Raw genomic sequence first — 72,089 nt, forward strand, 5'->3', positions numbered from 1 at the left:
TATGAAAATGGCCCAACAGATTAACGGACCACAAACGGGCCGACTGCAACGACGGGCTGGAAAATGATAGTAACGGGCCGTAAGTAACCGAATGCTGCAAATGAGCCCAAGAATAAATGGGCTCTGAGAAGGCCGAAAGATAACATGGGCTGGAAACGACCCAACTGAATAACGGGCCCTTAATGGGTATAAAGTGATACATTGTTCATTACGGGCCAGTTTCACCATGGGCCGTTAATGGGTCTAAAGTAATACACTGTTCATTGCGGGCCAGTTTCACCATGGGTCGTTAATAGGCCAAGAGTTACATAGGGCTTCATATGGGCCGAACGACGTCATGGGCCATACATGGGCCAGAAGTGAAAATGGGCTGGAATCATATTGGATGGCCCAGATGATGCTACTGGGCCTAATTCGGATAGGGCGTAATGGGCCTTGGGTTAGCGGGTTGTAAATGGGCTATATGCTAGCAGGCCATTAACAGGCTTTCCATGGGCTAGCCCGTCACCTTTTGACCAAGTCAAACGGGCCGGCCTTTTCACAGGAATGGGCCTCTGTTGGACCTTGAATGCCTCTAAAGCTTGGAATGCCTACAAATGAATAGCATGCAAGCATATGGGCAAATGGACATGCAAGCATAACGGGAATGGAAACGAAGAGGGGCGTATGTATACCATATCTTGCATGTTGATGCCGCTCACGGGGCATACCTTGATGCTCTCAAGGGTGGCACAAAACTTGTTGCACTCTTGTTGTATCACCCTCCATCGCTTCGAAAGGGACACCCACCCACGCTTGCTTTGCATTTGGTATGGCGCAAACTTCTTACGTTCATGGAACTCATGATGAACATGAACCCAGGTTGATGCCTTTTGTTCGGTGCCGACCTTGGTGTCTTGCCCAATGTTCCTCCAACACTCATAGAGGAGCTTGTCCTCGGATGGCGTGTATGCCTTCGTCCACTTGCTTTTGCGCTTTTTGTTTGTGCCGACTAGGTTGACAAGCTCTTACTCGAACAAAGGCTCCCCATCGATGTCCATTTCATCCTCTTCCTCAAGGCCACAGTCCTCGGGGAACTTGTAGTCGAGCGGGAAGCAGCCCAGGCCGACCTAATCTTCCATGAAAGCGTCATGCATACCAGCTTTATCATAGGTCACCGGAGTGAATGGTGCTCGGCCGTCTTGGCTTTGGGTCTCATCAGGACCGTAGGTAGCCGCGGCATCACCACCAACGGAGGCAGCGGCCGCCGCACCACCTTCGAAGATGATGTTCTCGGTGATGAAACGGTTGGTTGTTTCATCATCGCCAACCGTCAGCATTCTGTCGAACAGGATGCGGACGCTAGGGAGTACGTCGGTTGGCATCTCCCGTGGGTGTTTCCTTGCCCCTTTGGAGGATGATGCACCGTCCACCAGCGTGGCGTTGAGGATGGCGCCACCATGCTCACCTCCCGCAAGCATTCCCCGGAGAAGTGGGAGGCTGCAGATAGACGTGGAAGCCGGGAATCGGGTGCATGGAAGACGCGTGCGGTGACTCTGGCAGCACCATCCGAGGCAATGCCAACGAGCCCGTGCTGGCCACGGCCACGACGACGCTGATGAGCCCGTGCTGGCCAGGGTTTAACCCTAGGTAGAGCGGGGTCTCCCTCGTTGCCACAATGACTCAGGCATTGGTTTCCTCTTGCTGTGCGGCAGGGGAGAGAGCGGTGATAGCCGCTGCTTCATCCCTTGCGTTCGTCGCGTGCCTCCGGTCCTTTCTCTTGGCCGACTGCACGGCCCGCTCCTCGGGCGTCAGCTTCTTCTTCTTCTTGGGCGGCGCGGTGGTCTTGCGGGGGCCGCAGGGCTTGCGTTTTCCTGAGAGGATGGAGGTGAGGCCAGACGAGGCGAGGGAGATGAGGCCGGCGGCGACATCGGGGGTCGGGGCATCATCCATGGCGAGCAGCGGGAGCGCAGCGGGTGTTTTTTTTCGGGAAGTGGAGGGAAATGGTGGTTGTTGTGCCACCAACTGGCGGGCCAGGGGAAGGAGTAGGTGCGCGTTAGCTTCGTGTCCGCGCCGATGCAAATGAGGCCCAAATTTGGGCAGGAATGGGTCGGCAGGCGGACGAAAAGCGGACACGCGTCCGTTTGGGTCATGCGTTGGGCCAACTTTTCTGTCTGTGGTGACCCAAACAGACACACGCAGACGAAATCGGTCGGTGCATTGGAGTTTTTTTAGGGAAAGCCTTCATGGCACACTTTATTTCAATTTAAATAACGATACATCATTTATTGCAGCTGGAACAATAAAACTAGGAGGATTATCATCCCAAAATACAGAAGAATTTGAATCTAAAGCATGTCTAGCTAAAGTGTGTGCCACCTTGTTTGCTTCCCTATTGCAATGTTGAACAGAAATATTACCAATCCTGGATGCTATCTGAAAACAAGCTGCAAGAATGGCCAAGTATGGACTCCACACCTAGATGACCCCATTAAAAACTTGGAAAAGTTCCAGAGAATCCGATTCAACAATCACTGGAACACTGCCCAAATTTTCCAACACATAAAGGCCTTTTTGAAGTGTTGTTGCCTCCGTTGTTGCAGCGCCAAGTAAATGGTGAAGAGGCCAACAAGCCCCAGCAATAGCTTCACCTAGTGTATTCCGTAGTACTGCACCCGCTCCATCTGTTCCATTTTCAAAGGAAGGTGCATCTATGTTCAATTTGTATGTGAGTGTCGGAGGTCTAGACCAAGTTATTTCATGTGGTTTAGAGGTGGTGTAAGCTTCCCCGTAATTCGTCGCTATAACTTGGATAGTGAAAGCTGAACGTGGTGGAGGAGCCACTACCACCTCTTTAACAATCTCTCGATGTTGCCACCAAATATACCAAGCACCCACAACAATCATCTCCTCCAAACCAACATGGCCAAGTATAGGCAATTTGTTATTCTGGCAGCGAAGAAGCTCCTCAAGGACTATGGATCCAGATCGATCAACACGTGAAGCCTCCATAATAATGTCTCGCAGGCCCAGGGAGTTCCAGACTTCTTGTGCTCGATTGGAGGTGACCATCAAGTGTCTAATATCTTTGGGACCCAAAGAACAAAGCGAAAACTGGCTAGTGGTAGGAATATGTCTATTAGCAAGGACTGACAAACCCGGAATTATGCCATGCAGAGCTTTCCAGCCAATTTTTTTTACTTTGCTAGGCACTTTAAGCTTCCACAAAATATCCCGTACTGGATTGCGTGTGGCTGTACCCTGTCCATCCGCTCTAGTCAGTCGGTGTCTATGAGCACGGTCCCATTCAGTGTAATATGCCGACTTCACTGAGAACATATATGATTTTGTATTATGCTAGGCCAAAAAATCCTTACTGAGGTGTTCTCTTAAGGGTATCTGCAGAATTCTTTCCACGTCGAGTGGGTTAAATATATCGTTGATCAGTGTCTCATCCCATTTTCCAGTAGCAGGGTCAATCAAATCACAACTGTTTGTAGTAGGACTTGACCTCTTGGTGTTTGAATCATTCTAGATGGGTTTCCTGGGATCCAATGATCTTCCCACATATTAATCATTTCACCGGTGACAACTCTCCAAATGTGACCCCTCTTGAAGGTACAAAGTCGGCCACAATGCTTTGCCAGGTGAATGATGAACCTTTTTTCGGGCCCGCCTTAAGTAAATTGCAGTGAGGGTAGTACTTAGCTTTTAGAACTTGAGCACACAGAGTATCAGTATTTGTGATAAGTCTCCAAGATTGTTTTGCCAGCTAGCAAGGTTAAGAAAGTGGAGGTCATAGAAACCCATATCTCCGTCCCTCTTAGGAATACACATCCGCCACTAGGTCATCCAATGCATCCGTCCAACTTCATCTGTATCACCCCACCAAAATTCTGCCATTGCATTTGTCATCTCCTTGCATAGCTTCTTGGGGATATTGCAAACAGACATAGAAAATACAGGAATTGATTGTATCACCGCCTTCAATAAAATGTCTTTCCCTCCTATAGACAAGATTTTTTCTTTCCAACTCTTCAACCTGTTTATGATTCTCTCTAGGAGGTGTGATACGTCTCCAACGTATCTATAATTTTTGATTGCTCCATGCTACTTTATCTACTGTTTTGGACTATATTGGGCTTTATTTTCCACTTTTATATTACTTTTGGGACTAACCTATTAACTGGAGGCCCAGCCCAGAATTGATGTTTTTTGCCTTTTTCAGTATTTCAAAGAAACAGAATATCAAACGGAGTCCAAACGGAATGAAACCTTCGGGATCGTGATTTTCCAACCGAACATGATCCAGGAGACTTGGACCCTACTCCAAGCAGTGCCCGAGGAGGTCACGAGGGTGGAGGGCGCCCCCCTGGGCGCGCCCCCCTACCTCATGGGCCCCTCGGAGCTCCACCGACGTACTCCTTCCTCCTATATATACCTACGTATCCCCGAACTATCAGAACAGGAGCCAAAAACCTAATTCCACCGCCGCAACCTTTTGTATCCACGAGATCCCATCTTGGGGCCTGTTCCGGAGCTCCACCGGAGGGGGCATCCACCATGGAGGGCTTCTACATCATCACCATAGCCCCTCCAATGAAGTGTGAGTAGTTTAGTTCAGACCTTCGGGTCCATAGCTAGTAGCTAGATGGCTTCTTCTCTCTTTTTGGATCTCAATACAATGTTCTCCCCCTCTCTCGTGGAGATCTATTCGATGTAATCTTCTTTTTGCGGTGTGTTTGTTGAGACCGATGAATTGTGGGTTTATGATCCAGTATTATCTATGGAAAATATTTGATTCTTCTCTGAATTCTTTTATGTATGATTGAGTTATCTTTGCAAGTCTCTTTGAATTATCCTTTTTGGTTTGGCCAACTAGATTGGTAGTTCTTGCAATGGGAGAAGTGCTTAGCTTTGGGTTCAATCTTGTGGTGTCCTTACCCAGTGACAGAAGGGGCAGCAAGGCACGTATTGTATTGTTGCCATCGAGGATAACAAGATGGGGTTTTTTATCATATTGCATGAATTTATCCCTCTACATCATGTCATCTTGCTTATGGTGTTACTCTGTGTTTAACTTAATACTCTAGATGCATGCTGGATAGCGGTCAATGAGTGGAGTAATAGTAGTAGATGCAGAATCGTTTCGATCTACTTGTTTTGGACGTGATGCCTATATACATGATCATTGCCTAGATATACTCATAACTATGCTCAGTTCTGTCAATTGCTCAACAGTAATTTGTTTCACCCACCGTAGAATACTTATGCTCTTGAGAGAAGCCACTAGGGAAACCTATGGCCCCCGGGTCTATTCTCATCATATCAATCTCTATCACTTTATTTACTTGCTTTGTTTTTACTTTGCCTTTTACTTTTTACTTTGCATCTATCTATCAAAAATACCAAAAATAATATCTCTATCAGATCTCACTCTCGTAAGTGACCGTGAAGGGATTGACAACCCCTAAGCGTTGGTTGCGAGTTGCTATCGTTTTGTGTAGGTACGAGGGACCTGTGCGTGTGTGACGCCCGGGTAATTAAGCTACAGTAATCCCCGCTAATGATGCCACATCACCTCGGTTACTGTGGATAAACTCGCGTTAGTTCGGAACCTAGTTCGAATTTCAAATTCAAAATCGAGCAAACAATAAAAGTTTTCAAATATTAAAATTTAAATGTTCGGAGTGAACCAAATAATACATAGGTAATTATGGTGATGAAACCACATTTTTATAAAAAGTTTAAATGCTCAAAGGAAAATAAAACAGCAGCAAAAGAAAGTAATTAAATGCCTTTTGTATTTTGTAAAATATTGAACTATTTTATTTAGCTGTCCAAATTAATGTGGCAGTGGTATCTTTAACATACCATATTTAGGTGTTGTTCTCACATTCTTCAAAATTGAAATAAATTAATAATTTAATAAAACCAAAAGGAATAAATAAAAGAAAAGGAAAAGGAAAACAAAAAGAAGAAGAATAAAAGAGAGAAAGACCCCCCCCACTGGGCCACAGCCCAGCTGGCCTCTGGGCCAACCAGGCCGGCCCAGCCGGCGCCTATAGCCCCCCCCCTAGGGCGACGGAAACCCTAACCCGTAACCCCCCATTCCCCCACTCCCCCCCACGCGCTTTCTCCCTCCCCCCCCCAATCCAATCGGGATCGGGCCGACGCCCGGCGCCCCGTCCCCATCGCCAATCCCGCCGCCCGCCGGCGATGACCCCCCCTCCCTCGCGCCCGTGCCACGGCCTCCCCCTCACCAGACCCCGCACGCCTCTCTCCCCTTCCCCGTCTGGATCGGGGCAGAGGGCCCCGACCCCCCCACCCTCCAACGATGCCGCCCCGCCGCAGGCCCCGCCGGCCGGGTGCGCCCCGCCGCATCGTGCCCCGACCACCACTGGCGCCACACGAGGGCTGCGCCGCCGGAGGCCCCTCACCGTCTTCGCCAGGATCGGCCACCACCCTGGTTCGCCGTCGCTTGGAGCCACATCGCTGAGCCCCCTTTTGCCGGAGCTCCACCGTCGTCGCGGGATCTCGCGTCCCCGTCCTCCTCCTCGCCGGTCCTCCCCGACCGCCGTCACGCCCGCTGCCCGTGCCCTACACCCCCCTCAGTGAGCTCCGCGTCCGCCTCGCCCCTCCCCTCCTCTCGGTCCTGCTCCGGCCGCGCCCATGGCCGCACCCCCGCGCTCCCTCTCTACTCCCCCCCGTGGTCACCGCACTCACGCGCGTGCCCAGGCGCGCTCACCGCACCACGGCCAGCGCGCTGCCCCGTTCCCCACGTCGCCCCGCCGGCCATCGCGACCATCTGCGTCGGCCTCCCGCTCCAATCCCACCCCTCGCCTCCGCCCGCCGTGGCCCCGGTTGGTCGCGCCGTTGGCGCCTCGGCAACCTCGTCCCGCCCTACGGGCGAGTGCTCGTTCGGGTGGCGCCCGTAACCGCACGCCCGCATAGGCTCCCCTAGCCCCATGACAATTGGTGCCCGCCCCCATAACGTTTTATTAAAAAAAGGGAATTAAAAAAAGAAGATAATAAATAAAAAAGATTTAATAAAATTAATTAATAATTAATTAATTATCTAATGAATTAATTAAGTTAATTAATCCGGTTTAATTAATTTAATTAACTAGTTAGGTTAATTAAATAGTAATTAAATTATCTAATCTGTAATCAACCTAAACAGAGAATGACAGGTGGGTCCCACTGGACCCACATGTCAGGTTGACCAAGTCAACTCTGTTGACTGCTGACGTCAGCATGACATCATGCTGACGTCATAAATCCATTTTTCGAATTAATTAATTAATAAATTAAATTCCAGGAATTAATAAAATCTTTAGAAAATCATATCTTTTAATCCATAACTCGGATTAAAATATGTTCAACATGAAAGTTGCTCAGAACGACGAGACGAATCCGGATACGCAGTCCGTTCGTCCGCCACGCACCCCTAACATATCAAACTCGCAACTTTCCCCCTCCGGCTCCTCTGCCCGAAAACACGAAACACCGGGGATATTTTCCCGGATGTTTCCCCCTTCACCGGTATCACCTATCCCTACGTTAGGTCACCCCTAGCACAACGTATTGCCGCGTCTTGCTTTGTGTTACATTTGATTGCTCTGTTATTTATTGTGTTCCCCCTCCGTTACTCCTTTCCGGTAGACTCCGAGACCGATGCTGATGCCCCTGTGGTCGACTACGTCACCGACGACCCCTCCTTGTCTGAGTAACCAGGCAAGCCCCCCCCCTTGATCACCAGATATCGCCTATTCTACTCTATACTGCTTGCATTAGAGTAGTGTAGCATGTTACTGCTTTCTGTTATACCTATCCGGATGCATAGCCTGTCCTTGATACTACTGTTGTTACCTTTACCTGCAATCCTATATGCTTAGTATAGGATGCTAGTATATTCATATGTGGCCCTACATTCTTGTCCGTCAGCCGTGCTATACTATCGGGCCGTGATCACTCGGGAGGTGATCACGGGTATATACTATATACTTTATACATGATACATGTGGAGACTAAAGTCGGGTCGGCTGGTGGAGCACCCGCGAGTGGATCTTTTTGGCGGAGCGACAGGGCATGTTGAGACCGCCTAGGAGAGAGGTGGGCCTGGCCCTGTTCGGCGTTCGCGGATACTTAACACGCTTAACGAGATCTTGGTATTTGATCTGAGTTGGCTACGAGCCTATACGCACTAACCATCTACGCGGGAGTAGTTATGGGTATCCCGACGTCGTGGTATGAGCCGAAGCACTTCGTGACGCCAGCGACTGAGTGACGCATGCCGGATTGTAACGTAAGCCTGCTCTTGTATTAAGGGGGCTAGTTCTGCTTTCGGCCGCGTACGCAACGTGTAGGTGTGCTATGGGCGATGGGCCTAGACCCCTGTGCGCTTAGGTTTAGACCGGCGTGCTGGCCTCTATGTTGAGCCTAGGTGGGGATGCGACGTGTTGATCTTTCGCGGCCGGGCATGACCCGGGAAAGTGTGTCCGGCCAAATGGGATCAAGCGTGTTGGGTAAGTTGGTGCACCCCTGCAGGGAAGTTAATCTATTCGAATAGCCGTGATCTTCGGTAACAGGACGACTTGGAGTTGTACCTTGACCTTATGACAACTAGAATCGGATACTTAATAAAACACACCCTTCCAAGTTCCACAGACAACCCGGTGATCGCTCTTCCATAGGGCGACGAGGGGAGGATTGCCGGGTATGATTATGATATGCGATGCGACTGGAGATGCTACCTGGAGATGCTACTTGGAGATGCTACATTGGAGATGCTACTTGGAGGACTTCAATCTACTCTCTTCTACATGCTGCAAGACGGAGGCTGCCAGAAGCGTAGTCTTCGACATGATTAGCTATCCCCCTTTTATTCTGGCATTCTGCAGTTCGGTCCACCGATATGGCCCTTTACACATATACCCATGCATATGTAGTGTAGCTCCTTGCTTGCGAGTACTTTGGATGAGTACTCACGGTTGCTTTTCTCCCTCTTTTCCCCTTTCCCTTCTACCTGGTTGTCGCAACCAGATGCTAGAGCCCTGGAGCTAGACGCCACTGTCGACGATGATTCCTACTACACTGGAGGTGCCTACTACTACGTGCAGGCTGCTGACGACGACCATGAGTAGTTTAGGAGGATCCCAGGCAGGAGGCATGCGCCTCTTTCGATCTGTATCCCAGTTTGTGCTAGCCTTCTTAAGGCAAACTTGTTTAACTTATGTCTGTACTCAGATATTGTTGCTTCCGCTGACTCGTCTATGATCGAGCACTTGTATTCGAGCCCTCGAGGCCCCTGGCTTGTATTATGATGCTTGTATGGCTTATTTTATTTGTAGAGTTGTGTTGTGATATCTTCCCGTGAGTCCCTGATCTTGATCGTACACGTTTGTGTGTATGATTAGTGTACGATTGAATCGGGGGCGTCACAAGTTGGTATCAGAGCCGACTGCCTGTAGGAATCCCCCTTCCACACTCCTTGGCCGAAGTCGAGTCTAGACATTGCAAAAACTTTTACTAACATGGTTGTGTGCCTTATGGGCCCATGTCGCCATTGGGTGGTATTAGGATCTTTTACTCCTCGACCTTTACTCTGGGATTCTGAACTCTCTTCTATTCGGGTTAAATGATTTTTACTAAATTCTAACTTTTAGGTTCTTGAAAATACTTTCTACCGGAGGGGCCCTTCAGTCCGGATGATCACCGACTGCACCAGAAGATTTCGGAGATACTCTTTGATATTCTCTCGAGACTTTGTGCCCATCACTTTTGCTATTCCCGACCACCGATAAATCCGTATGGAAAACTACTTACACTTGCCATTCATACGATCATCCCCCATTGATCTTGTTATTACAAGATACCCCGAAGTTTTCTCTATTGTTCCGAGAATACTTTGTGCCTACTGCCTAGCAGTTCTTTGCCACATGAATACCCCTTCAAATAATTTCTCGCACTTATCGAGTATCCACTCATCCCCAGTTGATTCATGTATTTCACAAAAGTCTTCAAAATACCATTCGATCTTCCGAAAATCCTCAGCAACCTATTGCTCTGGAATTTCTTGTTTGCTTTCATTATGATTAATCCCATAAGTATAGAAACCTTATTAACATTCCTTGTCATTATCATTTGAGTCTGTTGACTCAATATGTTGCGAATACACGCAATCATCATTGATCCTTATAAATTACCTTTCCGGCTGAGCTTCCATTCTTTTAACTGGAATTGGTTCTCGACCAATCCAATTGTCGTTGATTGTACCCTAGGGCTATTCAACTTATCCATCCCTAATCAGAGCATTGCTTCTGATCCCTTGATTTGGAGATCATAATTCCTTTGCATTTGACAATTGAGTTAGTCAGTTGTTTCTATAAACTGATCTCCTTGCATTCTTTCCTCCTCTGGTTGAGTACCGATGCTCACATCAGGTACCTTGTGGACCACCAGATCCTTTGTTGGATTTTATCTGACAACGCCCTTCATATTCAATAACCTTGTGAGCCTTTTCTCTGATACATAATGCCTTTGGTAAATTGTCTCGTCTGCTTCCTCAACCATGCTCTGCCTTCGAGCTTGAGTTAATTACTTCTAAAGGTTCTGGTATATGATTCTAAGATGCCCCGATGGGTTGAACCTATGCCTTCCTTAATATGAGTGAACTCGAAAGTTTTCACGAGTCGTACTCTTCTTGTATTTTGCCAGATAAAATTTCAACGCTATAACTTCATCAAAAGCGAGAAGTGAATGAAAGGGTATGCATTGGAGAAGTGGGAGTCGACCTTTTGAACTCTGAGTTCATGCCCATGGACCTGATGTGGAACTTATCATGGTAGCTTCTTGCCAAATATTTACTCATTCGAGTAATTCTTTCAGTGTTATGAAATTGGACCCCTTGTAGTTATGGTTTCGACCATATTCTTCTTCTTTGTTCCCATTTCTCGGGCAAGTTTAAACATTTGTCTTCTGCGGATTAATACCCCAGTCCAACCTTTACTTTGATCTTGTGTCGAGTATTACCCCCCTGGTATCTCGAGATTATCATGGAACTGCATAACTTCTTATGAGTTCTTCATCAAGTGCTACCTTCCCACTGATTCCAATTTTTCACGGGCTCTGAGTTATTGAACACTCAAAGACACCGATAACTGAACTGAGTCCGCACTGCGGTTCAACAACTCTTCGGTAAGCTTCTATAAGTACGAGTTTGTACCCGATCACATCATTCCTAGCCTGTTTGGCTATATCATTGTCGTGATGATTTTAACTGTGCTACCCGGTCCTTCTTCACGGAGCACAATTTTTGACGATGAACTAACCTTACGTCGATCCTCATCGTCATATCATTTCGCCTTGAACAACAAGCTTGGTTTCGAGTTTGTGTCGTACCCTTGGTTCCGATAACCTTTCACTTCATCATTACTTTGACTTGTTGACGTCGCCGATCGATTACATCTTCATGAACTCTCGCGACAAAGGTGTCGTGATCATCAACATTCTGAGCTCATCCAGGATATCAATTGAATTCATGATGAGAAATACCATCCTTGCCCTCGATGAATTGTATTATCATCGACCACTTTATTGCCTTCCCACCAACACAAGCTTGTTCATGCTTGGTGTTATACCTTGAGTTCCTTGCTATCCAGCAATTGTTCTTCTTTACCTTGGAGTATTACCATCCTTTATGTCAAGAATGTTCTGAGATTTGTTCCACCTCTTGAGAATTCTTGACGTAGAAATACTTCTCACCATCACCATTCTTTCTTGGTCCCCGTGTTAATTCCAACAAGTGAACGGTGTTGTTTGGATTCTTTCCTTCTAGCAACCCTATTTTTTTAGTTAATGGTCGAAAGTTCATTCTTAGGCTATTGATTATTGAATCACCATTCTGACATTGGTCGTGCAACCCAACCCATATTTCGGGCGCACCTTTCAACCAATGTTTAATTGTGTATGTTTTCCTCGAGCATACTTCCTTATATCATTTGATCTGACAAATGTTATCTCCTTGTTCACTTAATTGTGGAAATCCATCTTTTGGGAATCTCGGTGAATTGCCGTTGAGTTCACCAGACACCTCCTTGTCCTCTCCTTGGTTTAATGATGAACTATTGCTTCAGAAACCCGCTCCCATAGTTCATTTCTCGAGGATCTTGCAATGTCATTTCGACGATTTGTGTTGCACCTTTTTCCTCTCGGACCCCCTGAGTCTGAGGTTTCATGACACCAATTGGATATGAATCTCGGTCAGATATGATGGTTGGGGACAACTTTCCAAGAGTTATGATGTTGATCCTTTGATGACCCGGTAACATGATGTCATGCCTAGCACCCCCCCCCCGGCTGGAGGACCTATCATTATAGATTCCTTTCAGCAAGGTTATCCATTCATCCATGAGGAAATTGTAAGACTTATTCTACAAGTTATTCCTGATGGATCCTTCGTGTTTTCCAAAGTCTGATCTTCACCTGATGACCATGTCAATGCTATCTCGAAGCATGTCTATGGTACTCCGAATTTCAACAAGACCCTTTGAAGCCCAATGCTAAATGTTTCTTGCTCAATTACCCAAACACCGTTGTATGGGCAATGTCATGAAAATTCTCTCCCCTACCTAAAGAGTTTTCTACATTATATCCTGACATGGATATCATGCTCTGATTGTCCTTGGGAAGGATATACCCTTGAAATATGTGTTTAAAACATAATTTCCTTTCCATTGTTCTGTTTAATCTGATGATCATATTTTCCTTCCATTGTTGGTTTAACCTTTCTTGTGATCTATATGATCTGAGCAGTAATATTCTCCTGCTTATGTAAACACCTCGTTGTACAATTCTGTCAGTAAGACCCTGTTACTTTTGTTGATGACATTCCGGTAACCACCGATGGACGAGAACTTTGCCTACTGGTCCGCCTCGTTCAACGAGCGGGAAAATGGTTCTCTTCGTCCCTCGCCCTTGGTATCGATGTTGTTGCCGACATATCTGACAGGCTACCCTTTGACACGCCTTACTATCATGACCGTGCAAAATGTCGCCCCCCTTCCTGCTTTCAACCACATGGTGGGCCCATAACCCACAGTTCCACAGGATCGAAACCTGACTCTCCTGCACCCCCTCTTCCCAAGGTTGTTCCTCGCGTGTGGCCTCGTATGTAATTCACGGGCCACCGTCCCAAGTGATCTATTTTGGTAACAGACGCAATACTCAATCTCATTGCTCTGGACCCCTTTCGCATGTTGTTTCAGACATCGAACAATGGCCTAACCGTTTGAAACTTCTCATGGTACCTTCTTACTTTACTCTCGATATTTTCTTAAGTTCAATTCGAGGGTTACTTCCTACCCCATTCCCTGAGTTATGTACCAGATAGTCAACCTGGTAAGGCCCGCCCTTCCCGAGTCTTCCCCCATATCCTTTTCGTAAGTACGATGAAGATCCCGAAGAAAGGATGACGACTTCATCATTTTGACCTGAAGCAGAAGTATGAAGGCATCAATATATTGGATTGACCTCTTCGAGGAGAGCAAGCCAGGATGAGAAGACCCGCTATATTCGTTACCAAACCTTCCCCCCTTACTCCCCTCTTAAATCTCGGGACGAGATTTCTTGTAGTGGAGGAGAATTGTGACGCCCGGGTAATTAAGCTACAGTAATCCCCGCTAATGATGCCACGTCACCTCGGTTACTGTGGATAAACTCGCGTTAGTTCGGAACCTAGTTCGAATTTCAAATTCAAAATCGAGCAAACAATAAAAGTTTTCAAATATTAAAATTTAAATGTTCGGAGTGAACCAAATAATACATAGGTAATTATGGTGATGAAACCACATTTTTATAAAAAGTTTAAATGCTCAAAGGAAAATAAAACAGCAGCAAAAGAAAGTAATTAAATGCCTTTTGTATTTTGTAAAATATTGAACTATTTTATTTAGCTGTCCAAATTAATGTGGCAGTGGTATCTTTAACATACCATATTTAGGTGTTGTTCTCACATTCTTCAAAATTGAAATAAATTAATAATTTAATAAAACCGAAAGGAATAAATAAAAGAAAAGGAAAAAGAAAACAAAAAGAAGAAGAATAAAAGAGAGAAAGAACCCCCCCCCACTGGGCCACAGCCCAGCTGGCCTCTGGGCCAACCAGGCCGGCCCAGCCGGCGCCTATAGCCCCCCCCTGGGGCGACGGAAACCCTAACCCGTAACCCCCCCATTCCCCCACTCCCCCCACGCGCTTTCTCCCTCCCCCCCGATCCAATCGGGATCGGGCCGACGCCCGGCGCCCCGTCCCCATCGCCAATCCCGCCGCCCGCCGGCGACGACCCCCCTCCCTCGCGCCCGTGCCACGGCCTCCCCCTCACCAGACCCCGCACGCCTCTCTCCCCTTCCCCGTCCGGATCGGGGCAGAGGGCCCCGACCCCCCCCTCCAACGACGCCGCCCCGCCGCAGGCCCCGCCGGCCGGGTGCGCCCCGCCGCATCGTGCCCCGACCACCACTGGCGCCGCACGAGGGCCGCGCCGCCGGAGTCCCCTCACCGTCTTCGCCAGGATCGGCCACCGCCCTGGTTCGCCGTCGCTTGGAGCCACATCGCCGAGCCCCCTTTTGCCGGAGCTCCACCGTCGTCGCGGGATCTCGCGTCCCCGTCCTCCTCCTCGCCGGTCCTCCCCGACCGCCGTCACGCCCGCTGCCCGTGCCCTACACCCCCCTCAGTGAGCTCCGCCTCGCCCCTCCCCTCCTCTCGGTCCTGCTCCGGCCGCGCCCATGGCCGCACCCCCGCGCTCCCTCTCTACTCCCCCCCCCCGTGGTCACCGCACTCACGCGCGTGCCCAGGCGCGCTCACCGCACCACGGCCAGCGCGCCGCCCCGTTCCCCACATCGCCCCGCTCGCCGTCTCTACTGGAGACCGCCCGTGGCGACCCCGCCGGTCACCGCGACCATCTGCGCCGGCCTCCCGCTCCAATCCCACCCCTCGCCTCCGCCCGCCGTGGCCCCGGTTGGCCGCGCCGGCGTGCCGCGCCGTTGGCGCCTCGGCAGCCTCGTCCCGCCCTGCGGGCGAGTGCTCGTTCGGGTGGCGCCCGTAACCGCACGCCCGCATAGGCTCCCCTGGCCCCATGACAATTGGGGCCCGCCCCCATAACGTTTTATTAAAAAAAGGGAATTAAAAAAAAGAAGATAATAAATAAAAAAAGATTTAATAAAATTAATAAATAATTAATTAATTATCTAATGAATTAATTAAGTTAATTAATCCGGTTTAATTAATTTAATTAACTAGTTAGGTTAATTAAATAGTAATTAAATTATCTAATCTGTAATCAACCTAAACAGAGAATGACAGGTGGGTCCCACTGGACCCACATGTCAGGTTGACCAAGTCAACTCTGTTGACTCCTGACGTCAGCATGACATCATGCTGACGTCATAAATCCATTTTTCGAATTAATTAATTAATAAATTAAATTCCAGGAATTAATAAAATCTTTAGAAAATCATATCTTTTAATCCGTAACTCGGATTAAAATATCTTCAACATGAAAGTTGCTCAGAACTGCGAGACGAATCCGGATACGCAGTCCGTTCGTCCGCCACGCACCCCTAACATATCAAACTCGCAACTTTCCCCCTCCGGCTCCTCTGCCCGAAAACACGAAACACCGTGGATATTTTCCCGGATGTTTCCCCCTTCACCGGTATCGTCTATCCCTACGTTAGGTCACCCCTAGCACAACGTATTGCCGCGTCTTGCTTTGTGTTACATTTGATTGCTCTGTTATTTATTGTGTTCCCCCTCCGTTACTCCTTTCCGGTAGACTCCGAGCCCGATGCTGATGCCCCTGTGGTCGACTACGTCACCGACGACCCCTCCTTGTCTGAGCAACCAGGCAAGCCCCCCCCCTTGATCACCAGATATCGCCTATTCTACTCTATACTGCTTGCATTAGAGTAGTGTAGCATGTTACTGCTTTCTGTTATACCTATCCTGATGCATAGCCTGTCCTTGATACTACTGTTGTTACCTTTACCTGCAATCCTATATGCTTAGTATAGGATGCTAGTATATTCATCTGTGGCCCTACATTCTTGTCCGTCAGCCGTGCTATACTATCGGGCCGTGATCACTCGGGAGGTGATCACGGGTATATACTATATACTTTATACATGATACATGTGGAGACTAAAGTCGGGTCGGCTGGTGGAGCACCCGCGAGTGGATCTTTGTGGCGGAGCGACAGGGCAGGTTGAGACCGCCTAGGAGAGAGGTGGGCCTGGCCCTGTTCGGCGTTCGCGGATACTTAACACGCTTAACGAGATCTTGGTATTTGATCTGAGTTGGCTACGAGCCTATACGCACTAACCATCTACGCGGGAGTAGTTATGGGTATCCCGACGTCGTGGTATCAGCCGAAGCACTTCGTGACGCCAGCGACTGAGTGGCGCGCGCCGGATTGGAACGTAAGCCTGCTCTTGTATTAAGGGGGCTAGTTCTGCTTTCGGCCGCGTACGCAACGTGCAGGTGTGCTATGGGCGATGGGCCCAGACCCCTGTGCGCTTAGGTTTAGACCGGCGTGCTGGCCTCTCTGTTGAGCCTAGGTGGGGCTGCGACGTGTTGATCTTTCGCGGCCGGGCATGACCCGGGAAAGTGTGTCCGGCCAAATGGGATCAAGCGTGTTGGGTAAGTTGGTGCACCCCTGCAGGGAAGTTAATCTATTAGTTAATCTATTCGAATAGCTGTGATCTTCGGTAACAGGACGACTTGGAGTTGTACCTTGACCTTATGACAACTAGAATCGGATACTTAATAAAACACACCCTTCCAAGTTCCACAGACAACCCGGTGATCGCTCTTCCACAGGGCGACGAGGGGAGGATCGCCGGGTATGATTATGCTATGCGATGCGACTGGAGATGCTACCTGGAGATGCTACTTGGAGATGCTACATTGGAGATGCTACTTGGAGGACTTCAATCTACTCTCTTCTACATGCTGCAAGACGGAGGCTGCTAGAAGCGTAGTCTTCGACATGATTAGCTATCCCCCTTTTATTCTGGCATTCTGCAGTTCAGTCCACCGATATGGCCCTTTACACATATACCCATGCATATGTAGTGTAGCTCCTTGCTTGCGAGTACTTTGGATGAGTACTCACGGTTGCTTTTCTCCCTCTTTTCCCCTTTCCCTTCTACCTGGTTGTCGCAACCAGATGCTGGAGCCCTGGAGCCTGACGCCACTGTCGACGATGATTCCTACTACACTGGAGGTGCCTACTACTACGTGTAGGCTGCTGACGATGACCATGAGTAGTTTAGGAGGATCCCAGGCAGTAGGCCTGCGCCTCTTTCGATCTGTATCCCAGTTTGTGCTAGCCTTCTTAAGGCAAACTTGTTTAACTTATGTCTGTACTCAGATATTGTTGCTTCCGCTGACTCGTCTATGATCGAGCACTTGTATTCGAGCCCTCGAGGCCCCTGGCTTGTATTATGATGCTTGTATGACTTATTTTTTTTGTAGAGTTGTGTTGTGATATCTTCCCGTGAGTCCCTGATCTTGATCGTACACGTTTGCGTGTATGATTAGTGTAAGATTGAATCGGGGGAGTCACAACGTGGTCTCCTACTGGATTGATACCTTGGTTCTCAAAAACTGAGGGAAATACTTATGCTACTTTGCTGCATCATCCTCTCCTCTTCGGGGAAATCCAACGCAGTGCTCAAGAGGTAGCAAGGTGAACAAAGCTATCGCTTCTATCCACCCCACCATGGTAGGAAGTCCCAAATATTGATCTGATAAAGCTTCAGACATAATATTGAGCTTCGTACAGATTTCTGATTTTGTGTCCACATCGATATTTGGGCTAAAATAGATGCTACATTTAGCTTCACTCACCAATTGTCCCGAGTTTGCACAATATTGATCTAGTACCTATCTCAATGAGGTTGCATTAGTCATATCAGCTTTCACAAGGATCAAGGAATCATCAGCAAAAAGTAAATGTGATACTGATGGTGCATTTCTGCAAACCCTAACTCCTTCAATGCCACGAACCTCGTCTCTATGAGCCAGAAGACTAGATAATCCTTCCGCGCAAATCAAGAATAAATATGGTGAAAGGGGGTTGCCCTGCCGAAGACCCCTTCCAGGAATAAACGAGTCGGTTTCTTGGTTGTTGAATCTGACCTTGTATTTGACTGATTGAACGCATGCCGTGAGCAAATTGACAAACTCATTATGGAAACCCAGTTTACTCATCATGCTGCTTAAAAATTTCCATTCCACCCTCTCATAAGCTTTGTGCATATCTAGTTTCACCGTGCAATAGCCCCATTTACCCTTTTCTTATTTTTTATAGTATGTAGATTCTCATACGCCAGTAAGATAGTCAATAATTAGTCTACCAGGAACAAAAGCACTATGAGCTGGGGATATAATCTCATCAAGGATGTGTTTCAGGCGAGAAACGATCATCTTAGATATTACCTTGTAAAGAACATTGCAGAGGCCGATAGGTCTGTATTGAGTGATCAATTCTGGATTTTCAATCTTGGGTATGAGTACAATCAGTGTATCATTCCATCCATCTGGGATCACCTTGTTCTTTATTGCATTCAGAACTTCCTCTGTCAATGAGTCCCCTAATATATTCCAACACTTTTTGAAAAAATTGCGTGGAGTCCATCCAAACCCGGTGCCTTCATATCTCCAATAGAAAACAACACCTTTTTAACCTCCTCAGGAGTGTACGGTCTCATCAGATTTTCATTCATAACCTCTGACACCTTTGGTTTTACCTTATCTAACAGTAAAGGGTTAGGTCATCCACTTTTGTAGAAAATAGTCCCGCAAAATATTGAGACACATGAGGGTTCAGAGATGTGCTTCCTTCCATCTAAACACCATGATCTCCTCTTAGCCTTTTAATAAAATTTCTTTTGCGCCTAGCGGACTCAAAATTCTGGAAATATGAAGTGTTTTTATCATCGAACCGCAACCAATCTAGTCTGCTTCGTTGGGCATAGTGGATTTCTTCCTGTTCCAGCAGCCACTCAATCTCTCGAGCTAACTCTCTTTCCTTGTTGAATTTTCATCACTCATAGGACCACTTGCTGCTCTTTCTACCTCCTGTTGGGTAGAACGGATTCTTTTCTTTGTATTCTGAAGCACAGAACAATCCCATTTATGAAGCTGATCATGCACCAATGCCAGTTTTCCCGCTAGGCCTGTGTTTGAACTGCGGGCTCCCGCCTGGTCCCAAGCATCTTGAACAACCTGTGAGAAGTGGGCCTCATTAAGCCACATTGCTTCAAATCTAAGCACAGTAGGCCCACTCCGCTTACTGATTGATTCTGGTTCTGTGTTCATAACTATTGGTCTGTGATCTGACTTGCTGTAGTCCATATTTTTCAGAACTGCATTCCCAAATTTTTGGTTCCACTCCTCGTTTGACAAAGCTTGGTCTAGCCTTTCTCGGATATGTCCACGGTGCCACGTAAATTATTCTCCAACATATCCGCAATCATCCAAATTACAACCGGTCAGGGCTTCTCTAAATGCTTGCATAAAATGACTAGGACGTGGATTACCCCCTTCTTTCTCAAAAGCATAAAGAATCTCATTGAGATCACCCATAACCAACCATGGCATATCAACAATAGCATGCAAGTCTCCCAATCGGTGCCATGTTAAGTGTTTGTCCTGCCACCGAGGTTCGCCATACATCCCAGTAAAACGCCAGACATTATCTTGTCCAGTGCCAACATTCACATCAATAAAGTTATCTGCTTTGTACCGCAATGAGATATCCACTTCTTCCTTCCATAGTAGCACCAAACCTCCAATTCGGCCGTCGCTGCGCACCACCTCTTTCAAATCCATTTTCAGACGATGATGCAGGCATTCCGCCGGCCACTCATCAAGATGCGTCTTGGATAGGAACAACACATCGGACCATTTTTGTTCTGAATATTCAGCAGAGCCCGGGTTGTCGCTGCCCCGAAAAGGCCGCGACAATTATATCTTTGTATTTTCATAGAGTTCGATCAACTCTGGAACTAGTCTATTCAGTATATGAACAAACACAAGAAACTATGTAAAGGAGTTGTGCCGGGACAGATCGATACGGAAGGACAAAAACCGATCACAACACCTAGCTGGGCAAAGGAGTTGTGCCGGGACAGACTACCAGCTTTGCGAGACGCGCGTCGGGACGAGAAACTGTGTAGGCGACTGAACTTCAAAGCCATCAGATAGCAGACCACCAAAACAACGACCAGGCTGAAAGCTACTCTTCTTCTCTCATCAGGACATCAAGCTCGCAGTCTCGGTCAAGAGAGGCCAAGTGGCCGTGGCGGCGATCAAGCCCTAGATCGCCTTGCAATCGCTAGTCATCGTGAGGGAAAAATGCTTCGCCCCTGTAAACACCGACACGTTGGAGTTTTTTTTTGGGGGAAGGCCATCTGGCTAGCTTTATTAACTTAAACTAGAGTTACATCATTCACTAACTGGCTGATCAAAAATCCCCGGGGGTTCCTCAATCCAACTTTCATTACATTTATTACAGAAGCTAAATTTTGCTAGCTCATGAGTTACTGAATTTGCCTCACGAAAACAATGTGAAAAGGTGACCTTCCCTATCGATGTTGCCATATCAAGACATTCTACAAAGATTGCCGCTGTTGAGTCCCACCATTGAACTTGTTCCTGACAATTGTTAACAACACCCAAAGAGTCTAACTCTACCGCTACTCTGTTAAAGCCCAAAGTATTTGCTAGGTTTAAACCATCACGCATTGCCATTGCTTCCGTTGTCGCAACATCTGCCCTGAATGAATCTACATTGAGCAGGAATGAACCGCCCCTTGTCGTCTCGAAGTACACATCCAGTCGCTCATGAGCCTACATCATCATGAAAGAAAGCATCAACATTTAATTTAATAAACTTTGGATCAGATTTCTTCCACCTATGTTCAGCTGCTTCTTTTTTGTTGTTGATAGCGTTGGCATAGTTTGCAACAATTGCAACGATAGAAGAACTCCATCTGGACGACGGTGGACATGAGTCATGGTGAGTGTGTCATTGCCTTAGCCACGAAATATACCAGCAGCCCGCTACTATGACTTCTTTCACACTCAGACTTGGCATTACCAGGGTTTTGGTGTGCGGTTCCAGAAGTAAGAATTCTAATATTGCTCATCCTGAGCGATCCACATGCGTCGCTTGCTCTATATAATCCAAGAGCCCGAGACCCCTCCATAGCTCCTTTGCCAAATCGCATTGGAAAAGTAAATGTCTCATGTCCTCCGGTCCCTTACGACACACTGGACATACATCACTAAGGGGAAGGTGTTTGTTAGCCAAAATCGAAAATAAAGGGACAACTCCACGTAGGGCAGGCTAGCAAAATATTTGAATTTTACGTGGCACTTGTAGATCCCATAGATGCTTCCAAATCTCAGCTTGCATTGCTGAAGTAGACGTAGACATGCTTGCTGAATGATTTCTGAATTTATGTGCCCATTGTTCATGGTAGACCGAGCTAACAGTGAAGACACCACTCCTTGTAAGGTTCCATGCTACAAAATCATCGAAGGCCTGAAAGTTGAGTGGTATTTGAAGATTTCTGTTTGCATCCACCAGATAGAATATTTCTCGAATTAACTGCTCATCCCATTGACTAGTTACTGGATTAATTAATCCCACGACTTTAACAAGTAAAGTATGGCCTTCCTGTCCGGACTCACAGGAATCCATGGATCATTCCAAATATCCACTTTCTCCCCTGATCCAATGCGCCATATATACCCTCTCTTAAACATAGACAAACCGGCTACAGTAGTCTGCCATGTGAATGAAGAGCCATTTTTTAGTCCTACATGCAGCAAATATGTATTTGGGAAAATTTTAGCCTTCAAAATCCTAGCATAGACCGAGTCAGGATTGCTTATCATTCTCCAACATTGTTTTGCCAAGAGTGCTAGATTAAAAGAATGGAGATCTCTAAAGCCCATGCCACCATCACTCTTCGGGATACAAAGTTTTCACCATGAGAAGAGCAATGACATCAGTAATATCTTTGCAGACACCCTTTGGTAAACAAAATACAGACATAGCAAATACTGGTATTGATTGAGCAACAGCTTTCAACAAAACTTCCTTACCACCAGTGGACAATTGCTTCTCCATCCAACCCTTCAAAAGCTTCTTTATTTTCTCACATAAATATTTAAAGCAATCACTTCTATCAGCCCCCACCAAAGCAGGCAGTCCCATATATTTGTCTGACAAAGCTTGATTAGTAATGTTCAACTGTTGGCATATCTCATCTCTAGTTTGCATAGTAGTGTTTGGGCTGAAAATATACTGGATTTGCCACCACTTACCAACTGTCCCAAGTTGTCACAATAGGTTTCCAACACATGCTATAAGGAAGTTGCATCAATCATATCTGCTCTCATGAGAATCAGAGAATCGTCAGCAAATAAAAGGTGTGAAACTGACGGTGCATTTCTGCACACTCTTATCCATCCATGGCACCAACTTCTTCTTCATACTGCAACATGCTAGAAAGACCTTCTGCACAAATCAAGAAAAGAGAAGGTGATAGTGGGTCACCCTGTCTAATCCTCTGGAGTTGCTCTAACCGGTCACCTGATTTGTTTAGTCCGGCTATAGATGCTCTAAAAATATCGGAAACACTAACGCCCACACGTGTGGGCGTCCTCCAACTCGCCCACACACCTAGATGATCGTTGATTGTCTTTTGCATGAATCTTGACACGAAAAGGTGGATTTGGTGTGCCACGTAGGACAGGGCTGGTGTGTGGGCGTTGGAGAGTTTGCCCACACGCCCCGCATCACGTTGTTGCCAGCTGCGCTGTGTGGGCGAACTAGTTTCTGCCCACACAGCCACCACCTAGTCCATGCGCGTGTGGGCGAACTGATTTTCGCCCACATGACACTCCTACGTTGTGGATGGCAACTGTAGTTACGCGAACGTGGCAACTAGGTAAACAAACATGGCAACTGTGATTCTTTTGCTAGATGGCAACTGCAGTTGCGCGTACGTGGCAACCAGATAAACACACATGGCAACTGTGATTAACTATACATGGCAACTATGGTTGGACCACATGTGGCAACTAGGTAAACACACATGGCAACTACTATTTGACCATGTGTGGCAAGTAGTTAATCACACACGACAACTATGGTTTGATTACACGCGGCAACTACCATAAATTAGACATGGCAACTATAGTTAATCAAAACAGATAGAGTTGCCATGCTTTTACAACTACACTTGCCATCCCGGATAACTACATCTGCCAACCAGGTGATAGATCCTCTGGACCGGATTTGGCTAGTTATTCCGGTAACCTACCTTCTCCTGGTGCAGATGAGCTCGATCCAGCACCGGCCATGGTGGTGTGGTGACGGCGGCGATGTGGACAGAGATGGCGGTGGTGGTGTGCTTCCCGTGAGCACCGCGCTTACCCTAGATCGGTAGGGAGTGTTCGGTGGGGTTTGTGGCAGCGATCAACATTGTGAGTCATGCCCCGGCCCCCACCTCTGTTATATAGCGCGGGTCACAGGGGGCCACCAACCATGGTTTGGTTGGGTGCCCCCGATCAGGGCGCGGGTCAAGGGCCCGTCGAGCCGTTGGGCTCGATCGGGAGGAGATCAACCTAACATTCCCCCCCTTGATCTCAACTTTACTTTTAACCTTATACTTTCTATTTTATTTGTTTCATCACATATTGGTACATAGAGCATGTTTCATCATCACAGCTCAATTACCGACAGAATCATTTAGCTACAACATACGTTTTGTTCAGAAACAAATTCTGTTCCTTTTGGGCCTATCCAGGAATCATAAGGCTTTCCCTTAAACCCATGCCGGCTAAGTGTTCCTTGAACACATTGGGTGGTAAGCCTTTTGTTAGCGGATCCGCAAGCATATCTTTTGTCCTTATATGCTCGAGACTTATAGTTTGATCCTGGATTTTATCTTTCACAACATAATACCTTATCTCTATTGTTTTGGCAGCATTACTCGACTTGTTGTTGTGAGCATAGAATACTGCGGGCTGGTTGTCACAGTACATGTTTAGTGGTTTGTGAATACAATCTACCACTTTCAAGTCGGGCACAAATTTCTTTAGCCATATCGCCTGCCCGGTGGCTTCGAAGCATGCTATGAATTCTGCATACATCGTGGATGATGCAACTATCGACTGTTTGGAGCTTTTCCACGAAATAGCTCCCCCAGTGAGGGTGAATACGTATCCTGACGTGGATTTTCTATCATCTTTGTCCCCCGCATAATCTGCGTCTGAATACCCTTTTATCTCTAGGGAATCACTTCTCCTGTATATTAGCATGTAGTCCTTCGTGCCTTGCGCATAGTGCAATGCTTTCTTTACCATCTTCCAGTGCTCTATGCCTGGGTTCTCTTGATATCTACCGAGTACCCCGGTGATAAAGGCTAAGTCAGGGTGAGTGCACACTTGTGCATACTGTAAGCTGCCAACTGCCGAAGCATATGGTACTCCTTTCATTTGATCGATCTCGTACTGGTTCTTGGGACATTGGAATTTCCCAAAACTATTGCCCTTAACTATAGGAGCAACTGTGGCTTTACTCGCATGCATACTATACTTTTTAAGAACCTTTTCTAAATATGCTTTCTGCGATAGTCCTAAGACTCCATTATTTCTATCTCGGTGAATTTCTATGCCCAAAACATAGGATGCTTCACCAAGATCTGTTATGTCAAAATTCGAGGATAAGAACTTCTTTGTTTCTTGTAGTAGACTAACATCACTGCTAGCAAGAAGAATGTCATCCACATGCAAGATTAGGGAAATATATTTCCCATTTTTAAACTTTGCATAAATGCAGTTATCCTCAATATTTTCTTTAAATCCAAAACTTTTAATCGTTTGATTAAACTTTAAATACCACTGTTTAGAGGCTTGCTTTAATCCATAAATGGATTTCTTTAGATGACAACCCATATTTTCCTTGCCTTCCATGATAAAACCCTTGGGCTGTTTCATGTAGACATTTTCCTTTAAATCTCCGTTGAGAAATGTCGTCTTTACATCCATTTGATGTAACTCTAAATCAAAATGAGCAACTAATGTCATTATGATTCTGAAGGAATCCTTACATGAGACTGGAGAAAATGTCTCATTGTAATCTATCCCTTCTCTTTGTGTAAATCCTTTTGCCACGAGTCGTGCTTTATACTTTTCTACATTCCCTTTAGAGTCATACTTAATTTTGTAGACCCATTTGCAGCCTACTGTCTTGGCTCCTTTAGGAATTTCCTCTAAGTCCCAAACATCCTTGGAACTCATCGATTTCATCTCGTCTTCCATTGCCTTCATCCACATCGATGAATGAGGGCTTCTCATGGCTTGTTCATATGAGGTGGGATCTTTTTCCATATGAACCATTTCTGTGTTATAAACTTTAAAGTCAGTAGGAATAGCTGACTTTCTTGGTCTTGTAGACCTTCTAAGGGCCTCTGTTTCTGGCACATTTTGTGCCTCAACTTCTGGCACTTCTTCTAAAATTTGTTGCTGCACCTCCCTTTCATGCTCAACAATGGGTGCAGTCGGCTCCTGACGGACAGGTTCCGGGTCTACTCCCATAGTTGTCATGGATGGAGTTGCAACTGGTAGTGAGAAAAATGGCTCCTAAATCATCGGATTAATTAGGTGCATGCACCCTCTTCTCCTCAAGATCAATTTTCCGAGCTACCAAGCTCCCCCCTCATCATTTCGTCCTCTAAGAAGACTGCATGTCTCGTTTCTACAAACTTTTAATATCTATCTGGGCAGTAGAAATGAAAACCCTTTGATCTGTCTGGATAGCCAATGAAGTGGCAACTCACTGTTTTGGGATCTAACTTTGCAATGTTTGGATTAAACATTTTGGCCTCAGCAGGGCACCCCCACACCCTGAAGTGTTGTAGGGAAGGCACCCTTCCTGTCCATAGCTCGTACGATGTTTTGGGCACCGGCTTGCTTGGTACTCTATTGAGAATGTGAATGGCGGTTTTAAGCGCCTCCATCCATAATCCCAATGGCAAGTTGGAATAACTCATCATACTGCGCAGCATATCCATAAGTGTACGGTTGCGCCTTTCAGCTACTCCATTTTGCTGAGGCTTGCCCGGCATTTAATACTGGGCTACTATGCTAGTCTCCTGCAAGAACTTTGCAAAAGGTCCAGGGACTTGGCCATATGGAGTGTGCCGACCGTAGTACTCTCCCTCACGGTCGGACCTGACTATCTTTATTCTTTTATCATGCTGATTTTCAACTTCAGCTTTGAATATTTTAAATTTATCCAATGCTTCAGATCTTTCTTTGATTGGATAAATATATCCATAGCGAGAGTAATCGTCTGTGAATGTTATGAACGAGTCATATCCATCCACACTTTTCACCGGAAATGGTCCACAAATGTCAGTGTGGATGATTTCTAGTGTGCTTGTGCTATGGATGGCACCTTTTTGATTTGTTTTATATACTTTCCTTTAATGCAATCTATGCATTGTTCTAAGTCTGAGAATTCTAATGAAGGAAGAATTTCACTCTTGACTAATCTTTCTATTCTCCCCTTGGAAATATGGCCCAAGCGACAGTGCCATAATTTCGATGAGTCGAATGTTCTCTTTCTTTTCTTTTGTTATTTATTCGACGCGGAAACATGTTCTTTCACATTGCATACAGAATAAACTTTTTCACGAAGTGATAACAAATAAAGCTCATCGTGTAGTAAAGCATCACCCACATAAGCATTATTTAACCATATGGCACACTTGCCATGTCCAAAATAACATTCATAATTATCTTTGTCCAAACAAGAAACACTAATTAAGTTTCCATGACATGATGGAACAAATAAAACATCTCTAAGTAGAAGATTGAATCCGTCAGCTAACTCCAAGGAGATGTCACCGACAGCTTCAACTCCTGCTTCAACTCCGTTTGCCACTTCAATGCGTCTTTCGCTTCTTAGAGTAGTCCGCGTCGAATGGAATCCCCGTAAAGAATTTGCAACATGAGCAGTTGCTCCTGAATCAATCCACCAAGTGGATTTTGAAAATTGTGTATACAAGGATTCATTGACAAATGAAACTATATTGTTACCTCTTCTTGCCATGACCGACTTCAGCCAAGCAGGGCAGTCTTTCTTGTAATGCCCTTTCTTCTTGCAGTGGAGACAAGTGTCTTTGTCCACTAAGACAGGCTGTTGCTGATGCTGATGCTGATAGGGAGCTTTTCCATGCTTTGAAGGAGAACTTTTGTTGTTTTGATTGTAGTTCTTTTTCTTGTAATCCTTCACATAGTTGAGTGAACCACCATGTGCGGCTTTGGGTCTGTCCTCTTCTTGGACACACATTGCTATTGTCTTTTCAATGTCCCATGTTCCAGGTGACATATTATAGTTTACAACAAAAGTTCCAAACTTCTTTGGCAGTGAAGCCATGACCAGGTGGACCAGGAGCTTTGGTTTGATATCCAGATCCTCATCCATGGGCTTTAGCTTTGCTGCCATATTGCTCATCCTAAGGATGTGCTCTCTTATTCCATGACTACCACCTGTGTGGCGTTCTGTCACCAGTTGCTCTAACACCTGGGTGGCATATATCTTTGAAGAGCCAGTAACTGGTTCTTTATCTTTGTAAGCAACTCCCCTGCGGAAGTGCACTATGCAATGGAGCCCACAATGGTGCTCTTGATTGTATTCTTTATAAATTCCATGCACTTTTTGTTTGCATTGACCCACTTTTGGTTTTCTATGAGGTAGAACATCTCCAAAGGAGCATAGCCCCCCCTCTTTTTAGACCATGCAGCATCATCATCAGTGGCCTCTCTTACTGGCTCTGTGGGTCTGATCGGCTGTGGTTCTTCCACAACCCAATACAAATCAGCACAAACAAATGCCAGTTCTACTTTCTTCCTCCACTCAGTGTGGTTGTCACCTCTAAGTGTCGGAACTTCTTTTAGGCAACTCATCAAGTGATGGCCTCCCGAAATCACAATTTAAGTGACAACAGTATAACAATCATATGCATTAATCTAACGTTGGTCAAATTAAACACACAATTGTCTATGCAATTAAATCTATATTACCGTTGGGTAAAATTATTAGAAATAAAAGCACCTTTAAATTTCAATAAAAAACATGATCATGTTATTAATAACGTTGGTCATAAAAAATAACATAATCATATCATTTCAATAATTACTTTAACATGCTTTTAAAAACATAATTCCTTCTAAGCTTTTATTTTCTTTGTAAAAGAGCAATGTCAATTATTTACGCAGCGGAAAAACATGAATAAAAAATTCACTAACTTTTTACTCTCTACAGAAACTTTTCTTTGATCGAATGAAAAATCATGAACTTTTTAATTTTCTTAATAAAATTCATGAACATTTCTTTTTCTGGACAAAAAATCTTTGGATTAATTTGAACAGAAAGACTATAAAAAATTAGCCAGCTCTAGCCGGCATCGGCCTGGCGGGGGAGGCCCGCAGCGGCCCGCGGCCTACTCCCCCGCACACTCGCGCGAGCCGACCTGGCCTCGGGCTGGGCCGCTGGCCTCGGCCCAGCGCAGCCCAGCCGCCGAGCCTGCACTTTCGGCCCAGTAAAACCCACGCGCGGGGCTAGGGTTTGCATCCAGGGTGTTGATTTTGATCGAACGGTGACCCGTTCTTTTCTCTCGAACAAAACAGGAGACCGAGCGAGACATCGATCCAGTTCCTCTCCTCGCCCGCCGCTCTCGCCCTCTCGGGACGGCTGCGCCGGCCCGGCCGCCGGCCCTGGTCGCCGGCGACGGCGGCCACCGCGCGACGTCGTGCCTATCTCTCTCCCTCCCCCACCTTTCCTCTTCTCTTCTCTAGCAACAGAGAGTGAGGGAGAGAGCATAGAAATCCCGATGCGGTGGGTTGGGGTCACGCCGGCCGCTGGCGACGGCTCGAGCCACGCCGCGTGAGCCTTCCCCTTCCCCTTTCCCGCTCCATTTCCGCGAGACAGAGAGACGCATCGAGGCTCCCCCCTTTCCTTCTCAGCGAGAGGAAGTGGATCGCGGCCAGATCGCGCCGTGACCATCCTCCTTGCCCGTCACGCGTCCTTCCTAGCGGCGGGCGCGTCGCCGTCGAGGGATTTGGCCGCGGTGCTGACCGCTTTCCCCCTTTTTTCTTTTCTTTTCCGGTGAGCAATTGCTTGCTCCGGTGGTTCTTCTTCCGGACGCCTCGGCTTGCCGATGCGCGTCCGGATCGAGAGGAACGGCGCGGCCTTGCGGCGGCACGATTACTTTGCCTTTTGCCCCTTGTTCTTTTAGGGTTGGGTTCATGTGGGGGAAACTCTTTCTTTCTCTGATTTCCTTTTCTTTCTGAAAAAACTCAGCCAAGATGGTTCTGATACCATTGATAGATCCTTTGGATTGAATTTGGCTAGTTACTCCGGTAACCTACCTTCTCCTGGTACGGATGAGCTCGATCCAGCGCCGCCCATGGTGGTGTGGTGATGATGGCGATGTGGACAGAGATGGCGGCGATGGTGTGCTTCCCGTGAGCACCGCGCTTACCCTAGATCGGTAGGGAGTGTTTGGTGAAGTTTGTGGCAGTGATCAACGTCGTGAGTCGTGCCCCGACCCCCACCTCTATTATATAGCGCGGGTCACAGGGGCCCACCAACCATGGTTTGGTTGGGCGCCCCCGATCAGGGCGCGGGTCAAGGGCCCGTCGAGCCGTTGGACTCGATCGGGAGGAGATCAACCTAACACCAAGATGTCAATTAAATCATCATCCCGCGGACACCTAATATAGCTGCGCTAGAACGTGTGGTTATTTTTGCCTCGTGCCACACACACAGGATGAAGATGAGTAGTACTTGTTGGACGTGTGACACGAAGTAGCCGTGCCCACACGTGTGGGCAATTCTAATGTTCGACCACACAAAACTCGTGTGGGCTGACTCCTGCTCACACCATACATGATGTGTGAAGTCCTTTTAACGCCCACACGTGTGAGCGTTATGGGCGTCAAAAAATATCAGTTCCACTCGCATCCATCCGTTCATCCAGCGTCTAGTCCGAACGGGGTGAGTGAATAATGCAGGCTTTATTTTCCCCTTACGTTGTTTGTCTTCGTCTTCTCCTTCCTCCGTTCTCCCCCAAACCGCGAGACATCAGCAAACCCTTCTCCAAACAGAACTCTCCGCTCTCGCCCGCACCGCGCTCCAGTTCCCGCCCGCAGCACCATGCTCATCGCCACCTCGTGATTCCTACTCCCCGAACCCGCACCCAGAATTCGCCATGGCGGCGTCGGAGCGGGAGGCCGGCCTCCTCGCCCGCGTGGCCGCGAACCACCTCTTCCTCGCTCAATTCGAGCCCATGCGCGCGGCTCTACTCAGCCTCCGCCGCCGCACCGATCCCGATCTCGCTGCAGACTTCCTCCGCGCGGTGGTCGCCTCGGGGGGCCGCGTCCCTGGCGTGCTCTGGTCGGCGCTGCCCGCCTGCCCCTCCTCCTCCCACCTCGCCTGGCTCGCCGCGCTTGAGCTCGCTGCCCTCCCTTCCACTCCCAACCCCGAGTCGCTCCGCCTCAAGGCTGAGTTTCTCATTCTTCTCCAGCCCATCGCTGATGACCCTGCCACCGGCGTCGATGCTCGGGGAACGCTCGTGAAGCTGCTGGATTTGGGGGTGGCGAGGCTGAAACGCGAGGTCGACGGCTATGGGGAACCTGTCGAGGAGGTCCCGGTCACCGAGGAGGATCTGAGGGGGTTGTGGGGGGTGGTCCTCGACAATGCCGAGCTGTTTGACGCCCTGTGTGCGGGCGTTTCGAGGCAGATCGGACTGGACTCAGGTTTTGGTGTAAATGTGCTCCTGTCGTTGCGACGTAGCGTGCAGCTCGCCCACTTGGACGCCATGAAGGCGCTTGTCATGGCTGGTGACGTCGAAAGTGTTACTGGGCATATCCGGTTCCTCTGTTTGGAGAATGGTGTAGAGGAGGACAGTTATAAGTAAGCTCTATTGCAGCACCTTTTGTTAATTTCTAAATACGAATCCGGTCATCATTTCCTGTGGAACATCTCGACATATGTTCGATAAAGTTGCAAGCTAAGACTTTAATGGACATCTCAAGCTGGCATGGTGCGGTTGATTGTAGCTTTAGGTACAATCTGTATTTGTGTGATTGCCCATTAAGAATCCGTGAAACATTCGAGCTAAATTACAGCCTTGAGTTAAGGTCCATGTGTATGTCATGGATGATCTTTTGTAGTCCCATTCCATATCAATGTCTCGATGAAAACAGTGAGCCCCTGTACTCTTGAGGTAATCTATGTTGGTACTGGAATTTGCAAATTACAAGTTTTTAGACATGCTTGTTTACCATCACTCATCATGATAATAGTTCAATGGGCGCAGCAAATATAGACCAGGAAAGTAAGATGATATACTCTTACAGTGACTAGTGAACTGCTAACCACCAGGTGTTATCCAAAGCAATGTTGTCGAATTTTAATGTAGCATCACCATATTTGCGTTTGTCATTTCAGATTAACATGTTCAAGTGTGTGGTGATAGATTTGGATATGATCAAATGTTCAATATTTTTTAATATAATTTCTTTTTGCAGGGTTGTCCTAGGTGATGTTGTGAAAAAGGGTTGGGAAAAATCATCAAATTATTTTGGAAAATGGTTTGAATCGCGTAATGGAATCATTACAATTTATGGAGAAGCACTTCAGTCAAGCAGTCCCCAGCTTGTTCAACTAATTCAGGTAAATGCAAAATTTTCATTCTTACTGGTATGGTTCTTCCATTGAAGTAGGTTACCACGAATTTGGTTGCCTGTTCATTTTTTATCAGACTTCCATTACCCGTTGATGACATGTGATCATCTACAAGAAGGGAAATTTGATTTACTTTTGTAGCGCACAGAAATTCAAGATCATTGAACACTCTGAATCCCAGATTCTGAGCTTTATTCCTTCATCATTATTCTGTGCTTTAGTTGAACAATAAATTAATGCCGGTGGCCAGTTGTACCTTCCCGTGTTACTTCCTTCTCCATTGTACCTAAGAACATCCACATCTCTTATCACCTAATTTAGGTGCTAAGATGGACGCATCAGCTCTCTCTGTAATAATTATTTAGCTTCTACCCTCGCATTTGTGGCTGCGTACTATAGACCCAAAGTGGTCGGACCCTTCGCTGGACCCTGCGCAAGCGGGAGCTACATGCACCGGGCTGCCCTTTTTTATGCTACTTTATCTATCTCTCCTTTAGATTCTACCCAGGATCATCTGATGCGGATGCTCTAGCATATTGCCAGTATTTAGCTTTTGGAATGGTTATACATACTTGGTTTTAGATGGCTGATGCTAATATCTTTTTTTTTGGCTACCGATACCAGATCATTCTGGATGACATTCTTTCTGAAGAATTTGAAGACCACAGTATCTCTGATGCTCATTGGATGCCTCTTCCTTTCAAGAAGTTTCTGGAAACATTGTGGTTGGAGAGGGATGCTGATTCAGATGACAGGACCATTTTGACCGAAGCTATAGTATCCTGCAAGAAAGATCTGTTCCACTATTCTCGACTTTCTGGAAAGCATGTCCTTGAAGTTATCATGGAAACTGCTCTATCATTAATTAAGAGAGAACAGCTTCAAGAAGCTGTTAATGTATGCTAGTTTTCAGTGGGATACTGCCATTTATTTATTTGTGGATCTGCTATGAGCACTGCAGAACTGATTCTGCTAGTTTTCTGCCGCATTAACTTCTGGCAAGTTGCTTTCTGCAGGTTGTTTCTTTATTTCCCCTTCTCCAGCCATTGGTTGCTGTATTGGGTTGGGATATTCTGAAGGGTAAGACAGAACTGCGGAGAAAGTTAATGCAGTTGTTCTGGACAAGCAAATCCCAAGCTCTGCGTCTACAAGAATATTCACATTACCGTGCACAGACGGATGAGGTACTTCCTTTTCTCTTGAATCATCTTGCCTCTATGATATTGTTTAGCAAAAATATGTGAAGGATTACAAGTTTTCTATTGGCAGACATCCTGTGAGGAGTACCTATGTGACCTGTTATGCTTTCATCTGGATCTTGCATCCTTCGTTTCCAGTGTGAATTCTGGGCACCCTTGGAATTTGAGGAATTCATTGTTATTCTCCCAACAAGAGCAAGATTCAGTTGTTAATGCAGAAACATTAGATCCTTTTGTTGAGAACATGATACTTGAGCGGTTAGCTGTTCAGACTCCCATGAGAGTGAGTTCTCTTATCTGAATTTGTGATCTCATTTTTTTTTATGGTTCTACATGTGGCCATATGTTTATCAGTCCTTCACACCTTCTATGATTGCCTCATGTACATTTTGGTCTCCCATGTTGGTTGCAAAACATTTGGTTTCCTAGTTGATAGTTTGATGCTCTTCTGATTTATCTTTTTACTTGCAGGTGCTGTTTGACGTGGTCCCAGGAATAAAGTTTCAAGATGCAATTGAGCTTGTTGGTATGCAGCCACTTTCTTCAACAACTGCAGCTTCGAAAAGGTTCACAACCAACTTTTTTTTGAGACAGTGCAGGAGTGCTGCATGTAGATATATTAGGATATGAAAAAAGGTCTTACACGCACGAGGGGAGTGACCGACAATAAGTTTGAAAAAGTAGAACAAAACCACACTGTACACTCAACAGGAAAAAAATAACCTCCTACAGCTAAAGCCGCTCATCTTGCTAGCCCCAGTCAAGCTTCATGATTTGAAGTGTGTTGCACTACTCGACGATATGAAAGTGTCCTTCACAACCATTTATGACATCACATTTTTAACTGCTATGTTGTATTAACATCGTAAATATCATCTTCTTTACTTCTATCATTCTATGCTTCATGTTTCCTGCAAGCATAAAGATTTTCTCTTCTTTAGTTTTTGACCTGAGCATTCCTGAGGTGCCTTCTGCTACTTTGGTAAATGCCGTATAACATCCCCCCCACCCCCAACAAAAAAGCACACACGCAGAGGGAGAGAGAGACAAGAAAACTCGCGGGATTGTTCACTGATGAATTGACACTATTGTTCTCGTGAGCAGTTTATTTCATGTGGGCTTCTTGTACCTATGGCAGGATGCATGACATCGAGCTGATGCACATGCGATATGCTCTACAGTCAGTTGCCCTTTCTTTAGGGGAGATGGAGAAGTGTGCAGGTGATGGGAATGAGCACCATTATCACATAGCTTTGTCATATTTGAAGGAGATGCAAAATTTTATGGAGGCTATCGAAAGCACTCCACGAAAGGTTTGGCTCTGCTTTGTCATATTGATATTTTCAGGAGTCATGCTAGAATGCTAGTCTTGAAAGCTTCAGAGAAGTCGTCAGTTGAACAGTTAAGCTTCATTGGGCTACTTTCCTTTGCAGATTTTCATGGTCAGCATTGTATTATCATTATTACATATGGACGACACTATCAAGTTGCCGCAAGCCGCCCCCCCAGAGTGTTCTGTCATTCATGATTGCTGTGATAGTAATACTGAATCTGAAGGGAAGAACATGGTGATATCTTTTGTTGGACTTCTGCTTGACATACTTCGACATAATGTCCTATTTAAAGGCCCTGATATGGATCAGTTGCCAAGTACTGGTCTGTCACCTGCTGGCAGGCAAGCGTTAGAGTGGAGACTCAAACATGCCAGCCATTCCATTGAAGACATGGATTGGCGTCTATCTGTTCTACAACGCCTCCCACCTCTGTCTGGGCGACAATGGAGTTGGAAGGAGGCATTAGTTGTTTTACGTGCCGCTCCTTCAAAATTGTTGAACGTGTGAGTTTTCTGTTCTGTACATTGGTTTCTTACTGTATTTTACTTTATTCACTTTATGCATCCTAAGATCAGGCTTTAATGTGGGCTCTTTGCGCATTACCCAGTATAATTACCTCACATATTTGTTCACTATATTGAGGTCACATGGTGGTAAATATCACTGTTTATTCTCTGTGCTTCTTGTGGAACTTCTGTAGTTCTCTCTCCCTGTGTGTGTGTGTGTGTGTGTCACATGGTTGTGGAGTTCATTGGAATTCTTGACAGGTGCATGCAAAGGGCAAATTATGGTATAGGAGAGGAAGCTGTACAACGATTTTCTTTGCCTGCTGAGGATAAAGCTTCTCTTGAATTAGCTGAATGGGTAGCTGGTGCATACAGAAGAGCATTGGTATGCCTTTTCTTGCCTTTTTTTTTGTTTCTTTATTGGTTGGGATGAAGTGATGTGGTCCCCTTTCTTGTCCATGCACATATAGCACATAGAATTTTACACTTATATAGGCTCTTCCTCTCCCCCCCTCTCGCTCAGCAGAGGGAAGGAGAGATGGAAGGGGAATGATTGGAAGTGTGGTAGTGGCAGAAATTTATGATTATAACTTATAAGTGCCAGTCACAGAAGAAGTAGCAAACTCTCGGCAGAGGGAAAGAGATGTAAAGGAATTGAGAATGTTTGACTGCAATTCTAGGATGTCACTTTATTCTTTGACCGGACAGAGTGCATATCAAACCATTTTGCAATGTACTCATATTAGAATTTTTGGATAGGCAGATATACAATCTTGTGATCTGCTATCAATCTACCTCAGGTGAATACTTGATTGTGGCAGGATCGAAGGAAAAATGACAAATGGGTTCTGTGCAGTACCCCCACTTCATTTTTGCTTTCTTCAGAACAATTAAATGTCGTTTGATGTTACAAAATATTTAAGGTTGTGTCAAACTTTATGTTTCTTATTTCCGTGTTTTATGCCCAGGTTGAGGATGCTCTAAATCGGGCCACAGACAACCCAAATGTTGCACGCGAATCAGATATTTTGTCATTCCGTGCTCAGCTTGGTCCTTTAACTATGGTCAGGATTTTAAATCATGATCTGCATTTGATGTTGTTAATGATAGGTATTTGTAGTATTTGACCTGACAATAAATCTGAACTGTCAGATTCTGCTTTGTATTGATGTTGCTGCAACTTCTGCTAGGTCAGGGGATATGTGTCGATTTCTTCTCGATGAGGTAAGCGTTGACTGTCATGCATTTCTACATCTCGGGCACTCACTTTTTGTACAGTATCTATTCCATCCGTTCACAAATATAAGATGTTTTGGATATATCAATATGGACTACATACGGACTGAAATGAGTGAACAAACTCACTAAAACGTGTCTACATACATCCGATTCAGAAAAGTTAGAACATCTTATATTTGTGAACGGAGGGAGTAGTTCATTGTGTATATCTTCACTCCTGCTGTTATACAATTTCTGGTGAGAAGATGGTTTTTACTGATAAATTTTTGGAGAGCTTCCTGTAACTATTTTTTGTGGAATTAATGAATGATAGGCTCTCCTTTCGTTTTTGCCTTGTATGATTATGTTGCAATCTTCCAAATTTGAATTTTTGGATTTCTTAGTGATTGATTGGGTCATAAACACGGATTGAGTCTCGTCCTGCATTCCGTACTAGTGCCCGTAAGAACACTACCCGTCTGGTCCACATTCCTAGCTACCCACCACCCACGCCTCATGACGCCATTCCCAGACCTGGGTATCTGGTGACTAACCAGAATGTACTTCGCCTATCTCTGTGTTTTGTCTTGTTTAATTTGGCATCTGTTTTTGCTACCAGAAAGTGTGTATGCTATCTTATGCCATCTATGTCAATTCTAGTTGCACAAGCTAGCCAAGATCAATTAGGTAACCATATTGCTTTTAGCATAGTGCCATAGTGTGTGTAAACTGTCAATCTTGTAAAGAAAGTGTAACCTGATGTTTTCTTCTTCTCATGTACAGGCTACAAGTTTGTTATCTGAAATATTTCCAGGAACCTCCCCAAAAATAGGTCCAACTTATTGGGATCAGATTCAAGAAGTTGCTATCATATTAGTGATAAAGCGCATCCTTCAGCGCCTCAGTGGCATTTTAGATCTCGTGAGTTTTTTATTTTCTTGTGCCTATCAGTAAATCATGCATGGTTCATTTTCATTATTGAATTTCTTCCTCTTGTGTACCATTTGTTTATTTACTTGAGCAAGATGTTTGCGAGTCTTAACGTACAATTTCAGCATTGGAGGATGTATCAAAGGCCTCTCTCAGTTCATTACATGTTCAGTAGCATAATCTAATGCCGTACTCTTTTCTTTATAAAACAGTATTTGATTATTTTTATGGCTTTGATTTTAATTATCATACCAAAGAAAGATATCTGTGTATTTGTTTAACAAATCGACTTGACTATGTAGTTATTTTTTAATACCTAATGCATACTTTTTGGTGTCATCTAGGAAGGTCGGCCATATCTTCAAGTAGTTTTTACCGAAGTGAGTACCTCTTTGTCAACTGAATCTAGCAGAGTTGGACAAAAGCAACGTCCACTTGGACTCCTGCATCAGATGATTGATGATGCCTTCAGAGGAAAGCGTCAGTTCTTGAATGGTAATGCCTACTTTATTCAGTTGAACTGTAATTGTTGTTGCGATTATGTTCTAGAGACATTTCTGAACTCTTCTATTTCAGGTAAACTTCACAATGTTGCAAGAGCTATTGTTGATGAAGATTCGGATAAAATTTACTCAAAAGACGGTACCAAGTCAGAAAAAAAAGATGCTTTGATATCCGAAAAAGGTACAGTCCTTGGTCATGGACTTAGAATCCTGAAACAAGCATCTAAGACTGACCCAACAGCTTCAAGTGTTCCTGAAAGCAGTTCAGACCACAAAGGTTCTACAAACAGATACTTGGGTCATGTATCTACCAAGCCGTCGACATACTTATCAAACTTCATAATATATATTGCAACCATTGGTGACATAGTTGATGGAACTGACACGACTCATGATTTCAACTACTTCTCATTGGTGTACGAACGACCAAAAGATGTAAGCTCCTTCACACGCTGGGTAAAAAATGTACCGTTTGTCCTTTTCTTTTACTTCTTCCAAAAATTACATGAAAGACCATAGCAAATTGTCCTCTTTAGAATGACATTTACTACTAATAACTGGAAACGGAGTGCTGGTTGTATTTGTAATCACCTAAAACAAATAACTAACACCTCCGCCCCAAATTAGTTGTCTTAGATTGTCTAGATACGGATGTATCTAACACTAAAATGTGTCTTGATACATCCGTATCTAGACAAATCTAAGACAACTAATTCGGGACGGAGGGAGTACTTATTAAGAAATTCACTCCACCTACATGTTTACCAAATTCAGTTACCCTATAATTCACTTACATAACTCATCCCCATATTATTGAAAAGGGGAGGATAGGCAGGAAGAACTACCTATATTTAACTTCAAGACTGGGGATTTGCACCCAAGGTCTCAACCAGGGACGGAGCTAGGAATTTTATTTGAGGGGGCCCATACATAAGAATTTAGTGGTCAAATTCACAAGTCCACGTACTACTTAGGGGCAGTTTAAGATTATTTTTTTACAGCATGGGGAAGCCATAAGTGGATGAATAAGTTCCCATGGCTTCTAGTATTTTGATATATCTTTGGCTGAATGTGGAACCTCATGGCTGAACAAATTATAAATAAATACTCCCTCCGTCCGGAAATACTTGTCATCAAAATGAATAAAGAGAGATGTATCTAGAGCTGAAATATGTCTAGATACATCCCCTTTTATCCATTTTGATGACAAGTATCTTGGGACGGAGGGAGTATTAGTTATCACTTGTAGGTATTCGTGGGATTTTGTCTATGAGCTTAGAGCATCTCTAATCAATCCCCTATAATTTAGAGAAGTTAACGGCCGAGTATCCTTTAGAGGAGTACATTTGCTCTTCTAAAAAAGTGTCGTTTCTAACCGCCCCCCTAAACTTAGATTAGTAAAACTTACATTTGGCTCATACATTTCGTCAAACAGTTGCTATGCGCCTTCGTGGCGGGCGGCGACGATGGTGACCACGCTGGAGTCATGAGTCTTTGTCCGCTGCCGAACGCATCACACTCATCGCACGTTGCCTGCCTCATCGTGTTGTTGCTCACTGCCGCATGCGCTGCTTGTGCTCCCTGGGTGGATCCCGAGCCGCCCGAGTGGCGGAGCAGCCTGGGGTACCCGGAGGGGCCATCCGCTCCATCCTCATGCCGCGCTTCCTCCGGTGGCCGGACCGTGAATCCGCCATAGCTGCCGCCGTCAAGGCCAGCTCCCGTGTGTCCGGCAGGTGGTCGTGGCCGTGGACGCCGCTGCCAAGGCCAGGGACAAGATCGCGCAAAACCTCCTCCACCGTGGCTTCGCCGGCTCCGACTACGGGAGGAGCATGGCCGGAGACGATGGAAAGGACAAAAAAAGAAAAAAAAGATCAGCGGAATCCCGCTGTAATCTTGCCGGAATTTGGTGGCGGAAGGTCGACGGGGCTGCGGGGTGTCGGCGGTGGCCGGCGGAGGCAAGGATGGCGGCGCTGGAGTGGATGCGGCCGAGCAGGGCAGAGCGGTGGGCGAGAATGGAGGCAAAAATATTTTACTCCACGGGTGGGCGAACGAGTATCTTTACTCCTCGGGGAGGCCGCGGAGGATAAATTACCCTCCTCTAACCGTTATAAGGGATCGGTTAGGTGCCAGTTAGAGGAGGAAAACAAAATCTATCCTCCTCTAACCGATATAGGGGATTGTTTAGAGATTCTCTTGTGTAGTAAAGTATTTGCAACCCACGTTAGTCTAGCTTGGCAATGGTCAACTCTGTTCAGTGTGAATTTCTTCAACAACATTAATACTACGTAGAGACCCTCACTGATCAGTGCAAGGCAACATTCATAATGTGGAGTATGGTTGGAGCGAAGGAGCTTCAGGCCTTTACATGGCAGTGGTCGTTGCGTTGTATCACCTTTAGATCTTTGATTTTTCTCATGTTTATTCAGTCACGCGCTAAGCACCGATACGGATACGAGTATCGGTATCGGGCCGATACGGATGCGTAAATTCGCTATTTTGAAAAAAATGCCAACACGGGGATATGTTTTACTATTTTTTTAAATAAAAAATAAAGTATAGAAGTGCATTCAGAATGTCAATTGTGACCTTTGTACATGCATGGATTCCATGGCTCCCTGTCTTCAGCGAATGTGCAGAAACTCGTAGCTACTCAAAGCAACATGACTACACTAGTTACATTTCCATTTAGTGTTGTCCCCTCCAGGTGATTTCTCTATAATTGTGACATGGCTCCACAATGGTGCCCTTAGATTCGTAGGTACAGCACGAGGTTCAGCAGGAGGAGCCATCTGGGGGAGATGAATATGAGATCTTCGGAGGAGAAAGAACAGGAGATGAGCTTGGCTGGGCAGGGAGGGGGCATTGGTGAGGAGGAGGAGCGGCTCGTCGCCGGCTAGCCACTGCCGCCGCTGGTGCTGGGTGAGCAGGCGCCGCCTGGTGTGAGCTTGGGAGGGAGGAAAGAAACTGGGAGGGAATGGATGGGGGGCATCGGGGTACTAGGGTTGCTGGTTGCCTCTTTACTGGGCTTAGTGGGCTCTTAAATGGGCTGGGCCGTACCCAAGACGTATTGGTTGGCAAAGTATCGGGATTGTTTTAAATCATTTCTTCACGGATACTCCATGCATACGTATCTCGGGGGGGAGGGGGGGGGGGGGGGTATCGGAGGCGAATCGGTATCAGATACGGTATCCGATATGGATACGCTGGTTGACTGAAGTATCCGTTTCGAGCGCGGTACAGACCATGTTTCGTTGGCTTTGTAAAACCTTTTCTATCTTAATATACATACATGCAGTCCTCCTGCATGATCTCCATTCTTGATGATTTCTGGTCCAACCTGAAATACTATGCATCAAACCACAATACATTTCAATTATCATGCCGTATACTCTTCTAATTCAACATCCTTTAAAATATTGCCTAAAAAGAACGAGAAAAGACTAACTGACACATTATATTGGTGAAGACATAAAGTGCAATGTCATTTGTATGAAGTGAACCCCTTTTAAGAAACACAGGGTAATTACTGTTCAGTGTCATTGTTCATTTTTTAATGTGAAACTACGATGGAATATTGTTTACATTCAGTTTCTTTTGTCTTGCTGTTATTGTAGTCCAAAGTGGATCGAGGATTATTTCGGACTAATATAATGTTCGTCTGCCATGCAGCTTTTAACTCGTTTAGTTTTTGAGCATGGAAGCACTGATGCAGCTGCGAAGGTAGCTGACACAATGGGTGTGGATTTTGTGCACGAGATAATATCAGCTTGTGTGCCACCAGTTCTTCCTCCACGAACAGGACAAGGATGGGCTTGCATTCCTATTTTGACCACAGTGTCCAATATTATTTCTGAAAACAGTTCAACAGTTCCAAAGTCCCTCCCCCCTGATCAAGGATGGAGTCCACATGATTCATTGTTGTCTTCTCGCCGGGATCCGCTGTATCCTCTTCAGTTAAATTTAGTGAAGCATTTAGCCCAATTATCATCAGTAAGAGCAGTCCTGGCATGTGTGTTCGGAAGTAGCATACTATCTGGTGACAGTGAATCATCTCCTACTTATGTGAAAGATGCAATGCAAACCACTGAAGTTGAGAGGTCATTCTATGAATTCGCTCTTGAACAATCGGAGAGGTAATGAATAGTCATTTTGCCATCATGTCCCAATCAACTTCACTTTGTAAGCATCTAAGTTACTTGCAGATATCCAACTTTGAACCGGTGGATACAGATGCAGTCTAACCTTCACCGGGTATCTGAGTCTGCCGTGGCAGTTAAAACTGAAAATGAAGTCGCCGTGCATCAATCAAAAGGAAATTTTTCTATTAAGCGAGCTCGTGAACCTGACAGTGATGCTGAATCAGAGCTTGAAGATGTCGTCATAAATGGAAATGCCGCTTCAAGTACACTAGAATCCCCTAAACATGATGATGCTAAACTAGAGCCAACAGCTTTTATTTCTTTTGACTGGGAGAACGAAGGACCATATGAGAAAGCTGTTGAGAGGTAGCAGGATTTTACAAGTTTTTCTTGGCCACGCCTTTTGCTCTACACATAATGAGAGTTTCTCACTTGCACTTGGCCATTACTTGTTGTGATAATTTCTATGTGACAATTAAACTTGCTTTGTCTCTGTAGGCTAATTAATGAAGGAAAACTAACTGATGCTCTTGCTGTATCCGACCGTTGTTTGCGCAATGGAGCGTCTGATAAATTACTTCGATTGCTCATTGATCAAAGGGAAGAAAGAAGTCTAGGCAAAGGACAATTCCGTCCATATGGTTCCCGTAACTTGGGGAATAATACTTGGCAGTATTGTTTGAGACTGAGGGATAAAAAACTTGCAGCTCAGCTTGCTCTTAAGTATGTCATGTCATTTTCGTTCCAGCCTTATTAGTACAATATAAACCTTTTGATTTTGTGTAGTGAAGGCATTCTTTCAGTTTTAGTATATTTGATAGATGTCCATTTTGAATGCATCACCGTTGCTATATTTTTGTTCTCCAGATAGGCATATTGAGTTACTGAGTGCATACTTTCATTTCTAGGTACCTGCACAATTGGAACCTTGACGCTGCAACCAATGTTCTAACTATGTGCATCTGCCACTTACCTGAGAATGATCCTATGCGGAGTAAGGTAGCTTGACTTGCATTTATTTACATTTCAAGTTCACACATTGTCTTGAAAGGTCATATGGACATATGTTGTTGTGTGCCTGGTCAAGTCATGGCTTTACTTAGTCTAAAAAAACTGTGATTTCATTTATGCATATCACCTAACAGATATTCTGTCCAAGCCAACACTAGGTAGCTCTTGCTGGTTTGTCTTGCTATCTAACTTTAAAACGTAACAATATGTGCTTGACTGTGATCGTGTCATTCTATGACACAACCTGTTTAGTTTGACGCAACAGGTTCAGTTTCTCAAAACTTAGCTTTTACGACCTGGTCTAGCATTTCTTGTTTGTTATTGTATAATCCCACCACCCATTCCTGGTCATCTTCAACTCAAATTTAGGGTGCCTATTATTCTTAATATATTGATACCTAAGTCCTATGTATCCATAATTTTTTTTATAATTTTTCTGTGTCATTTTGTAGCAGGTGCTACACATGAAGCAATCTCTGCAACGGTATGGTCATATTATGAGTGCTGATGACCATTACACCAGATGGCAAGAGGTAAGCCAATCAATGAATGTCATATGATTTTGATCTTCCGTCCCACTATTTTAATTTTTGTGACAACATAGGCTTCAGAATTGTTCCTTAAAAGTATGTGTCGTTTTTTGTATCGAAGTTTTCCATGTTTAAACTTGACTGACATTCAAATTACTAGGTCGAAGTTGATTGTGAAGATGATCCAGAGGGGCTAGCACTTAGGCTTGCCGCCAAAGGAGCTGTATCTGCTGCTTTACAGGTCGCCGAAAGTGCCTCTCTGTCAATCGATTTGCGGAGGGAACTGCAAGGCCGCCAGCTTGTCAAACTTCTTACCACTGATCCACTTAATGGTGGAGGCCCAGCTGCGGCATCACGATTTCTATCGACCTTACGAGATTCCAATGATGCTCTTCCTGTTGCCATTGGTGCCATGAAGTTATTACCTGACTTGCGCTCAAAGCAGCTTCTTGTATGTTGCCAAATCTGACAAGAGTTAATTGTACTAAACTTTTCTGACAAGGATTAAAGTAATACTGATTAATTTTTTCAGGTGCATTTTTTTCTCAAACGTACAGTTGGGAATTTGTCAGATGCTGAGATTGCTCGACTTAATTCATGGGCGCTGGGTCTTCGTGTTCTTTCCTTATTGCCATTGCCATCACAACAGCGTTGCTCTTCTCTGCATGAACATCCTCAGTTGATTCTGGAAGTACTATTGATGATGAAGCAACTCGAGTCTGCATCTCTGGTATTCCGTTTCAACTAATTTTTTGCATGTCAACTCTCATCCTTGAACTTTTTGGGACAACAGAAATGATTCTCTCCTTAGAGCTGCTGCTATACTAGGAACATGTCAACCTACTGTGCTAATGGAAGATTTCTTCTTATGACTTCAGGTTTTGAAAGAATTTCCATCCCTGAGGGATGACAAGTTAATCATTGCTTACGCTAAGAAAGCAATCTCTGTCAATATCGATTCTACTCTTAGGGAACCACGACAAACCATCTCTGCGGCAAGAGAAAAAGAAAAAAAGGCTGCCATACCAGCTAAAACAAATTTTGTGCAGAGTTTTGGCAACTTTCAGAGAGAGGCACGTAAAGCATTCTCATGGGTGCCCCGCGACGGCGGCACCAAAACCCCTCCGAAAGATATCCCTCGGAAAAGAAAGAGTTCAGGCTCAGGTGATAGATCCTCTTGGGAAGCGATGCCTGGTGTACAGGAGGAGCAGACACCTGTTTACCCTTCTGAAGGACAAGATAGACTTCCTTTTGTTTCTGCTCCTGAGGAGTGGGTGCTTACCGGAGAGCCTGATAGGGATAACACAACTCGTTCATGTCATAGATATGAATCCTCTCCAAATATCGCACTATTCAAGGTGTGTTGTTTGCTTATCAGGCTTATCTTTCTTCGAATGCTACTGATTTATAAGTTCTTATCCTGCATTATTCTGGCTTATCCGTAGTCTTCTTTTTTCCGTATTATGCATCAAGGGCAGCTAGTTGGTATCTTTGAATTATTGACCTAATATTATTTCCTGATGTGCCATTTTTTTAGCGGTTAAGTTGGAAATACTGCTAAATTGAACTTGATTTTAGATTAATTTTCTTTCCTACTTATAAAGTTTACAGTTGTGTGGTCGTCCGTTCACTCCTATGTCCCACCTCTTCCTCTCAGCTCTGTCAAGTGGACCACGTATAGGAACCTAGTAGGCAGGTGGGTGGATTAAAAAATACTGTATTAAAAAACACCCCCTTCACTCATCCTCTCTGTCCTGCTGCTGCATGCCTGCACCGCATGGCCTTCCCCAATCTCCTTTCTTCTGCCACATACTTTCCCGATCTATATGCATCTGCACTGTCACTATTAGTACATTCTAATCTTGTTCAGCCGATTATTCCCCTCATTTATGTATCGTTCTTGTCATCGGCTTCCCGTCACGCTCAGTCTCCACTGCCAACACTTGCTCGCTGTCATCGGAACAATGCCGAGGTGTATGCAGTACGCCCGACCAACGCGCCCACTCGTCATGAGCATAGCGTGGAGGCAGTACCCCTTGCTAATCTACTTGCTCACACTCATTGGACGCACTCGCGCAAGAACTGCTCCCTTCCTCATGAGGGTCGAGCTATGCCCCTCTATGTTTGCTGCAATCTAGGTGCAGCACCGTATCTTCAGTTTTCTCTTCCCTGCTTCCTTCACATCTTGACAAAGTATACCTTGTCTAATCACACCCATTCGCCTAATTGGTTCCTGAACCCATTAGATTATAGCTTAATCAATTGCAGTTCATTGCTGCAGTGGAATGTGTATGCATGTGACTCTTCCTTGCACGATGTTTGAATTTCTTGGACGTTCTCTACCTAATGCATGCAGCACAGACATATATAGGTCTTTCCTGGTTGCTTGAGAGCTCAAAAAACTCGTTTTGTTGCGTTCGGTGTGTTCTAGACAGTATGGTTTTATCTCCATGAACAGAGAAATTAGGGCTTCCTGCCAACGGTTAGTACACATGTGATCAGAAATTGGGTTGGGCAATTCAGATTTCAAAGTGGACATGAAAAATCTTTTTTTTATGCTACACCACTTGAGCTTTTACAAAAAGAACTGTATATGTTCCAAGGAACAATTTTCAAAACAGTCATCATAGAACTTACGGTAAAAGGTTTACGATTGGAAGATACTTTCGATGTGAATAAAAAATTGTACCAGACTATCGTCACATGTTGACCAAGTGGGTTGCCCAAATTTTCGCCGCTAAAAAAATATATTACTTGTATATTGTAGGATTCTTCTCCTTCAACATGAGAAATTCATCCATTTTTATATAGTAATAGTAGGACTCTTCTAGAACATGAGAAACACATCCTTTTTTCATACTACAACACGTGTTTCGAAAAAGAAACCTGCCTTATATTTATTCTCCAGTATTTATGTGAGTCCATCTGCTGCCACATTGCTTTGAAAAAAAACCCTTGTATGTTCCGTTTGTCGACCTATTCATAACAAAACTCATTTAAGTCCATGAGCTCAAGCAGACCTTTTTTAGTCCAATATCTCCAGACTCTAGAGTACCAAGGTTTGTCATGTCTGTAGACGGTACATATCACCTTTCATGTAATTAGATTACACCAATAAGCCTTCGGGCCATGGTCAATATATAATCAGAGTTATTAAAGTGAATTAATTTGATATATAGCTAGATTAAATTATATTGTGTCTCATTTCTCGTGGTTCCGTAGCGCAGCACGGGCATCTTACTAGTATTATTGAAAAAAAGAATGAAGTGTCAATATGAAGCAACTTCTGAAGTGTACATAAGTGATAGTGTCAATTTTCTGTCATCTATTTGTGTAATTCTTTGTGAACCAAATTCTAGGCATTGCTTTCACTGTGCACTGATGAGTCAGTAGCCGGAAAAGGTGCACTTGAACTGTGTGTTACTCAGATGAAGGTTGTGCTAAGCTCCCTACACTTGCCTCTCAATGCATCTATGGACAATGTAGCCCGGGCTTATCATGCAACGGAAACTTATGTGCAGGTATGAAAAAGAACTAGCAGCATGGTACTTTTGAGTATCATAACTTGGTAGATTAACATCAATGACATTTCATCAGGCAATCTCTTATGCAAAAAATCTACTAAAAAAGCTCACCGGGAGTAGTGATTTGTCAAGTGGCTCTGAAAGAAGTAGAGATGCTGATGATGTTTCTGTGGACGCTGGCAGTTCAAGCACTGGGGTCCAACATCAAGATGAGCTGTCTGATCTCCTTGCTCAAGCAGATACGTGGTTAGGGCGTGCTGAGCTTCTTCAAAGCCTGCTGGGATCAGGTATTATTGCATCACTTGATGATATTGCTGGCAAAGAGTCTTCAACTAGTCTACGTGACAGGCTGGTCAGTGATGAGCGATACAGCATGGCTGTATATACTTCTAAGAAGTGCAAGGTGAATGTTACAATTTGTTTCTGTCTATACTTTATATTTTTTCATGACAGTGATAAGGTAATTTAATGACGCGATCAATTTCAGATTGATGCTTTTCCAGTGTGGGTTGCTTGGGGCCATGCTCTAGTTCGAATGGAACACTACGCTCAAGCCCGTGTGAAATTTAAGTAAGAGAAAACTCTTCTTTGTTGTTTCTCACTTTCTCTTATAAGTGCCTGCCTGCAGAAGAAATGGAAGATTTAGTTACAAATACAAAAGAAATCAAGGAAACAAACAGATAAAAAAAACACTGCCTTATCATTTAGTTCTTCCAAGTTCCTTATCGTGTAGTGACCTCGCACTGGTTGCTAAATGTGTATAGGGTTGCAGATGGAGTGGTATGCTCTCTTAGTATAGCTGTCTAAGGATATGTGAAACCTAATGGTTAAAGTAAAATTTCTTGCATAAAATTGCACATTTATTTTCTGCAATCGTCCTTTTATCATTATTCGTTAGAAATATGGTGAAATAGGTTGATTTTCGTCAATTTTTCACAGCGATAAGCAGGCTAAAATTGTTGCCTACAGATGGAGCATTGGAAAATTTTGTAGGAATTTGGTATTGCTTACATCCAGACTGTCAGATATGAGGTTGCAATAGCTGACCTTGGGCACTCTGAGTCGTTGCTTTATCTTAGCTTGGTCAATGACTCCATCCTTGAACTTGTTAACCATGGTGATACTTTCTGTTGTACAAATCTTCATTTTTATTGCATTTCTTTTCCAGGCAAGCTCTTCAACAGTTCAAAGGTGATGCGCCTCCTGTTGTCCTTGATATCATTAACACAATTGAAGGGGGTCCTCCTGTTGATGTTTCTTCTGTCCGCTCTATGTAAGGGATTAACATCAATTGTGTTTCATCTTTTGAGACTTCTAACAAAATGTTCTTTGCACGGAGCAAAGTAAAATTGCCTAAGTTATTCCTGTCAATGAATCGTCATATTTATGATGTATATTTCGTACTCCCTCCGTCCCAAAATTCTTGTCTTAGATTTGTCTAAATACGGATGTATCAAGTCACGTTTTAGTATTAGGTACATCCGCATCTAGACAAATCTAAGACAAGAATTTTGGGACGGAGGGAGTATTTATTAACTCAGCAGTTAACCTTTTTTGCTAGACTTGTTTCTTTCTCTAGTTCTGGTATTAGTGCTTGAGGTTAAGAACTGGTTGGTAGTAGTGCCCCTGAACTGAAAACTTATTTACCAGTTCCCTGGCATTATTAATTTCAATCAAGAGATGTGGTTTTCCTCTTTCTAAGTAACTGCTATCAAACTGGCATTGCAGGTATGAACATGTAGCAAAAAGTGCAGCAACCATCTTCGATGATTCCCTTTCTGCTGATTCTTATCTTAATGTTCTATATATGCCATCCACATTCCCACGATCTGAGAGGTCCAGGCAATCCAGAGATTCTCTAGATAGCCAATTTTCGTCTGCTAACTCATACCTTGAAGATGGTCCTCGCAGCAATCTTGATAGCGTCCGATATGCAGAGTGTATTCATTACTTGCAGGAAGTAAGATTTGTCCTCCTTCAAAGGTGTTCCTATTTTTCTTTATTAGCTCAAACTTTGGCATACAAGGTTTACCCTAGAGTTTTCTTTACACTTTCTAGACTCTGCGTACCTGTAATAACCGAAAGACCTAAATTTTGTTCCTGGCATCCTGCTCATCACTGTGATGACCATTTCTTACAGTGGCAATTAAAGCCACACACTTGAACCCTGTTTCAGGTTTTGGTTTGCCCAAGTCCTTCTGAATTTATTTCAGGATTGTATGGTTGCCCAAGTCCTTTTGAATTTGTGATTAATGGTTTCTTTCGGATACTTGCAGTATGCTCGCCCACAAATGCTTGCTTTCATGTTCAGGCATGGCCATTATGCAGAAGCATGCTCTCTATTCTTTCCATCCAGTGAACCAACCGCAGAAGGGGAAACATCTTTGTCTTCAGTTCCTCGGAGTGATCCTTTAACAACTGATTATGGGACAATTGATGACCTGTGTGATCTATGTCTTGGATATGGTGCTATGTCTGTATTGGAGGATACAATATTGGCAATAACTCAATCCCCGACATATCATGACACAACTGTGATTCAGTACATGAACACTGTTCTCACCCGCATTTGTAACTACTGTGAAATGCATCGGCACTATAATTATCTTTACAACTTTCTGGTACTATCATCAATTTTTCCTTTGCGTCACTTCCTTTGGAGTCCACTGCTTTCACGCTAATTAATTTTTACATTGAAACATGGTGTATCAGGTTCTAAAAGGTGACCATGTGGCTTCTGGCCTTTGCTGTATTCAGTTATTCATGAATTCAATGTCCCAAGAGGAATCTCTGAAGCATTTGGGACATGCCAAGGTATTATGATTTTCATTATCAATGTGTTACAAACATATAATTCATTAGTTGGTCTCTGTGCAGCTCCGTTACATACTTACATATGACACTTTGACAATATAGTTCAGTCTCGGTAAATATCATAGTGTTCCCTTACGGTTTCTGTAACTGCCATATTTACCAAATTTAATATTGCAACAACTTCTAGTCTCTACTCTAGAAAAGGTCACTCGACATGAGTACATATTTACATGAAGTCATGAATTAAACATAGAACGCTGCTAGCACATACATGGTACACAGCAACCAGCCTAGCGCTGTGCCAACTGAACCAAGTGAGATAACTAGGAAATAATTCTCGAGAACAGTCACAAACCACTGAATCATGGTTTCTCGAAGAAATAGGCTTCTTGAGCACCACTGAATCATCAATTATCGACTGCACCAGTGGCGAATCCAGGATGAAAATAAAGGATGGGCTCAATTCACTAAGCTAAATTGAGGCGAGAAGCAAAATTTTATAAAATTCTGTAAGAATTGTAGGTCTGCCACTTGCTATAACCCATGAACCTATAAAATTTCAACCAAAACTATGATCATATTTGGCCCGCACAAATAAAATAAAAATTAAACACACTAACTACAATATTGTTCACTTAACTCTTGTTCTGTTTGTAGCTTACAGCTGGTCATATTTTTGGACGAATTTGTATGCTATAACATGAAGTACCTCCAATATTTTTTTGTAATTGTTGCCACTTCAAAATGATTCTGCTAACATTATGTACTTCTGCACACATATTCAATGTGATTTTCCCCCTTAATTCTGGCGTTTTTTATTATGAATTGAAAAACTTTTATCTTGTTCTGCTTTTACCTACCATTGCATTGTCAGACATCCTTGATATTTTAACCAAAAAATATTTATGACAAGTTTATTGGTGGGTCGCGTGCTATTGCAAACTGAGAATAGACGCTACGATATGTATTGCCAGTGCTTGACCAGTAGATTTTTTTGAAATGTTCGCCATTAGCTATCAGGGGCAGTTGACAACGAAAATTTTAATCTATGGTTCCAGTCCTCATTGTTAGAGTTGTACTCCCTCCATCCCGAATTACTTGTCTTAGATTTGTCCAGATAGAGATGTATCTAACACTAAAACGTGTCTAGATATGTTAACAGTGCAATATCCCTATTATTTACCAAAGTAGGGCACAACATGGCTTTTACCTCTCCAAACTCAGTGTTGATATATGTTAGCCGTGCAATATCCCCATTGAGTTGTTTGGGGTCCAGCTCCCTTCGCCTGGAAAGACGAAAGGGGGTCATTGGTACTTACTACATTGTTTTAAGGCTCTGATACCATGTGGTAAGTATGCAGAAATCACCTTATACAGTAAGGGGATACTACACGGGTAACATATATACAACTCAAACACTCATATACTCGTGTGGGCCGTCTTTGGCAATAGCAAGCCATGATGCCCATGATAAGTGGAGTGTACCTCTGTCTCCAGCCAATCTTTCTCTATGCCTTTGCTTCTTGACACCTACGGCCGACGAATAGCAAATCGATGGCAAACTGGGGTTTTCTGGCCAAATTAGAGGGTAGATGGAGCCTACAACAGAACAGCAACCAGCTAGGCTACCGCAGACAAACAACTAACCAACTGTCGACAGAACCAGCTAAGCAGCTAACTTGAAAGTAGTACAAAGCGAGCAGCAAAGATTTCATAGGACCACATCATGTACATCATTCCATTAAACACCTGACATAGGATACGTGCAGCGTTGTGATAAGCCTCATACGGATATCGTCTGTGAAGCGAGGCGGAGCGTATGGAATTGACGGCGATCGCATGGGAAGGGGATGTCCTGCTAGCAGAAGCATGTGCACTGGAGACAGCCAAGGGAGGAGCAGCACGTGCAGGTGGCTGGAAGGCGAGAGGAGCCTGCGGGGGCATGACGGGGATATCGAGAGGAGCCACCTGGCGCAGAGCTTCTAAGGATGCGGAAGCGGGGGCCATGTCGAGGGGAGGCGTCTGGCGCAGAGCTTCTAGAGAAGCCGAGGCGGTGTCACAGAGGGGACAGCAGAAGGAACAGATCTTGGCTGCTAATGCTGTGGTTAGATAACTAGGCTGTTGGTGTAGCATGTGGAGAAGCTGGTTCGGAGGCACTACGCCAGTTTGGTAGTGGGCTAGGGACGCGGCTCCTCTGACGTACGGCGCACACACTGACGTGTGGACCTGGACCCACGCGTCAGTGGCCCAATGTCAGGTGGCCGTACGTCAGGGGATCCGGCTCCGTGGGCTAGGTCTGATCAGGAGTCTCTCAAGTGGTTATTTTTTTCTGGCTAGTTTGTCTGTTACTAATTTTTTCCTCATAAAAATACACATTTCTCCATACAGTACCAAAAACAATCAAATTGAGTTGACCGGTTTGGCTTGTTTTTCTTGTTCGTATTAGGACTTTGGGCATGTATAATGTCCAGCCCACTTAGCTGAACAGGATCCCTGTAAATCAGCATTCCTGTAAAAGTAACTCAGTTACACAGAGAAGTAAATCTGGCAACTAGTTGCCAGTTCTCGCAAAATCTGAAAAAGAAATCATGGATACAGGTCATGCTAAAGCACTTGCACTTACAAAAAGAGCATCAAATAGTTTTACCATTTGCGACCTAGTAAAAAGTAGATACAATTTTAGGGCCGATTATATAGCTACGAATTTGTCTTTTTCGTACAGGTCACAAGAGGTCTTATTTTTTTGTTAACCTTTGCAGGGGCACACTGCAGATGATATAGCATGGCTTGCATCCACTAATTTGTGTAGCATTATACGGAAACTCATAAAGTGGTTTTGAATAATGGGGTGTAAGTGTCAACTAGTATGACACCATCCAGTTATACTACTTGTGACTCTTCTCTATAACACAAAAACTTGGTACTCAAGTGTTATGCTCAAATTAGACTCTTTAATTTAATGCATAGTTCAACCTCCAGTGTGCCACCTTGAAGAAGCACTTCTTGGAAGGGTTATGTATCTTGTCGTAACAATCCGAGCCAGCAGCTTTAGTCATATGAGGGTCTAGAAACGTTAGCAGTCAGTTCTAGATTTTGTACAACATGCAGTTTTTCTTTTTGTGCAATATTCTTAGGCCGCACATAGAAATGTAAACTTACAGGTGAATAGTGGAACCCTGTACTTTTGCAGTCATTTGACAGCAAAGCTGCTTTCTAATGCACTGATTTAGTAACATTATGCAAAACTACTTTTCATAGAGTAAATCTCAGGGAGAGTAAATGTGGTCTGCACTGCTCCATAAGGAATCTAAATAGTAGAAAACACTGTAAAAAAATCCCATGCTCTCTAGAAAAATATATGTTGAAATTGTTCCTGGATATCTTTGCACAACTTGCATCAACTAACTTTCAATGAAATACTCCCATGACATACATGCAGTTTGATTTGCCTCATCTTTAGTGCTGACAGTGTTACATTTGACTACTGTGGATGTTGTTTAAGCAAATCTAATTATTAAAAAAATACTTATAAAAATAGAATGAGTTTTTGGGTTATTTTGGACCTGACTATGCATACTTACATTGTAATTTTGAACAGTGGCTTCATAATAATTAATCAATAATGGTTTGGTGTGTTTCTTATACTCGGCTTCTTATGAGTGCAGACACATTTTGAGGAAGCCTTATCTGTACGAGATAGAACAATTGAGGCTACAAAATTGGTATCACGGACTGCTCGCAATAAGAGTGCATCGGAAAAACTAACTCGAGAGATGATAATGAAATTTTCTACCAGAGTTTCCTATCAGGTGAGGAAATTGTCAAGGAAGATAAATTACTGGGCGAACATGGTTTATTTCCCTTCTATAATTTTTTTTTGTCCATGTTTGAGACTGTTTCTCAGGGACCCAACTATCATTATAAACCGACGCGCATGTAGTTTTTCTAGCTCTGCACTCATTTGATGCTCAGTTTTAAACTTAGGTATGCTAATCGAGTTGCATATGTTGAAAACATAGATGGATGTTGTGAAGGCCCTCAACAGTGTAGATGGGCCTCAGTGGAAGACCTCCCTGTTTGGAAATCCAACTGATCCTGAAACTCTGAGGTTTGTCCTACTGCTTTGCTTTTTAAGGTTAAATATTTTTAACTGCTCTTGAAGGAGGGTACACTCCTACACATGTTATCTGAAAGATACACCCCTCCTGGACGATTCCTATTATTGCATGGTCATGTACAGTTCACATTTTCGCATCATGATTTAGCTTTAAATTTCCTTTATTGAGCTGTTTTAAGTGCCAATGAAGAATTATCTACTATAAATAACTATCTTGTTGTATTCAGATCAAAGTTTTGCTGACACTTGCAGGGATAACTCTTAAATTTATTATCTTTATGATCGGTATCATTACCGATCTTCGCTTTTCCTTATGCACCAGTACTTGACTAGTCCATCTTTTATTGCCTGGTGTGCTTATTTGTTTGACATAAGCTCATATTATCTGCAGGCGAAGGTGCATGGTTGTTGAAACTCTGGCTGAAAAGCATTTTGATTTAGCTTTTAGAATGCTTCATGAGTTTGATCTTCCAGGTTACTTATATTCCACATCCTATATACCTAAATAGCTCATCCCCACTATCTCTATTATCTCAACATGCAACACATGCCACCTCATCAAAGGCCCACCACAACATGCATGAGAACTATTTTTCATTATTAGTTGACCCCCACTAATTATTTTTATTTCAACATGCACACATAAGCCATGCGCACATATCACCTCTTCAAAGGCCCACCCAATATGCATGGGAAAAAAATTCCATTATATTATACTACCTATATTCAATAAATATTTTTCAATTATACAATAATCCAATACAATATATAATATGCATCTTTAGTTTTTTCATATATTATTAATCCAAATGTTTGATACAACCAAATCTTAATGAAATATATTGCAACAAATTCCCACCGCAACACACGGGGTATCATCTAGTTTATACTCTTAATTTTGCAGAATTAATGTTAAAAATTGATGCTTATTTGGGAACAATGTTTGGAAGTAGGCATCTATATACTCAGAGTTACTGACAGACCAATTCTTTTCAGTTGTGGATGTTTATGCCGGTGTAGCAGCATCCCTCGCAGAGAGGAAAAAAGGTGGCCAGTTAACGGAGTTCTTGAAAAACATAAGGGGAACCATAGAAGATGATGAATGGGATCAGGTGATGTGTACTGTTTTTTTGTGTTCAGCCTTCAGCTTTGCTTATAGCGTATCAATCTCAGAAATAATAATATATTCTTGTAGTAGATTGTATTGTTCATGGGAGGATCTTTTGGAAGTTTGAGTTCTGCTTTGTTGTTAGTTACCTCATCAGATGCGGAACTAATCTGTAGCCTATGTAGATATGCACGATGTCATATACTCATATGACATTATTTGTGTCTGGAGTTCACAACTTCCAAAGAGTCACATATCCGAGTTATCGCTAGTACTCTATAAATTTCATTGTATATCCAGTTATATTTCTATGTTCCTGCATGTTTCATCGGGCATTCAGGAAATTCAAGTATCACAGTACAGAATGTGTAGATGATGCTCCATATTTTCTTTTGCAGTAGAAAAATGGATATGCTGTATCTATTTTTTTTTGAGAAAACACAAAAGCTTTGCTTTTCATTGCATAGAAGAGTCGTTACAAGCCCCAAGAAGGACACACCCGACGTACAATAGCTCAAGGAAGGCCACAAATAACACACAACACAATGCCCCTAGAGGCGACTTCCTCCAGGAGCAAAGCCCGATAATTTGAAACTTTAACACAAGATCCTTGTTTGATTGATTACTGTATGGGAATGATCTTGGTGAAACGCTCTTCTGATCTTTTCGTTCACTTTTTTTTAATAGGTTCTGGGTGCTGCTATAAATGTTTATGCTAACAAGCATAAAGAAAGGCCAGATCGACTTATTGACATGCTAATCAGCAATCACAGGTATCGCTTATTCATAGCAAAAGAACTACTCAATTGTGCCACTACATTTCATGTGGAAGATAACTCTTTACTTCAGCCTTTCTTGCTAAAGTGCTATAAATTTCTTTATGGTACCTGTGACGTGGTGTTTTTTTAATTATATTTAAGTGGTAAACTGTGAACGTATTGCTTATCAGTGATTGGTTACCTTTTCTTGCTTTCTTGGGCATTATCATGTAATTTGCTCCTCAAGTAGGGCAGTTAATTGATACTATAAGGGAAGTTCAAACAACATTCTTTAGTTTGGATTTCTTGCACTGTAAACTTAGGATCATGTCAGCAAACTGAAACTTCTATAGTTACAGAAGTGATATGTTTATATGCAAACAAAAAAGGAGCGATCGAAGTTCATAGGTGTGATCACTTTTATATCATGCCTTAACATTATACCTATTCCACTATAGTCATCCCTAAAAGTCATTGTAGCTAGTTTGTACACTGAACCTGCATTCCCAGAATTGTTAGACACTGCCACCAAGCAGCACAGTGGGCACCTTTAAGTGTTACCTCAGACATGGAAGCACATGATTATGCATTATGTGTTTGTTAACTTTGTACTTGGAAGTTGTTTCCAGATAATTTGAAGGCACGCAGCTGAGAGCACGCCTTCCTGGGTGAAAAATAGATTTAGCAAACGTCAAAAAGTTTGGAAAAATTTACATGTGCCCATACATTTTCATGGAAAAAGATCAGCTTTGTGTCATGTATTAAAAATGAAGTTTATTGCTTGAAAATTTGCTTTATTAGAGCACTGAATTAAGATAATTTGCTCATTGGCAAAAATGTTGCTCTTTTTCCCCATGAAAACCACCATCAGATAGAAACTTTAACATGTACATGCGTGAACTTCTAAGTATTTGGCGAGAATTTACTGTTCGTCCCAGGAGCACATGCTTCAGGGAGTCATTTTGCCGCACCCTCTTTCTCACCTTTCTGAAAATTTCCTAATTTCTACAGGAAAGTACTTGCTTGCGTTGTTTGCGGCCGTCTGAAAAGTGCATTCCAGATAGCCTCACGAAGTGGAAGTGTAGCTGATGTTCAATATGTTGCCCATCAGGTCAGCCATCTTCCACAGATCTACATATGGTTGGCACTTAATGATCAAATGAATTTTGTGTTTTCCTTTTTACCTGCATCCATTACAACAAGGGGCCAACTAATGCGCACCAAAATTAGTTCTAGTAAATAAACGAAAATGTACCAATTTGGTTCCTTTATGTTTGGGTCAGATCTGTTTTGGTCCCTGAACTTTTCAGTGTTACTCCCTCCGTTCCAAAGTAAGTACATCAAATTTGAACTAAATCGGTTGGCCGCTGTACTTATGTAGTTATTGACAAGTGAGGCCTATCGGTTGGCCGCTGTTTAGAAGTATTGATTTGGACCTGTCTTCAAGTCGAATAGTATACTTGGAAAGTTATGACACTTAACATGTGTTACCTCAAATTTGAGGGACTGATTTTGAAGACATCTCTCACATATAACTGATGCATAAATGAATCGAGGGAAGTGAAACCGGTGCCCTGTGCCCCCCTTATCTGCAATTTGTTTTGTTCTCTTTTCTGACTTCCGTATTCTCCTTTCACAGGCATTACATGCAAATGCATTGCCGGTTCTTGATATGTGCAAGCAATGGCTGGCCCAGTACATGTAACTGTAATGTTCTGACTGCCGAGGGAGAACTTAAATTAGTACACAAAAAAGGGGGTTTGCACCAATGAGCAGAATTCTTCTCTGGGCCAAGCGAGTTAATGCAGAGATCAAGTTCAGAACAAGAAACACCCCCCCCCCCCGGGGTGTGCCGTATGTGCATGCCCGGGTGTACATGTTTTTGGGTGAGTGGCTGCTGATGCATTTGCACATGGGAGCACATGCATGCGTGATGTGTGGTGTAAATTTTGCAGTTCCATTGCCTCCATCACCAGTGATGGATAATTCCACCATGAGGTATGCAAAACTCAGAAAGGCTAGTCGCTACTTTAGTCAATGTTTCTATGAGAAGTTTTGGCTGATCTTGATTCCTGATCTTGTGGTTTCTTTTTTTGAGATGCACATTTGTATAGCAAAATAGTTGTAGATGCAGCATGCACTTTTTAAGTAGCAGCTTGGAACTCTTGATTTTTAGCTCATGAGAAGAAAAAGGTCAGTCTTTCAGCTAGTGCTTCCCCTGTGCAATTGGAGTATTATTATGTTTGGTGGTACTGTCGATGGTTTTGTTTCTGGTTGGAGCCACTCGCGTTCCTTGTATCTTGTGAAAGTTAGTAAGAGCATCTGTAACAACAGTCTCTTGGAGGTTCGAGCCGCCGCAGGAGGTCTTACGGATCCTTGTAATTTACCCCAAAAGAGTTTGTGAAGGTTTAGAGGCTGCCTCAGGGTATACCGCTGGGAACCACATTCGTTGTGATATCCGAAGGAGAATAAGGCGGTCTTTCATGTTATTAGTGTGCCTTTGTGATAACACCCGTCCCTCCAAATGGTGATTAGCTTGTATATTGGGATACATCGACGTCTTCAGTTATCACTAACCCTACTCTTATTTGCGGTTTACTTTGGTCACTTGCTTTGTGTTCATCATATATGATTGCATATTTGACTGTAGCAATTGTTTAGGCATATATTTATATCCGACCCACCATCGACGTGGTGAGACCCCCTAGTCGCCAGGATACCATCAGAGCGTCCGGCGCTCAGAAAACTGTCTGTTGGGACATCCAACGAGGGGTATAACCCCCAACTAGTCGTTTCCCTCTGATTATTCTATGAATTCTCAAAGCGGGTTTATCAAAATGCAAAATCTAGGAGTACTTCAAATAGATTATACCTTGATTCTCTCTCTAAAAATTTAATCCCTCCGCCAAAAAACGTAGGACGTTTTTTCAGCTTAAATTAAAGTGCCAAAATTTATTGTATTTTCGTACATAGGTAGTACTCCCTTCGTTCCAATTACTCGTCGTGATTTTAGTTCAAATTAGAAAAAAAGCATCCGAGATGCCTCTTACACAGGTCATCTGCGGCATGGTTGTACTCCCTCCGTTCGAAATTACTTGTCTCGAAAATGAATGTATTTGGAACTAAAATACATCTAGATGAATATGGGCCTGGCTTGGGCTGGAAAGAAGCAAGCGTGCGTTCCATTTTGGGCTGCAATGCGAGTGTGTGCCCCAGAAGGAACCGACGGAATTCTGGAAGCGACGGAGAGACCTGATGCGTGTGCCAAGCGACGGCCAAAAGCGCGGTTTCGTTGGGTGGTGCCATTTGCCTGCCGCTAGAGTGGGTGCGCCACTCACTCGCTGCCATGCGACCGCACTCATCACCACGGCGCAACGCAAACGCAAAGGCAAAGCTGCTTTGCGTCTATTCGTCTCAAAAGACTAAACACGGAAAACAAGAGCCGGTTCTAGCATCACTAGGCGTTCAAATAAGGCCTTCTAGAACGAGCACTGCAGCAGAAAGCGGGTTTTCTTTACCGTGCCCGCGCGGCCGCATCGCACCGACGGCTAGCCGCATGAAAACAGAGCAGCATAGTAGATGTGACGTAGGACGTACATCTTCTGCGGTGGTGCATCCCAATGTCAATTACTCCCTCCGTCTTCTCTCTCTCAAAAAAAAAAGAAAAAGAAAACTACTTACAAGTTTTGCTGACTTGACATAGCATCAAATAAAATTGAGAGAGAAACATAAGAGTACGACCTCGTGAGTCGTCCATAAACAACCTGGGTCAAGGCCGTATATCAACATTTGTCCTTTCTTTTCTTCTTACATTTCTCATAAAAACTGCCACGTACTCCACGCTGTCTAAACCAGCCACCATCCCCAACGGAGAAAGAAATGTGAGGTTTGACGCAGTACCGGACATTGTGTCTCGCCACTTCCTCTTTGTCTGGTTGAATGGCGGGGGCAGAGCCAGGTCTTTGGATTTTTTTTTTGGAATACGCACGAGTGTGTGTATCATATATTAAGCGAAGAAGAGGGAAAGACACGGACGCGGCTAATCTGCACCCGAGCTCATATGCTCCCGCATAAACAGTAAAATCAAAAAAAAAATCAAAAAAAGTTCAAAAAATTTCAATTTTTTTTGAGTGAAACATTGACAAAAGTTCTAAGTGTCTGCAAAAATTCGTCATGAAATCACATTCCTAGAAGGCGTGGCAAAAACAAAAACAAAAATAGTACTCTGGAAAAGCTACTTTCAAACGCATTTTGAAGCACTGAATTTATTTTTTTTGCCACGCCTTCTAGGAATGTGATTCCATGACGAATTTTTGCAGGCACTTAGAACTTTTGTCAATGTTTGTCTCAAATTTTTTTTGGAATTTTTTGAATTTTTTTCGATTTTTTTTCGATTTTACTGTTCATGCGGGAGCATATGAGCTCGGGTGCAGAATGGACTTTTCGGAAAGACACCCCATTCACGGTTATTAACAACACGCTTATACAACGCATTCCATGACATGGTGAGTTGGGCCAAACTCAGTAGAAACATGCTTAAAACCAACATCTGCAACGTGTTTGGTTGCTTGCGTCAACACTTCCTGTACTAGGGGATAGCTTCGCACACAGTGTTTGATTACCTGCATTGTCTGAACTCACACATAAGCACGTTATTTGGTTGCACATAGGATGCGAAGTGTGCTAACCGATCCTATGTGGTAAGGTTACCTTATACATGTTCACAACTACCACACCAACGGCACAACACTGCAATGGCAACGAACTGCACGATGATGAAGTTCTTCAACCCAAAGTGTGGCGCCGCCTTGCCAACTTCAACCTTCCATGCCTTCTTTCGCACAAACTTGGCTCTTCTTCTGCCACCTGTCTAATCTTAAACCATCCGTGGCTGTTGTTGATGTACGCTGAAACTTGTTCGTTGCAAGCTTCTCATGAACCGTAAACCCCTGGTACCCTTCCGACAAACATCGCATACCACTTGTCCTAGCAATGCACAAAGAGCAAAAGTTGAACCAGCAAGCAAATGGAGTAATAAAGCAACAAGCAAAGAAGCGCACGAACAACAAGCAATGGACCAGAAGAGAAGTAGTAAGCATGCATGATCATATGACATAGCAAGTTCAACCTAGCACTACTATGGTGTCATCCTATCACCATATCCAAAAGAGGGTGTCATCCTACCATCGTAAGTTCACGATCGTCATGAGGGGTTAGTATATACCACTTCAACAAAATATACAGACCGTCAAACAGTTTTCAAGCCCTAGCTACACAAAATATACGTCGTCATCGTCATCGTCGTCGCCATCACCGTCTAGGATCATGCACGCGGTAACCAGCAGCAAGCTCTAGTAGTAGTGCTTGCCTAGCCAGCTCTTGAGCCAGAGCACCCCATGGGCGTCTGTTGAGGGAGTTATGGACTAAGGGGTCCTCGGGACGCCGACCCATCAAATATGGGCCGGACTGGCGAAGCCGTACAACGACAGGAAATCTATGAAGCCGTGGTGTGCCCTCCAAGTCAAGGACAGGCAGGATCTCTTTATCCCTTATTGTAATCTATCTCCGGTAACCCTAACCCTACCGATGTCTATATAAACCGAGGGTTGTAGTCTTTAGGGCTAGAGCCATATTCATCACCTCATCACCTTTGGGCTTAGCTCGTGCTGATCTCGAGGTAGATCTACTCTGTAAACCATACTATGCATCCAATACAATCAAGCAGGACGCAGGGTATTACCTCTTCGAGAGGGCCTGAACCTGGGTAAACACAGTGTTCGTCGTCCCTTGTTCCCCATCGATCCTAGATCCACAGCTCGGGACCCCCTACCCCGAGCTCTGCCGGTTTTGACACCGACATTGGTGCTTTCATTGAGAGTTCCGCTGTTGGATCGCCAGAAGAATCGATGGCTCAACCGCTCATTGGAGACCACACCTGCACCGAGGGCTTCCCCGCCCTAGTCATCTCCTCGTCTTCGGCGGCATATTAGTGTGTGCCGATCTCACTGGTCGTCTCGACAAGATCGAAGGCTTCACCCCATAGAGGGACTCACTGGTTGAGGGGCATCGACCCCGGGACCAGCAGAATCACAAGAATCAGGTATCTCTCAAAGTCCGGCCTATTGAAGCCTGACTCCGACAGACCTCCCACCGAGTCGCCGAGTGTCCGGCACCCCCATGTGCCCAGCCGACACACTACTTGGTGAGTCTATTATGTGCAATGAGAATCTCCGTTATCAGGCCCACGACCTATGATCGGATCGGGCCTAAACCCGATGACCGAAAAACCAACACCCCTCCGGTCACCTACCTCATCGCCATCGTCGAAGAGGCCCAGGAGGGGCTGTTGGACTTCTTGTAATTGAACTGTGCGCCCATTTCTGAACCTTTCGTATGGTGTAGTACACGAACGATCGGTCTCCTCTGTAACGCCACGATGGGGGCTCTTCCCATCTATATTAACACGCAACCGGGACTTGAGAAGGCATCTCGTTTCCTACAATTCCACATGGAATCAGAGCCACCTATTTCGAGGTCTAGCGATCTGATCTAGCCAAACACACATACCAAAAACCTGATCGCTGGTCAAGATCATCGATCGATTCCCTCCCTCCTTCCCCATGGCGACCTCCTCTTCAACACTGGTAGTGTTTCTGAGTCTCCTCCCTCGGAGAAACTCTCTTGGGAAAATTACATCTACTAGAAGATGCAGGTTCTTCTTGCCTTTTGCGGTGCTCGGGTCATGGGGTTACTTGATGGTTCCGATTCAGCACCCGCAAAAACACTGGAGGTTGAAGCTGAAAGCACGAGGACCACTGTGTCGAATCCGGCCTACAAAGCCTGGATTGAGAGGGATCAACAAGTCGTGAGCTATCTCACAAAATCAATAAGTAAGGATGTTCTTGCTCAATTTTTTGCGTTAGAACATGCTGCTGAAATCTGGGCTGCAATTGAAGCCTCGTTTGCCTCACAACCCAAGGCATGCATCAATATGTTGCGTGGAAAACTTGTGAATACAAAGAAGCATGATATGCCTGCAGATAAATATATTGCTTTGATGAAAAGTTTTGCTTTAGAACTTGCTGCAGCTGGTCGGCTAATTGATGATGATGAACTGAAGGAGTATATCCTTGGTGGTCTTGATGGAGAATATAACTCTGTGGTTGCCTCTATTACTGCTGTTCCTACCACCACTCTTGCTGATGTTTGTGCACAACTTATGGCATATGATTACAGGCAGCAAATGCTTGCTGAGTCAGATCGAACCGTTGGGGGTTTTCAGTCTTCCGCTAATGCCGCTACATGAGGACGTTCCTTCAATAAGAATTATCGGCAAAACTCTCATGGTGGATATAGGCAACACTGTGGTCGTCTGCAGCAGACACATCCAACAGACGGTCGTAATCCACATAGAGGTGGTCATGGTCGTGGCCGTGGCCGTGGCCGCATACCTTCTCCTCGCTAGGATATTACATGTCAGATATGCAAAAAATATGGGCACCCGGCACATGATTGTTGGTGGAGGTATTCTGACAATGGTCATGATGATGACTCTCACTCAGATGACAAGGGTGCGCATCTTGCATCTTATGGAGTGGATACAAACTGGTCAACGTAAAGTACATAGATACATAGAATTGATAAAACTACTCTTGATCGGCATTGTCTATCAATTGCTCTAAAGCACAATCCTTCTGAAAATAACGAGCGGCTGGCATGACATCATCATACACCAAGCTTAGAGGTATCTCTTGGCCTTCAGGGCCCATGGGACCAACCCGGGTCATATGCTTCGGGTCTAGCTTGGTGAAACGAGTCTTTACCATAGCCCACGCCTCACACGCTCCTTCTCAGCAGGACGAGATCTTCCATAATTCAAACCTTCGCCGAGCTCCCTTAAAGCGACTGGCTAGTTCAGCCAGATCCTCCGACGACACATCTAATGGCCATAACACTTTCGCATGCTCTTCATGGCTTTCCGGGACCTCTCGTAAGTCTTCGACAACTCCTTTAAAAGGTTCCCGTCATAAGTGTTTGCTTCTTCCTCGGACCGCCCAGATAGGAGACCTAACAAGCTGGTGTTGTACATCGACATTAACACATCAAAGATACTTGCCAACGGAACAGTAAAATCAGCACTTACCAAATATGCACCTTTCAGTTTTCGGTTTTCCTCCAAAGCTTGTGCTAGCTGAGTTTTCAAACTCTTAATTTCCTCGGCTTTCCACTGATTCTCTGCCTTGAGCTCATTTTCCCCCTCCTGACTTCGCGTCGGCACTCGTTTACCAGCCTCCAGCTCCCTTCACAACTCGCTTACAACTTCCGTGGCTATACGGAGAAAAAGGTGTTAATGCATAGAATACACCATATACCTGTGAAACCGCCTTTTCTACTTATTGGACACTTCGCTACTGGATTTTTGAGCCGCATCCAGTTCGGCCTTGGTTTTGACCAACTATGTCCAGCTCACCTCAAGGTCCTCATACAACTTTTTGCTCTGCCCTCTTGCGGCCTACAAAATTAATATCATTAGACACCCTTAACTCGGCCGCCCCGCCCAAATTAAGGCTTGGGGGCTAGGTGGTTAGGGAACATGATCCGCTTTCAAGCTAGTTTAGTTATATACCTGCACTTTGGCGGCAAAATACCGGCGATCCCTTCAAGACCTGTCGAGGCCGCTCCAAGGTATGCATCCACCAAATTAAAAGCACTAAATTCCTATTCGGCAAAGGCAGTATGACGTAAAGTCTCCCTCCGGCGGTGATGATTTATTACGCTCTTGACTTCGGAGTTGGTGACCAAAACATCATCGTAGTCCGCCGAAGGTGCGCCGGCTGCCGCGTGTTCGGAGGAAGCTCTGGCTTGTGCCTAAGACTTAGGATCGAAGCCGTGATTTGGCGCACCCGGGGAATCTTCGGACTGATGCAAAGGCATACTTCTTCTGCAAAATGGAGCAAGCTTTAATTAAAGGGTGTTAAAAGCAACCTTCGCTGTAATTCCGAAATACGTTACCTCTGGGCCGAGGAGGCAGGTGCTTCCGCTTCGGAGGAGGCTTTTCGTTTTGATCTCCCATTAGGGGCCAAAGCTGGCGCGGTCCATGCTGCTCCCAAGACGGTCTGACGCGTAGTGCGGCAACCCTTGGGAGCAGAAGTCAGCACATGGGGAATAGCGCGAGATGAGCGCCCTATTCGGGGGAGGGTCTTCTTTCCACTTATTGTAGAAGAGGGAAGAGCCCTGGGGTGATCACCTATCGCAGCAACCTTGACACCGTCAAGGCTCTCCTGATAAAACACCCCGTCTTCAAAATCAGTCGACGTCTCTGGATCGTCATGATACCCCGGACATCGTCAGGGAATGATCCTCTGGTTGAGAAGGAGGGCGATTAATGGACACGACTTAACGCCTCCAACCCTGTTCAAATACAATCAGTCAGAGTTCAGGTGTAACCCGTCAGCTCAAGACAGTGGATTGCAGCTTACCCAGTCCGCTGGATTGTATCCGGAGCAACCTTCTCGGATACTCATTCGAGCCAAATCTGCCTCCTCTCCCTTGAAGAGCTCGGTCATTATTTTGGCCAGAGCCATCTTATTGGCCAGCCCTTGTCGCTGGTAGCGGGTTACGTCGTTAGTACCATTGTAGCACCATAAAGGATGCCCCCTTTGCTGTAGGGGTTGCACGCATCGGGTAATGGCGATGGCCATTACTCCGATCATGGTCAACTTACTGCTAGTTAGCAGCCTGATCTTGGCCGCCAGCGCACGCACCTCTTCGTTGTCCTGTTGGGAAGGGCCTCTGGGCCGCCAGTTGAACTGCTTTATAGGTGGTTCATTTGAGTATTCGGGGAACCCTTGCCGAATTGGATCGGTGAGGGGAACGTCTTCAATATAAAACCACTCCGAGGTCCATCCATCGGGATCTTTTCTTGGGGTCCCAATTGGGTACCCTGTCCCAGCTACCCGCCATACTTCGGCGCCGCCCACCTAAAATATAGATCCTTCTCGGAGGCGAGGGATGAGACAGAAATACTTCCTCCACAAGTCAAAGTGGGCCTCGCAACTCAAAAATATCTCGCACAGGGCTACAAAGCCAGAGATATGCAATATGGACCCCGGGGTGAGGTTGTGGAGCTGGATCCCATAGAACTCCAACAAAACCCATGAAAAGGGATGGATAGGAAAGCCCAAACCTCTTAGAAGGAAGGGCACGAGACACACCTTATCTTCCTTACTCGGAGTGGGGGAGTTCTCAGCGAGGGCGCAGCCATCGATGGACATGAGACCGGCACGGACGGGAACCAAATCTGCTGGAGGGAGGAAACACTGCATCCGCAAGCGCCTCAGCTGAAGGTGTGAAACTGAACAACTCGACCAATCGCCCGGGAGTGGACCGTGCGGGCGCGAGGATGAACCTGGGAGGTCAGCCATGGCGCCAGGGAATTTCTTCAGTGTTGTACCTTGTGAAAGGGGGAGGTAAATTGTCCCCCGTGCCTTTGGATCTATAAATGGGCGTCTTACCTTGAAGCTGGAAGGATGGGCTCATGGAAAGTTGGCATTGGGCCACACGCCTTCTCAAAAAGTGCATGAAGCTCTTGCCCCGAGGAATGACATTAAACTCCGATAATCCCACCTCAATCTCGAGGTATCTTCGGAGCCCAGAAACTGTCCGGGCCCGAGCACATTAGTTCGGGTTCCTGATAGGGTTCGGTGAAATTGATATGGCTCCAAACTAAATAGAGGAATGGAAGAACTTGTCTCGCAAGCCAATGATATGAAGATTCCAGAGAATAATCCCTGGCGTTGGAGTCAAGTTCGGGGGCTATCGAGGGAGTTATGGACTAAGGGGTCCTCGGGACGCCGACCCATCAAAGATGGACCGGACTGGTGAAGCCGTACAATGACAGGAAATCTATGAAGCCGTGGTGTGCCCTCCAAGTCAAGGATAGGCAGGATCACTTTATCCCTTATTGTAATCTATCTCCGGTAACCCTAACCCTACCGGTGTCTATATAAACCGAGGTTTGTAGTCTTTAGGGCTATAGCCATATTAATCACCTCATCACCTTAGTGTTTAGCTCGTGCTGGTCTCAAGGTAGATCTACTCTGTAAACCATACTATGCATCCAGTACAATCAAGTAGGATGTAGGGTATTACCTCTTCGAGAGATCCCGAACCTGGGTAAACACTGTGTTCGTCGTCCCTTGTTCCCCAGCGATCCCAGATCCACAGCTCGGGACCCCCCTACCCCAAGGTCTGCCGGTTTTGACATCCACCCCGTGGGCGTCTGCCATGGAAAGAAACCCAACACCATGGGCCTTGTTGTCCAGCAGGTGGCTCAGACCTGCCATGAAAGCATGTAGGATCGAAAGTATGTCTAGAGGGGGGGGGGGGGGTGATTAGACTACTTGACCAAATAAAAATCTATCCTTTTCCCAATTTTAGTTCTTGGCAGATTTTAGCAACTTAGCACGGTTCAAGCAATCTTAACACAATTCAAGCAAGCATGCAAAGAGTATATGAGCAGCGGAAAGTAAAGCATGCAACTTGCAAGAATGTAAAGGGAAGGGTTTGGAGAGTGCAAACACAATAGGAGACACGGATGTTTTTGTCATGGTTCCGATAGGTGGTGCTATCGTACATCCATGTTGATGGAGACTTCAACACACGAAGGGTAATGGCTGCGCAAGTCCACGGAGGGCTCCACCCACGAAGGGTCCACGAAGAAGCAACCTTGTCTATCCCACCATGGCCGTCGCCCACGAAGGACTTGCCTCACTAGGGTAGATCTTCATGAAGTAGGCGATCTCCTTGCCCTTACAAACTCCTTGGTTCAACTCCACAATCTTGTCGAAGGCTCCCAAGTGACACCTAGCCAATCTAGGAGACACCACTCTCCAAGAAGTAACAAATGGTGTGTTGATGATGAACTCCTTGCTCTTGTGCTTCAAATGATAGTCTCCCCAACACTCAACTCTCTCTCACAGGATTTGGATTTGGTGGAAAGAAGATTTGAGTGGAAAGCAACTTGGGGAAGGCTAGAGATCAAGATTCATATGGTAGGAATGGAATATCTTGGTCTGAACACATGAGTAGGTGGTTCTCTCTCAGAAAATGTAGGCTGGAAGTGTAGGCACGTTCTGATGGATCTCTCCACGAATGAAGAGTGGGTGGAGGGGTATATATAGCCTCCACACAAAATCTAACCATTACACACAACTTACCAATCTCGGTGGGACCGAATTGAGAAACTCGGTCGAACCGATTTAGCAAATCATGTGACCGTTAGGATTTTCGGTGGGACCGACATGCAACTTGGTAGGACCGATATAGTTAGGGTTAGGGCATAACGTAATCTCGGTGAGACCGATTACACAAACTCAGTGAGACCGATTTTGGTAATGGACACACAGAGGGTTGGTCAGGCAAACTCGGTGGGACCGATTCGCTCATCTCGGTTGGACTGATTCACTCATCTCGGTTGGACCGATTCGCTCATCTTGGTTGGACCGAAATGTTACAAAGAGGAACAGAGAGTTTGCATTGCAATCTCGGTAGTGCCGATTACACAAACTCGGTAGGACCGATGTGGGTAATGTACATACACAGAGAGATTACAATCCCATCTCGGTGAGACCGAGGTCCCTATCGGTTAGACCGATTTGCCTAGGGTTTGTGGCAGTGGCTATGACATCTGAACTCGGTGGCGCCGGATAGGAAGAATCGGTGGGGCCGAGTTGGAATTTTGGTTTAGGTCATATGTGGATATGAGAAAGTAGCTGAGGGCTTTGGATCATGTCATTAAGCATTTTGAGCAAGAAAGGCATTACACAACACCTCATCCCTCCTTGATAGTATTGGCTTTTCCTATAGACCCAATGTGATCTTGGATCATTAAAATAGACAATGTAGAGTCTTGTGCTTTGAGCTTGAGCCAATCCTTTTGTACTTTGCATTTTGAGGGATCCACTTTTCTCATCCATGTCGTGCCAATCATTGAGCTTTCCTGAAATATTTATCTTGAAGTAGCATTAGCTCAATGAGATATATGTTGTTAGGAATTACCAAAACCACCCATGGATAGTTGCACTTTCAATCTCCCCCTTTTTGGTAATTGATGACAACATATAGATCAAAGCTTCGACAAATGATAATAAGATTGAAAAACATTGTCGCTTTGAGAAGTATGTGAAAAGTAAGAGCTCCCCCTAAATTTGTGCATTATTTAAAATTTGCTTTGGACTGCAAATGCACAAAGAGTTAGAATCATGGGTTACTCTTCCATGTCACATACATCTTGGTGGAGCGCTCAAAATGATAATAATTAAATGCATGCACTCATCACCAAGCAAAGTGAATGATCATATAGGGATATAAAAGGATAATGTCTCCAACAAGCATTAAGGTAGCATATGATCAAACACATGATCATCCAAGTATCTCACAAAAGGCATAGAGTATTAAGCACACAAGCAAATAACGAAGTTCAACCACCAAAAAGACAAGAGAGAACAAAAGCAACACTCTCTCTCGAAGCCTATGATCTATACATTTTTCTCCCCCTTTGGCAACAAGTTACCAAAAAGTTCATAGAAAATGCATAGTGCTAAACGACTCTCAGGCTTCGTCTTCATGGGATGGTGTAGTGATGGCTCCTTGGACGAAGACTTCTATTGATGTAGCTGGAGCTGGTGGAGAGGGTGCTGGAGCTGGATGCACTGAAGCAGTAGCTGGTGCAGATGATGTAGCTCTGGTGTCGGCCACATGCACCGCAGTAGATCTCTGCCCTCTGGGCACTCTCGCAAAAGCATCAGTAGTTGAGTTGCCCTTCTTCTCCTCCACATCCTCCTGAAGTTGCTCAACTGTAGTCTGGATCTCAGTCACTTTAACATCAAGAGCATAGAACTTCTGCTCTATGATTCTCTCCAAGCTCTCCTGGTTTTGAGTTAGGGTGGCCAAGCCCTTCTCAATCCTCAGAGTGGAGGAAATCAAGTAGCCAAGCTGATCTTGCTTGCTCTTCAGGAAAATCTGAGATGCCTCTTCAGCAGTTGGCATCTTAGCAGCCTTCTCAGCCCTTGCCTTCTCCTTATTCTCTTGTGCTTGCACAGAAGATGGTTCATTCTCATCCATCACAACAGTGTTGTCCTCAAAATTAGGGTAGATGGGCAGGTGTTCCTTGTCCAAGAGATATGTGCCAGTGCCCATCTTGGAGTTTATAAGCTCCTGAATCTGTGGGGCATACCCACAACTCCTCTTTTGATCAGCAGCAGTCCTTTTGATTGTTTCCACAATCAGGCTCATGACTTTGAACTTCTGAGGCACATCAAATATATGAAGCAAGTTAATTGCATGGCCTCTGGTCATCTTATAATCACTGACTTGGGCAGCCTTGAAATCCAGTTGATAGTGGGCAGTCCTGACAACATATAGTGTACAGATCCAAACTTGTGTGTCTCAAGTGCAGCATCTGGGATCTCTCTGTACATGTGAGCCATGGAGTTGTGATCTTTCTTCTTCTTGGCATAGACATCCAAGTCATCCTCATCTTCCTTTGGAGCATTGATCAATTCAGACCATTCCTCAACTGTTGACTGGTACCTGGTACCCTCAGACATCCAGACTATCCTCCCATCTGGGTAGAAATGAGCTGTGGAGTAGAACTGCATAATGAGCTCATCATTCCACTTTGTGAGCTTCTGTCCAACAAAGTCTACTACTCCACAAGACTTGAAACAGTCATAAGCTCCTGGATAATGATATTCATTCTTCCTGATGTACTCCCAATCAACCCATCTCATGTCACAGACTATGGGCTTCTTGTCAAGCAGCACTGTCTCATAGAAATCCTACTGTTCCTTAGTATGGAACCTGTAGTCCACAATAGTTCTTCTCCTGACTGCATAGGGGCCAGTCAATCTCCACTGTCTCAGACCTGCGTCCTTCCCGAGGTTAATGTCTTCTGCAACTGGGTGAGCATCATTATGATTTGGGATCTTGGGCTTCAGCTTTCTCAAGACAAGTGAGTCTTCATCTTCTTCTTCAGCAGCTTCAGGCACTGGGGCCTTGTTCTTCTCTGCAGCTGGAATACTCCTGGTGTTCCTATTGGGTGCAGACTTGGGTTTTGGAGCAACATCTTTGGGCTTACATGGAGGAGCCCCTGACCTTATATCATCTCTCATCAGCTTTTGAGCTTTAGGTGCTGGTGCATCAACCTCTTCCTCTTCATCTTCAGAGTCTCTCCTCATGGAGGGCTTGCTAAGTACCTTGGCAGTAGTGGTTCTGACTCTCTTCTTCTTCTTCTCTTGGCCAGCAGCTTCATCTTCAGACTCAATGGTGAACTTCATGGTTTCACCAGTGGCAACCTTCCTAGGTTTGGAAGTTGGAGTTCTCCTTGCAGGTGCCTTCTTCTGCATTCCTGACTTAGTGGTAGTAGCTGTGCCATATTCCTTCTCCAGCACTTTCTTCTTTGAGGTGGCCTCATCCTCAATAGTCACATAGTCCTCATCCTCAGAATCTGAGGTCTTCTTCTTTCTGGCCCTGGTGGCTGCCTTTGGTAAGTTGCTGGGTGTGCTCCTGCTGCCATCATCATAGCTGATAGAGGGACTAGTGCCCTCACTCATCTGAACTTGCTCCTCAGACTTATTCCGACTGTCACTCTAATCTGACATGGTGCAAACTCTGACATTAGACCCTGTGAATAGATATGGATGAGGTAGAGTGGATGAGCATCACAAAGTACAGAGGTTTTTGCAAAAGAATTGAGTCAAAAACTTAGTTTTAGTTTTCCACAGAAAGCATTTCAGAGCTACCGATTTGTAAACTCGGTGATACCGAAGCAGCTTTTGGAACCTAAACTAGTGAACTCGGTCGGACCGAGTAACAGTTCGGTGGCACCAAGACTGCTAGGGTTTCACAAAGTCCTGAACTCGATCACACCGATTTGCAATTCTCGGTCAGACCGAGAATCACGTGTGCACTGGCCTGAGCCAAATCGGTGGGACCAATTTCAACTCGGTCGGTCCGAGATGAGTTCGGCGGAAACCTAACCCTAAATTTTCAATCCAAAACTAATCTACGGAGTGTTTTCACTGGATAGGAAGATCTCAATCGTGGCAAGATACATGGCAATGCAATGTGCTAGGAATCGGAGTTAGGAATAGCACAAGGTTTCAAATCCATACCCTAATTTGGCGATGGATTTGCTACGGTGGAAACAGATGAGTTGAAACCCGTTGACGGCGGCGGAGACCAGTGGTGGGAGGTTGCTGGCGACGAGGAGGACGATCCGAAGACCCGAGGAGGCAGAGCAGGCAGTGCGCGGGCGAAGAGGTTCGGAAAATTTTCCAAATTTTGGCCTGGGGGTATATATAGCCTGACCCTGTCGGTGTGATCGAGTGGAACAACTCAGTGGCACCGAGATGCATAACTACAAGCAGTTACTGCAACTCGATGTGACCGAAAAGTTCAAATCAGTTGCACCGAGATTGAAAACCTAGATCAACTTAGTGATCTCGATGTGACCAAAATGGATGGATCGGTCAGACCGAAATGCACAAAGAGGTTTTGGAAGTTTACTTCTATGACGAATCGG

The 72,089-nt window shown here is 44.8% G+C and overlaps 1 protein-coding gene and 1 pseudogene across 3 annotated transcripts; both read left to right on the forward strand.

Moving 5' to 3' along the window:
* Positions 1 to 30,152: 30,152 nt before the first annotated feature.
* Positions 30,153 to 57,774, forward strand: LOC123070034 (uncharacterized). 3 transcript variants are annotated; one of them, XM_044493044.1, is made up of 36 exons: positions 30,153 to 31,039; positions 31,657 to 31,801; positions 32,438 to 32,710; positions 32,830 to 32,997; positions 33,083 to 33,295; positions 33,484 to 33,578; positions 34,151 to 34,325; positions 34,446 to 34,849; positions 35,114 to 35,237; positions 35,821 to 35,916; positions 36,005 to 36,076; positions 36,854 to 36,991; positions 37,345 to 37,495; positions 37,577 to 37,938; positions 41,173 to 41,636; positions 41,706 to 42,008; positions 42,141 to 42,365; positions 42,551 to 42,641; positions 43,106 to 43,186; positions 43,344 to 43,634; positions 43,716 to 43,913; positions 44,062 to 44,541; positions 46,543 to 46,704; positions 46,781 to 47,110; positions 47,195 to 47,277; positions 47,876 to 47,980; positions 48,436 to 48,667; positions 48,984 to 49,328; positions 49,420 to 49,521; positions 53,187 to 53,330; positions 53,541 to 53,629; positions 54,030 to 54,112; positions 54,635 to 54,750; positions 55,434 to 55,519; positions 56,516 to 56,615; positions 57,144 to 57,774. In XM_044493044.1, the coding sequence occupies exons 1-36, from the start codon at positions 30,336 to 30,338 to the stop codon at positions 57,207 to 57,209; spliced, it is 7,296 nt and encodes a 2,431-aa protein (XP_044348979.1). In that variant the 5' UTR covers positions 30,153 to 30,335; the 3' UTR covers positions 57,210 to 57,774. The 3 variants fall into 3 exon arrangements, with proteins under 3 accessions (XP_044348979.1, XP_044348978.1, XP_044348980.1); XM_044493045.1 differs by having other exon boundaries at positions 30,154 to 31,039; positions 43,109 to 43,186; XM_044493043.1 differs by having other exon boundaries at positions 37,345 to 37,938; positions 43,109 to 43,186.
* A 4,826-nt stretch (positions 57,775 to 62,600) lies between these two features.
* Positions 62,601 to 62,736, forward strand: LOC123073094 (uncharacterized; annotated as a pseudogene).
* Positions 62,737 to 72,089: the final 9,353 nt, after the last annotated feature.

Source organism: Triticum aestivum, chromosome 3B (assembly GCF_018294505.1).
Source record: "Triticum aestivum cultivar Chinese Spring chromosome 3B, IWGSC CS RefSeq v2.1, whole genome shotgun sequence".
Classification (NCBI taxonomy): domain Eukaryota; kingdom Viridiplantae; phylum Streptophyta; class Magnoliopsida; order Poales; family Poaceae; genus Triticum; species Triticum aestivum.

Bases quoted from the DNA above. Each gene is read 5' to 3' on its own strand.
- LOC123070034 (XM_044493043.1), top strand. From the start codon at position 30,336: ATGGCGGCGTCGGAGCGGGAGGCCGGCCTCCTCGCCCGCGTGGCCGCG. The intron at 33,296-33,483 runs GTGAGTTCTCTT...TTTTACTTGCAG, and splicing joins CTGTTCAGACTCCCATGAGA to GTGCTGTTTGACGTGGTCCC. The intron at 47,981-48,435 runs GTAAGGGATTAA...CTGGCATTGCAG, and splicing joins GTTTCTTCTGTCCGCTCTAT to GTATGAACATGTAGCAAAAA.